Consider the following 72,089-nt stretch of genomic DNA (forward strand, 5'->3'; position numbering starts at 1 on the left):
TGAGAAATGTTGCACTTCACATGGATCCCACATTCCTCTTTGGGCCTTTAGTGGCCATTCTGGCCCCTCACTTAGGGCAGCCTATAAGTGAGGTGATATGCACAGTAGCAGACTTAGGAGAGGCTGAAACCCGTCGGCAAGACATTTGCAATCCCTGGTGCAAATAGCTCTGTAATAATGAGGCAGAGTTGTGTACTGAGTGAGTTGCTTTCACCTCTTACAGTGCCCATGCCACCAATCTGAGCTTAGTGAAATACTTGGGTCAGTTGTGGCTGTTTTTTCCATTGGTCACTAAATGGCTTAATCATCAAGTAGCCTTTCATTTCATATTTGTCAATGTCAGGTTGGCTTTGAAACACTTCCAGCATTCATTACCATAATAAGAAAAAGAGATGCAGTGGGTGGTGGCGCCAATTTCTGTTGAAAGTTCATGTTCCCAGCACAAAGACCTGCTCAGTGGGTCCATCCTTGCTCTCAGTATTTATCCCTTCAAATGAAAGACCTGCAAACATAAATATTTTTTTTAAATCCATGGTTATTTGAGTCTACAGAATTGGAGCCATAGCTTTGTCCAGAATTGGCCTGTGCAGATTGTCAGGGATGAGAGCAGAGCCCACTTTGGTACTAATTCATTTATGATTTTCTTTAGTGTCTCCTCACTTTGGGAGCCATTTGTAGGTGTTTGTAATCAGTCATGAGACATGCATGCTCATAGGTTGCTTCCTCTAGTGGTTGTAAGACAGGCAACAGATTACTAAGAAAATCTTCTTATAAGTGGAAAACTGGAATTTTATTTTGTATATTGTAATTGGAATCCTCACTTAAGAATGTTTTGCAGCAACTTGCGGTACTCTCATTTATGGGACTCTAAGGACCCACGTCTGTGGCCTTTATGAGAAAGAAAGAGCCCAACTTTCATCTTACCATTTATAGTGCAGGACATAGACTAGCCTGTATGCTCAGTTGTCATTTTCTTGCCTGCTGTGGTGGCAGGAGATATTGAGGAACATTTTGTGATGCAGCTCAAACACAAGAATCTTGAGGAACCTTAATCCAAAGTGAATCTTCTATAAATAATAAACAGCAGATAGGATCCATTTAGTTACATTAATCCCCCAAATAGGTCAGGCACATTGTTTAAAAATGCAAACATCACAATAAAACAGATTCCCTAGATGCAGGATTTCATGTGTATATGAAGATTTTTTGGACATAGTTCAGGGAAAAATAGCCCATACCTATGCTTCACTACTTAAAGTATTTATATATTATCTCTGAAAACTGCTACTTTTGAAATGCTATTTATTACAAGCTTATAGAACTCAAAAGTTCTCCATCCCCATAGAAGTCCTTTCTGTGTTTTTTGATTGCTGAGTAGGTATTGCTAACTTTGCTTTCCAGGACTTGTGGAGTCCTCAGGAGAATTGTAGCTCTTGCCAAATTTTTTTTGTGTTTTTTTTTTTTTTTGCTGAACAACTTGGCATTCATCTGTGATCCTCTTTAGTTTCATCAATGGGTCTAATTTCACATTTTAAGAATTTTATTGTTTGCCAGCCAAAATAAAATGGCACAGTTCAAAACTATTTATACAATTCAAAACTTTTTTTTTTTTTTCCATCTAGAGCTCAGTCAGCATGCCTTTCTGCCTCGATTTTATGTTAACTTCCTATCTTTCATGCCAGGAATAATTAGACAATTAAGTGCTGAGGTTCTGGAAATGAAATGGCATATTTTCATTGAAATTCTTACCTATGAGAGTACCTAACTAATTCACATTCCCCTTAAAATTGGATGGGTACAGTGTTGCTTTGTGAACTCTAACGTATAGATCCCAGAGTATTTGCACTTGGGTAAAGATAAGGCAGTGTAATTCAACTGAGGTATGGCAGTAACCACTTTTTCCCAGGGAAGAGATATTTTTGCCATTAAAAATATATGAAGGTTGGGTGAGACACTTCCGTACTTCCCAATTTGCTTATGACTCAGCCATTAGCCATGCCCATCTGTGATTCTATTGTAATGGCTTCAAGAGTAAAAAAGCTGCATGATGTCTCACCAATATTTATGTAGAGAAAGGTGACCTTCGTCAGTATGTTGAATCCTCCTGAACCTTTAAAATGAGTGACCTCTTTTAAATCTCCCTTTAATTCCTTTCCTTCTCCTCTCCACACCCTAGAATTGTCTTAACTAAGAGATGAAACAGAAGCCTAGTTAAGTTGGCTTTAGATGTCGAGTAAACGAGCGAGGATCCCACTGTGTATCTGGCTACATTAACTCATGTTTAAAGGATGTAATGCAACTTCCAGCCTGATCCCCGGGGTCCCCTCTGCAGCTTCCCTTAGAAGATTGCGCTGATCTAAATGGTAACTTAAGAGGCTTTTCAAATTTCAGGAGACAGTTCCTGTCTCCTCTCCCACCCATGCCTTCCTTGAACACTGTCACTTCCACCATATTCTACTCATTAGAAGTGAGTCAGTTAAGTCCAACCCACACTCAAAAGAGGAGAGTTAAGTTCTACTTCTTGAAGAGAGGAATGTTGAATAATTTGTGGACATACTTTAAAATTACCAGAATCCTGGAGAAGGATTTCAGGCCAAGAAATGATATGGATCTGCAATAGAAAAAGGTTAGTCTAAAAATAGTGTATGGAGTATGCTGTTACATGTAAAGGCTGAGTTATTTGGTTATGATCTTCTTTACCTACTAAGCCTGAAACTCTGTTAGAGCAGCGACCACATCGCTGTTGGTTCCCCAGCACTTCAAATCCCTTGCATACAAGAGGTGCTCCTTAAATATTTCCAGAATGACTGAGTCATTGAATGAGTAACTCAGTAGATGAAACATTAGTGAAGAATGGATGACTTGGTTACATAACTTGAGAGAGAGCATAGCAAAATGGTGAAGAAGAAACTCTCTGGAATCATACTACTTGGGTTCCAGTCCAGGCTCTAGTACATAGCATGTGTATTTACTTGGGAAGTCAGTTCTGTGAGCTTCAGTGTAAAAATGGGAATATTAATAGAACATATCCAATAGAGTTATTGTAAGGATTCCATGGTATTGATTATTAGGTATAATATTTGGGGCATAATAAACACTGAATAAATGTTAGCTATTATTAGAACTGTTTTTAGTACTCAAATTCTCCCAGTATTAAATTGCAGAGCCAGGATTTGCATCCATATCTGTTTTATTCAAAAGCCCATAGTCCTAACTTCTGCAGCTTTGAGATTGGAGGTGATATTACTCTTTCATGGGTAGTAATATTTAAACTCATTGGGCCCTATCAGTCAATATTTTCATAGAAGTACTACAGTACTTGTAGTACTTTTACCAAGTCCTGGGCTTTTTTATTCAGTTGTGGAGGAAGACAGTGGAGCTTCTTGAGGTTTGCTGGTTTAGCCAATTTTTCTAGACTACCTGTTCCTAGAATATAGCAGGTAATACAATCAGGGCCATTTTTAGAGAACACTTGTTTTGATTGACTAAGCTATATAACAAGATCAGTATCAGCAGCAAGAACCCTCCATTTAATGTTTGTTTGATAACCGAGAGATCCCACATAACCCATGTCAGTATACAGGCGAGAAACTTTTAATTGCTTATGGGCAACAGTTTCTTCTGTGCTTTTCTTTTTTTGATGTTCTGTCTTAAAGAGGGGTAAACATGGGTCTATGTGTCAGTTATCTATTAATGTGTAATCAACCACCCCCAACTATAGAGGCTTAAAACCACATCATTTAAGTTAGCAATTTGGGCTGAGGTTTACTGGGCAGTGCTACCAGTCTCACCTATGGCTGGATGGTTGGTGTGGGAGCAGATGGTCTAAGATACATTACTTGAATGTCTGGTGCTGGTGCTGGCTATTGCTGGCTATTAGCTGGGCCACAGTCTCCAGCATTCTCCCAGCAAAGGCTTATTCCCATTATGGCAGCCAAAAGGAGAAAAGACCCAAAGCACGAATGCTTTTCAAGACTTTGCTTCTATCATGGTCCCATTGCTAAGAAAGTCATATGGCCAAGACCAGATTCAAGAGGCAGAAGGAAAAAAAACACTTCCTGACTTGAGAAGCTGCACAGTTGCGTTGTAGAGGGTGTGCAGTGTAAGGGGCTGGAAGGAATCATAGGGGCCATCTTTGCAAACATTTACCACAGAGGGGAAGATAGTTGCAAGTTCATGCTTGCAAGGTGTGAAACAAATGCTTAAAAATCTTTTGAGAGGTTTGCAGCTGAGAATTATATCTAGCACAGAATTGACTTGAAATGTGCTTCTTATGTAGCTGCTTCAAAAAGGTTACTAAGGGACCACATAGTGTTAGTTGGTGATTACTGAAACTTTAATGTACATGCCCTGTGCATGGAGGGTAAGATGCAAGCAGATCTAAGAGTGCATTTCAGGGTGAGACTGTTGGGTGGGTGTAAAAGCCTTGTTTATGCTTCTTAAATACTGTATGTCTCCAGAGGTAGATAAGCTTTGCTAATGAAACTTCATAGTCATGTTTTCCATGGTTTCTTAAGAAAATTAAAAACCCCAGGAAACTCTCAGAAATTTCATTTATTCCATCTGACTTATAGCATAGAACTCCCAATGCAGCCTTCTCGGAGAGGTGCCATGCTGTGTGTAGCACATCTCTCCCTGACTCCCCACCCCATGAGCTCCATGGCTAAGTGAGAGAGCTGTTTAGATGCTGAGCAAGTAGGGAAAGAGTGAGAGGAAGTTGTGATACAGGCCTAATTTCTGCTACAGCCAAAGAAGAACACGCCTGGTGCCTAGCCTGCTCCATCACTTATTAGATGAGAAGGCATGCCTGCTCTGCCCCCCTCACCACTCCTTGACCTTGTAATTCAGACATACTGCAAAATCAGAGACCTCAGAAAATCAACCTGTGGGACCATGTCACCAATCCCCTGGGATGTTGTGAGTGAATTAGAAATTTTGTCGCTTCCGAAAGTCATTCTGTCCCCATGGCACATAGTGTGAAATCCCAGCAATGAGCAGAGGAGTGATACAGAACCCTAAAGTTTTCAAGGTTGTATTTTGATATTTTGAATTTGACAAAATACCACATTATCAAGATAATGTCTCCTAAATTTGTGACTCTAGGTTTAATTTATTATGTCTTGGAATAACCAGTATCAATCATCTGGCAAATATTACTTGAATCATTTTAAATGGGTTGATTTGCATTACACTCACTAAACTTTGTTTGCCACAGTGCCACATGTCCTCTGAAATGTACATGTTCCCTTGTGGATTTGGAGTTTTAAATTGAAAAAAAGTTCAGCAACTTAAAAACAAAGCTGCAAATATCATAGAAATTTTGGGGGTTGGAAGACAATTGATCTTTAATATTAACAGTTACTAAATCTTTAGGGATGCTACTGATAGTAATTCCCTTGCTCTTATACATGAATAGAAAATACACTATGCGGCCTCTTTGTAGCTTAGCTTTCATTTCTTGACATTAAACAACATAGTATAAACTTATCTAGTAATGAAAGATGAAGTTTGGAAATCTATTAAAATAAAATATATAACTTAAAGGAAAATGTATAGTATGTCTTGTAACATCACACTTTTTTTCTTTAAATAGAGATGCTAAAAATTAACCTCCCCCTCTCCAGAGGTATGCAAAGAGGCCCTATTCTCACAAGGATGATGAACAGAGGGTGGGTCAAAGCTGAGACAACCCAAATTGGCTGTGTTATGTTCCTTCCCTTTGTGCTAATAAAGCTGTCCACTGCGGGACTCTCCTAAAGGAAGGGTTTTGAATCCAGAAATATGTGATGCAAATGTAATAGTTATTCTGGTGGGCCTCCCACAAGGACAGACACTCCCACTTTTACAGTTAGCAGACTGAGTTAGTACAGCATACGTGCCCTGCAGAGGGGGAGCCCTGGAGCTCATCCTAAGCAGACAGAAGGGTCAGCCTGGGTGCTTACAGCATGGATGAGAGGCTGAGATCCTGTGTGTCAATCATACTGAGCAGCCCTAGAGACCAGTCACTTAATTTTATCAGGCATTAGTTTCCCTAACGCCCAGAGAGCGTGCAAGAATTCCCTATTGGGTGTGTTCATTGTTGTAGGTCAAAGTTTTCCAAAATGGGTTATGCAGGATATTAAGCCCTTTATACTCCTGGAAAAGGAAAAGGATTTGTAACCAAACAGATTTGAATATATCCTCTGGAAATTCACTTAAGCATATTAAAGGTTTAGAGGAGTTCGAGTAAAGACAACTGTTTAATTTTGTTTAAGCTATCTCTTTCTACACATATGTGAACACAGATTTCTTTTCTCTAGATCTGTCATCACATCCCATACTTCAAAGAATGGCTTTCTAGATATCCTAAGTTTGATCCTCACATCAGCCAGACTCTTAGAGAATGACATACCTGATCTCATGGTGTTGGCTTCTTGTAGAAGCACATGTTCTGTGCTGTGATTTGCTCTTATGCCATCAACCTACTTAAGGGTCATTTCAGGAAAGAAATATAAAGGGAACTTGTCATTATATGCACTGTGGGCATCTTGTTGAGTATGTAATCCACATTATTACATAATATGTACATCGTAAAGATCCACGAACAAGTTTCTACTTTATATTATGGACCTATGTATTAATTTCCTATGGCTGCTGTAACAACCATGAACTTGATAGATTCAAATAACATATATTTATTACCTTATAGTTGTAGGGGGTCAGAAGTCTGAGCTGGGTCTCACTGGTTTCTTTTTGTTTTTTTTTTTGTAGATAATTATTTTTTTATTGAAGGGTAGTTGACACACAGTATTACATTACATTAGTTTCAGGTGTACAACATAGTGATTCAACATTTATATACATGACAATTCTAGGTACCAGCTATCACCATACCAAGCTGTTACAATATCTTGACTGTATTCATTACATCCCGGTTACTTTACCATTGGAAGTGTGAACTTTTATTTATTTTTTTTTTTGTGAGGGCATCTCTCATATTTATTGATCAAATGGTTGTTAACAACAATAAAATTCTGTATAGGGGAGTCAATGCTCAATGCACAATCATTAAGCCAATCCACCCCAAGCCTAATTTTCATCAGTCTCCAATCTTCTGAGGCGTAACAAACAAGTTCTTACATGGAGAACAAATTCTTACATAGTGAATAAGTTCTTACATGGTGAACAGTACAAGGGCAGCCATCACAGAAACCTTTGGTTTTGCTCATGCATTATGAACTATAAACAGTCAGTTCAAATATGAATACTCATTTGATTTTTATACTTGATTTATATGTGGATACCACATTTCTCTCTTTATTATTATTATTTTTAATAAAATGCTGAAGTGGTAGGTAGATACAAGATAAAGGTAGAAAACATAGTTTAGTGTTGTAAGAGAGCAAATGTAGATGATCAGGTGTGTGCCTGTAGACTATGTTTTATTCCAAGCTAGACAAGGGCAATAAAACATCCACATATGCAGAAGATTTCTCTCAGAACGGGGGGGTGAGGTTCTAAGCCTCACCTCTGTTGATCCCCAATTTCTCACCTGATGACCCCCCTGCGACTGTGCCTGTCTTAGGTTGTTCCTCCCTTGAGGAATCTTACCCGTCTCTGGCAAACCAGTCATCTTCCGGGGCCATACAGGGAAATGTAAAGTTGGTAAGTGAGAGAGAAGCCTTATTGTTTGAAATGGTTAGCTTTTTATTTCTTTGCATATTTATGCCCTGTAGCTTCTATGCCCAGCATTTGTCTTGAGGTATCTTTACCACTTGGAAGAATTATGATACTCGGTAAATTTGATATGAAGCACGAATTCTATTTAAGGGTTGTAATTAGGAAGGAAGAAGAAAAGTTATAGAAGTAGCAGGCGAAAGAAAACATGGGAAGATTGATTATTTCTTTGACATATCTTCTTGTAGAGTAACTTCAGCACGTATAGGTTTTAAGCTACTACTTAAATTGCGCACACACATTAACATAATAGGAGTATAGTTACATAACCAAAGCATACCTGTAATTACCAGCCATCTCCAGTGAAACCAAGAAAACCATTAAGGCACCTTAGGCATTTGTGAAAACTAATCTATGATATGGTGGATATTGTCCAACTGAACTTGAACAGTCTGAGAGAAATCAGACAAATTAAAACAACCCATTCCTGGGGAATGTTCACATCCCTTATATTCTTTTAACAGTAAATAGTCTGTAGTTGTAAGATTTTGGAGCGCTACAATTTGCACTTCTCCTAATTCTTGGTTGAGTTCCAACAGTATAGATCCAGTCAAATTTGTTGTTTTACTGTATGCACAGGCCAGCTTAGATATCTCCTTCCTCATTCCCATGGCAAGTCCAGGAGCTGGTGGGATGGGTGCATCTACAGCTGTAGCAGTGCGTGGATCTTTGTTGGGGTTTTTTGATGATCATCTTCTGGCATGAGTCTTCCAGAGAGTGCTGATGTTGGAAGTTCTTTTTCATATCATATCTTAGTTCATTTTCGGGGTAGCCCAATTAGGCTTTGATCCTCTGTATAAACACAAACAGACCCTTTGCCTACACTTTTATATGCCCTTTATACTCTTGTGTAAAACTCATTGGAGATTACCACACAGGAACTGTCCTTTTTTTTTTTTTGGTATCACTAATCTACACTTACATGACGAATATTATGTTTACTAGGCTCTCCCCTATACCAGGTCCCCCCTATAAACCCCTTTACATTCACTGTCCATCAGCATAGCAAAATGTTGTAGAATCCCTACTTGCCTTCTCTGTGTTGTACAGCCCTCCCTTTTCTCCTACCCCCCCATGCATGCTAATCTTAATACCCCCCTACTTCTCCCACCCCCTTATCCCTCCCTACCCACCCATCCTCCCCAGTCCCTTTCCCTTTGGTACCTGTTAGTCCATTCTTGAGTTCTGTGATTCTGCTGCTGTTTTGTTCCTTCAGTTTTTCCTTTGTTCTTATATTGCACAGATAACTGAAATCATTTGGTATTTCTCTTTCTCCGCTTGGATTGTTTCACTGAGCATAATACCCTCCAGCTCCATCCATGTTGCTGCAAATGGTTGGATTTGCCCTTTTCTTATGGCTGAGTAGTATTCCATTGTGTATATGTACCACATCTTCTTTATCCATTCATCTATCGATGGACATTTAGGTTGCTTCCAATTCTTGGCTATTGTAAATAGTGCTGCGATAAACATAGGGGTGCACTGATCTTTCTCATACTTGATTGCTGCATTCTTAGGGTAAATTCCTAGGAGCGCAATTCCTGGGTCAAATGGTAAGTCTGTTTTGAGCATTTTGATGTACCTCCATACTGCTTTCCACAATGGTTGAACTAATTTACATTCCCACCAGCAGTGTAGGAGGGTTCCCCTTTCTCCACAGCCTCGCCAACATTTGTTGTTGTTTGTCTTTTTGATGGCAGCCATCCTTACTGGTGTGAGGTGATACCTCATTGTAGTTTTAATTTGCATTTCTCTGATAATTAGCGATGTGGAGCATCTTTTCATGTGCCTGTTGGCCATCTGTATTTCTGTGTTGGAGAACTGTCTGTTCAGTTCCTCTGCCCACTTTTTAATTGGGTTATTTGTGTTTTGTTTGTTAAGGTGTGTGAGCTCTTTATATATTCTGGACGTCAAGCCTTTATCGGATGTGTCATTTTCAAATATATTCTCCCATACTGTAGGGTTCCTTTTTGTTCTATTGATGGTGTCTTTTGCTGTACAGAAGCCTTTCAGCTTAATATAGTCCCACTTACTCATTTTTGCTGTTGTTTTCCTTGCCCGGGGAGATATGTTCAAGAAGAGGTCACTCATGTTTATGTCTAAGAGGTTTTTGCCTATGTTTTCTTCCAAGAGTTTAATGGTTTCATGACTTACATTCAGGTCTTTGATCCATTTTGAGTTTACTTTTGTATATGGGGTTAGACAATGGTCCAGTTTCATTCTCCTACATGTAGCTGTCCAGTTTTGCCAGCACCATCTGTTGAAGAGACTGTCATTTCGCCATTGTATGTCCATGGCTCCTTTATCAAATATTAATTGACCATATATGTCTGGGTTAATGTCTGGATTCTCTAGTCTGCTCCATTGGTCTGTGGCTCTGTTCTTGTGCCAGTACCAAATTGTCTTGATTACTATGGCTTTATAGTAGAGCTTGAAGTTGGGGAGTGAGATGCCCCCTACTTTATTCTTCTTTCTCAGGATTGCTTTGGCTATTCGGGGTCTTTGGTGTTTCCATATGAATTTTTGAATTATTTGTTCCAGTTCATTGAAGAATGTTGCTGGTAGTTTCATAGGGATTGCATCAAATCTGTATATTGCTTTGGGCAGGATGGCCATTTTGACGATATTAATTCTTCCTAGCCACGAGCATGGGATGAGTTTCCATCTGTTAGTGTCCCCTTTAATTTCTCTTAAGAGTGACTTGTAGTTTTCAGAGTATAAGTCTTTCACTGGTTTCTTAAATTAAGGTGTCAGCAGGTCTTTTTTTCTTTCAGGAGGCCCTAAGGGAGAATTCATTTTCTGGACTCTCCCAGCTCCTAGAGGCTGCCCACTTTCCTTGGTTAATGGCCCCCATCCATCTTCAAAACCAGCAGCAGCCAGTCTAGTCTCTGTCATGATTGAAGCTCTCTGGCTTTTGCTCTTCTGTCTCTCTCTTTTGCATTTAAGGAACTTTTGTGATTTACATGGGGTCTGTGCAGATAATCCAGGATAATTTCCTTATTTTAAGTTCAGCTGATTAGCAACCTTAATTTCACCTGCAGCTTTAAATCCACCTTGCTATATAACTGACATGTTGATAGGTTCTGGGGAGTAGAACATGGACATCTTTAGTGAGTCGTTATCCTGTCGCAGCCCAGCATGTGTATCACTCTTACTGCTTTGGCTTCTAGAATGCTCAGAGCTATTTAGTAATATTACCAGCCTACATCTTATTTTCCTCTCCGTTTCTTTTTCTTTTTTTTCCTTTATCTTCATTCCCTTCTAAAATTCATGTCATCACGCAAGCTCACACACTTATAAGCATGTCAAATGTAGTAGAAATAATCCCTACTAAGAACAAACCTGTAGAATAGGGGTTGGTGAACGATAGCCCATGGGCTATATTCTGTCCACCTCCTGTGTTTGTAAATAAAGTTCTATTGGAACATAGCTGCTCTTTTCCTGATAAAAGGATGGGGTTGAATAGTTGTAGCACAGACCATATGGCCAACAAAGAAGAAAATATTTACTATTTGGCCCTTTCCAGTAGAAATTTGGCAGCCCCTGCTCTAGATAGTGCGAGGGTGCAATAACATGCTGCTCTTTTTTTGCTGCAAAGGGGCTTGTTGGGTCACCTAAACCCCCTGAAACATCTTGCATAATTAGTTCTGTTGTCATTTTTAAGTTTTGGCTTTAGTAGAGGGTTTAAAATGGCCCAGAGAATTTGGGACAATGTGAATATAATCTAAGTCACTTAAGAAAGGCATGTTTACTTTATTACGTCAGATTATAGGTATATATTTTCAAAAGGTTATACAGTGGCTTAAAATTCCAATTAGATTTTCTTTATGGGTGGTTACCATTTGGCTATTCACACACAGACACACACACACACAGTGTGCACCCTGGTGTTCCCTGTGCTCAAACTCCGGAGGGCAGAGGGCAGTGACTATACTCTTTCAACTATTCTTAATATTTCACATGTCTTATGTTAATTGTATGTTCACCCATAATATACATCATTAATGGTTCAAAGTGGGACATTTTAATAAATAGTATTTTTGTACTAGACAAAATTATAATAAATACCCATGAGACTAAAAATGTTGGAAATCTCTAGACTATAGTCCTTTGCCAAAAATTATGCAATTGTTATTTACCTTTCTTTTAAATCAGTGTAAAACACATGAATTATGAACTGTATAGATGATGACATCCTTTATGACCTCTCTGAATGAAGTAGATTTGAATTTTCTTCTAAAAGGTGTCTGCACTTTGAGCAATCTTTTTTTAAAACAACATTCCTGTGTGCCTTCTGTCTAAAAATCTGAAGCAGTTTATACATGGAAGGAAGCATTGAATATAAAGTCTGGAGAATAGGAATCTGTCACAGGGCACCTCCTATCTGAGACAGTCTTGCTGGTACTGAGGTATTATTGATATACAAAAAATTGCATACATTTAATGTACGCATTTTGATGAGTTTAGACAGAGGTATATATACATGTAATGCCATCATCACAGTCAAGGTACTAAACATATCAGTCACCTCCAGTGATTTCCTTGCATTTTTGGTGGTCTTTTTTTTTTTTGGTAAGAATATTTAACATACGATCCATCCTCTTAATATATTTTAAAGTGCACAATACTAATACTGTAATGCCATCATCACAGTCAAGGTACTAAACATATCAGTCACCTCCAGTGATTTCCTTGCATTTTTGGTGGTCTTTTTTTTTTTGGTAAGAATATTTAACATAAGATCCATCCTCTTAATATATTTTAAAGTGCACAATACTAATACTGTAATACTGGATTGTTAACTAGAGGTACTATGTTGTAGCAGATCTCTAGTAGAATTTGTTCATCTTGCATAATGGAAACTTTATACCCATTGAAAAATAATTCCCATTTTCCCCAGCCCCTGCTTCTGTGAATCTGACAATGTTATGTAGCTTGCATAAATAGGATCATGTAGTATTTGTCCTTCTGTGACTAGCTTATCTCACTTAGTATGATGTCCTCCAGGTTCATACATGTTATCACAAATTTGATTCTTTTTTGGGTTTTTTTTTTAAGGCTGAATACTATTCCATAAGGTGTTTTTATCTTTAAAATGGCTTGGAAACACTAACCAGAGCCCAAGGCACAGCTTGCTCTAGACTCTTGACTGAATTAAATTTCATTCTCTGCCTCTTGGCTCGCTCTCTCTTTATTTTTCATTAACCCCCCTTCCTCCTTCCTAATCTTAAAGCTCCCATGTTTCCCATAACCATAATTTTAATGAAACAATACCTTTATAGTTAATTTTTAGTTTTAAATTTTACTTTAATCCTGCTTCATTCATTTGGTGAGACACCTCTACCTTGATTTTGGACAGTGGTTCTTAAATGGTTCTAATCATTCTTAAATTATTCTTAATGGTTTACAGTAATAACCATAATTGGGTCAATAACTAATTATTGTTCTTCTAAAACAACAATTGTCTTTCTTTTTTTTGCCTTTTTCTTCCATGCTCTTTTGATTGTCATATCCATTTTAATCTGGGAATAAATGGCAAGATGTTAAGGAACGTTATCTACCATGTCTGACCATCTCAACTTTCATTTCTCTACCAAAAGATAATTAAGAAATTCTGAATTACTGTCTCCCATAAGACCAGAAATCCACTAAAAAGGTAGTTTATTTCTGGCCTAACATTGTGTAGAATAACCAAAACCTATAGTCACTTTCTACATCTGCTATTCTTGCTGGATTTCTGGACTTTTTAATTCTTCCTTGGTACTTATTCTTTGCCTACAATATTTTTTACCTATGTTCTATGTCACTTGTATGATGTGGTGACAATATATCAGCCAATATATTCCACACAATATCTAAGGCACATAACCCCACCCAGAAACACAAATGAAGCAAAGTTTCACTTAAATTCATATTTCCTGCAAAAAAGGATGTAGCTTTAGATAGGCTATTCTCATGTTAAATTTTTGTGTTATGCTTAGGCAAATTTATACAATGTATGCCTTCCACTGAAGTTTCATCCTCAACTTTGATCTCTTCCCTGGAAATTTTCTGTTACTTGCTTTGCATTTTTTTCCAGGTGCAGACCTATGAGATAAACACAAATTCCTTCCAGTCTTTTCCTAAATAGCACTTAAATGAGTAAAAAGTTAAAATGTATCCATCATTAGTAATTTATTACTTAATGTGAAATGAATTTCTATGTGCTATCTTCTACCTCTTTTGGGGAAGGGAAGGCCAGTGAGTAATACCTTATAGGCTTTCTTTTCAACTGGAAACAGTATTTCCATTTGGGGATGTGGTGAAGTAGTCAATATTCATTCTGACCACGACCTTCATGGCTTGCAGATTTTTATCAACCTCCCACTCAGAATGACTCATTTTTAGCTGAGTGCACGTATTACCACTCTCAGTTCTTGATCATTTTGATTGCTATTTTCTAGAAATTTTCCTTACACTAAATCTTTTTTTTTTTTCATATTTGCAGGCTTCAGGATTTCTTGAATTTTTCTGAACAGCAGAGGAATGAATCAAAGACGAATTCTTACCTTGGTATGTACACACATCCCAATGGAGATGCTCTAGAGTCGCTTATGGAATGTTCTTCACAGTACTTTGTTTCATTCAAAGTAGTTTATGGTTGATTTCAGCAGTGTGGGTTTTCTGTATGGTTTCTTAGACATAATGATTTGGAATATGTGTGACAAAAATGAGCAAATTAAATGTTCGTGGCTTTACTTCTGAAACTCCTATATATTTTTTCTGATAGTCCAGCATGACTTTTTGACTTCCGTTACTGGAACTTTGATGCCCTCTGTGCACCAAGATGTACTCACCAACTACTTAACTTTTAGTCCTGGAAAGATGAATCCATTTGCTCAAGACTCTGTTGGTATGTAGGTAGGGACAGGCAGCAATTCCTAAGGAAGGTGCTGCCATTATAAGTCATGAGCTTTGATACGGCATTATAGTTAGTTATGGCTGGTTTTGGAGAGTGTCAGCTGGATGGTTCATAGATAATATTTCTTGCTGAGACTGAGCACAACTGGATCCCTGTTGTTCTAGAATGAATGAAGCATAATAATAGGAAAATCCATAGAGTGCTGAAATAGGACGTTGTTTGGAATTCACTAGATGTTTTCTGGTTTCATTTCCATGGCTGTAGCTAGACTTAAGGATATGACAAATGCAATCACCAGAAAATTGTGCTTTGAACTTACCTACATAAAGGAAATGAAGGGAAGAGAAGGAAGTTTCGAGTGCCAAGGCGTGTTGGAAGCAAGAACCAAGCTGATGCTTGCCATTCCTAAGCCTCTTTGCTATCCCAGAATGCCTCTGACCTTGGCAGCATTTCATTGTCCAGCAAAACATCTCCCTCTCTCTGGCCTAAAGTATACAAGGCAAGATTTTGTATTGGTTTGGAAATATACTTCTCCATGCTGTGATTTGAAAACAGGGACTTAGGTGAATGCATCAGACATTCATTTGATTAAGTGTTGAGTAAACCAATGGTCGGTATCAAATGCCTTGATAAAAATATTTTAAAAATTAGAGCTGGTTTCCATGAAAAAAAAACCCTCTAGAAGGATTTGTTTATGACTCTCACCATTTTGTTCTCATTTATTTCAAGTAGCTTTTCAAATTAAGTATATCTATGAGCACATGAGAAGCTTGGACTATAGATTTTAAAAAGTCAATGTGCTTGACCCTGAATATTTGATCCCTATCTGTGGTGCCTGGTCACCTGTTGCCCTCATCCTGGTTATCAGAGTAACATCTGTTTAGATGGAGCACTGACATTGCTGCCCAGCAGAGCTGGAATTTTCCAACAGTGAGAACATTGGGTGTTTCTCTTTGTGTGTGCTGATGGTATGGACTGATTTTGCAGATTCACTGTAGCAAGTTGTAAATGATGTATGAAATGAAAAATTCCTGTCCATTGCACAAGTGAATATATATACAGTTCTATGCAATCACAGCAGTGCTGGGCTATTTGTTTTAATATTTCCTTCAGACATATAGTGATTTTTTTGGTGAGTCATATCCACACGCTTGTCATTGGCACAGAGCACAGATTTCCTTTATATATATTTCAAATGAATTTCAGACATACGTAAGTATACTTAAATTAATAGGATACTGAATTTTAGAGGATTTGGCCTTTTAAAAATAGTGTTTTTTGGAGACAATAGCAATATATTTGTTTTGAGAAAATTTAGGAAATATTGAGAAGCCCAAACTGTTAAATTAGAAATAACTTAATCCCATCATGGAAAACTATTCTTTGTTCACAATTAGTATATGTTTTTTAAGGTTTTTATCTCCAAGGATTATATTGTATTCTTAAAAAAAACATCCTATTAACTTGTTTGTCAAGTTTTATTACCAATAAGACTTCATTTTCCAAGCCCTTCTACAGTGTAAGTTTTAATCACTGTATGCTCTTCAATTACATGAGTGTAGTATAAAGAATTGTTACTTATTCCTATTGAGCAATGGATATGTAAGCTACGTCTAATTTTGCTAATATAAATAATTCCCCATATCAGTGCTGCAATATTGATGTGATTTTTAATTTTGTCATATATGTAGTGATGCCAAACTTGTTTTTCTCCTTCAAAATTTTCTTGTTTATTGTACCAGTTTTCCTGTGTTGGATTTTGATGATGATTGGATTATATTTATAAATGATTGGAGTAGAATTGGCTTCTTTGTAATACTGAGTCATCCCATTGGAGCACAAAGTGTGTCTCACCACTTACTGGTAGATTTTCTGACATGGAATTATCCTTGTAATCCAGAAATAAGCCTCCCTAAGTCATGATATCATTTTATTTAGCATTTCTGAATGGAGTGTGAAGGTTATATCTGTACAGTTCTTTTGGTGCCATTTTTGTTAATTTTCTGAATAAGAGTAATTGTAGCCTCATAATATTAATTAACAGGAGTTTCCCATTCTCATTAGCCCTCCTTCCCCCAACCCTTGTCCTGGAGCAATTCAAGTAGAGCCCTGAGTGAGCCCCCTCTTCCTTAGATGGGATAGAATTAATGTCAGCGTCTGGCTCATTGTGAGAGATAAATTGTTTGAAACCTCTAATTTCCTTTCAAGGTTATTGACATGTTTAGGTTATTTTCTACCTCTTATTGAATCAACTTTGGTAATTTGTATTTCCCTATTAAAATACCAGTTCATCTAGAGGTCAAATTTGTTAATATGGTACATACAAAATAGTCTGTTACAATTACAAAAAATAATCCTATAAATCTATTGTTAAATCACTTTTCTCCTTCTTAATATGAGATATCTTTTTCTTAATTAGCTTTGCCAGAGGTAGTTTTGAAGAACCAGCTATTGAATTTACTATTTCCATAGTTTTCTATTTTCTTACCAGCTTCTTAATTTGCATGCTAGTTCCTCTGTTTTTTGTTTACTGATAAAAATATTTAAAACTATGAATTTTCCTATGGTTCACATTTTAGCTGCGTCATATGACTTTTGATATGTTGTATTCTTCTTTTATTCATTGTTTAATAACCTAAAGTGGTATTTTTATATCCGCTATGACCCCAAATTCTTTTAAAAGAGTAATTGAAAATTTAAAGTGGTTGAATTTTAAGACTGCAGTTGTTATTAATTTTTAGTTTTATTTAATTGTCTCTGAAATCTACCTACTATGATGTTTACTCAGATTTTATGGAAATTATTTTTATGGAGGAGTATATATGATCATATTTGAGAAGGAGTCCATGGGCACTGGAGTTGAAAGCTATTTTATTTAGAGTAGAGAACTTAATCTTATTAATAATTTTATCAAGTTCTGCATCATAGTTCATTTCTTGTCTTCTTTAATTTTTTTTGACCAACTGTGAGGGTTGTTTACTCTTATTTATAGATATTTGCTTTCTGTGAGTCAACACAGTATTATTTGACACATGAACATTGTATATTTGCATTGAATTATGCTTCCTTAATATGAAATCTCTCTTTGGACATTTAGTGTATTTTCCCTTGAGTTTTTCTTTGTCTGATATTATAATAAATTGTGTATTTTCTTCTTATTTGTATCACCTTAATACATCTTTGCTCATCTTTTTACACATCCTTTTTGTACTCACTTGTCTAAGGTATGTCTTATAATAAGTATATAATTGGCTTTTGTTTTGTGACTTGGTTTTCTACTCTTTGTCTTCCCACGGAGAAGTTTAAGCCATTTACAAATATTGTTATAAACAAAATGTTAGCCTTACTTCTTTCATTACGTTTTCTTTTTGATTCTTTGGGTGACTTTGTCCCCCCATTCTTCTTTATCTTTGAGCATATAGACTGTTTCTTTCTTTGTTAATGTTTCATGGAGTATAAATTTGGTATTAAATTCTGTTTACACTTAAGTTTCTCAAAAGCATTCTTTAAGAAATTTAAGGGCAAACAGCATTGTTAGGTCTTCTAGTTAAGTGAAAGACTCTGGTACACTTCCTGCCCTCCCCTGCCCCCCACAATGCTACTGCTGCTGTCCCTCAGTCATAGATTTTGCACTTTGCAGATAATCATCTCAGGTTTAACAAACAGTGTTATTTAAAAAATCATTATTCTTACAACATGAATGATGTTTATGATTTCTACTTGGCTTTTAAATAGATTTTAAATATATAGATTTGTTACAGCTATTTGTTATCTCTATATTTAACTGATTTCACTACTCCAATTAGATCATTATACCTTATCTTTCTTATTTTTTACCTCATTTGAGTATGGCTTTAGATAATTTTTCAAGAAGGATGTATGGCTGGTTTTCTAAGTTCCTACATTTGTGAAGATATTTTTCTATTCCTTATTTAGGTAAGCAATCCTTGAGTTGCATCATTTCCCCCTCAAAATTCTGTAGTTTTGTTATATTGATTTCTGCATAAAAGGAGAGGTGTGAGGCATGGCTGATTTTTTTCTTGTTTGGTGCATAATTGGTGTGTGTATATTGTTTTTCCATACCTGGGTGTTTGTGAGACCTTATTCTTCTAATCAAAATTTTTGACAGTTTGCCTTGATAATAGTCATCAATGTCCACCTGTACTCACTGGACATTTTTTAGTTGATGACTGTTTTTATCTAGTAGCTTAAATATTAATTGGGTTCCATTTATCCTGATCTTCTAGGAACCCCAGTGATCTAGATATTGAAACAGTAAGTTCTATGAATGCAGAAGCAATACAAGTGTTGTTCACTGCTTAATAATTGGGTATATAGGTCCAGAGCCTGGCACGTTCTGGACGCTCAATAAATATAATTTTTTAATGGATACATGAATGAATGAGTGATGAATTCCTATCTCTGACCTTCAGTGTACTTTTTCCTCTGACAATTTTCATCTTATTTCTCCTCTGCTTTTTAGGAAAGTTTTGGAAAATGGGCATTCCAGGAAACCAAAAAGCTGAAGGTTATACTTCAGTGTTAACCTGCACATAGTTACTTGGGCACTGACTTTGTTGCCCTTGACCCCATCCCCTGCCTTCTCATGAGGATGTGACTTAAATGGAACTGTCTGGCTTGAAAACCAGCAAAGTCTCCTAAGTCTGAAATGTTCCCTTTAAACACATAACTAGATGAATTTCTTCCCAAATGATTATTATAAGTGTAAGCATAAGAAGGAGGTGTTACAGCTTGGACTGGACTTATTCAAATGCTCTCTCTTGGGCATAGAGTATCACTGACACTCGACTCCCTCTGTGTCAGCAAGAATTTGCTGCATAACAAACCACCCCCAAATTTAGTGGTTTGCAATAGCAATTGTTTATTAGTTCATGATTCTGTTGGCCAGTAGTTTGGGCTGGGCTTAGCTCAGCAGTTTTTCTGTAAGTGCACAGACGTGTCTCCTTTGACTGCAGCCAACTAGGGGTCCATTGGGGTGGTCTTTATGCCTTCATGCATGTGTCTGGTGTTGGATCCACAGGTCTGAGAATTCTTAAAACAGCAACTGAGGGCAAACCCAATGCACAAGCATTCTTCAAGCCTCTGATTGCATCACTTTACTAAGTTTCTATTTGCCAAAACAGTCACCTGCTATGTCAGATTCAAGGGGTGGAGAAATAAACTGTAGCTTTTAATTGGAGGAACTGTCATGTCCTATTGCAATGGCATAGACACAGGCATCCCACTAGGGACTCTGGCAACCAAAAGAACTCATGCTGAGGTATAACCTATTCTTGACTATGTTATTCTCTTGGCCAACTAAACCCGCACTTAATCTAATCGTTCAGTGTGTCTGGTTTCTTTCAGTTGATTTGTAACCCTGAAATATTATGCTGTGTTCTTTCTACATTATCACTCTGGTATTTACTGCCTTTAACATGGATTTATGTTCTGCCAATGCACTTTTGGTTATATATAGTTGCTTCTTCTTTCATTCATCTTACTTTTTCTTTTTCCTTTTCTTTTTTTTTTTTTTGTTTTTGTTTTTTTGCTTTGGTTTTTTTCTTTTTCTTGCTTTTTCATATTTTATTTCTCCTGACAGTTCCCTGTACCTTTTACAGTGAAGTCTATTTTGCTCTCTGTTATAGATGCTAAACAGTTTAATTTCTTTTAAAACTAGTCATTATAGATTTAGTTTGTGCCAGGCACTGCTTTAATGCTAAAAACACAATAGTAAGCAAAACTTGGCCCCTGCCCTCAAGAAATTTACAGTTGGGTAAGACTCTTGATTTCCTCAGGTATAGCATGTTCTGAGTCAGGGATCTTCCTTTGGGTTTGTGGGATTTTTTTGTTCCCTTCTTGTGCAGTAACCTGTTACAGATGCTTTGCTTGATGTGTGTCAACAGACTTCAAGGTTTCCCCTTGCTTGATGGTCAGATTTCCTTCTTGGATCTGTGTCTGGAGGATGTGTTTATATGCACACCTCCTAGTTCAGTTCCCAGTTTTCAGGGATTATCATCTAGAAATTCGAACCCACAAGATTCTACATCTCTGTCCAAATGGCATACATGAAAAACTCAAATTCCCAGTATGTATTCCTGTTATCCCTCTTCTGTGCCACCTGTCAATCTCTTCTGTTATTTTACAGGAGAAATATGAGGTCTCTTTCTGTGGTATTTGTGTGCATGGTGGTATGATTTTTTTGCAACCATTTTTATTGGTAATGTTTTATACATACAAATGAAATATGTACTGTATGTGTAAGTTATAAGGCACAATAATGAAATGAATGCCCATAAACCCAGCTCAAGAATAGGAACATTAGTGGGGCCATGGTATCTCTTTGTAGGATGCTCCTAGTCCTTACCCCATATTTTCCCCACCAAGAGATGGCCATTATTCTGAATATTGTGCTCACCACTCCCTTGCCTTTCAAAATTAGTTTTATTTAATATATATGTTAAATTAAACAACATATTGTTTATATTTTTACAATTTTTCAGTATTAATAAAAATTATATCACATGGGATGTAGACTGACACCAGTGGCAAACCTTCACTCAATATTATGTTTCTAAGATTCATTTATATTGTTACATGTAAATACATTTTATCAAACATCACTGCTGCACAGTAGGCCTTTGTGGGAATGCATCCTTCTTTTTAAGGTATCATTGATATACAATCTTATGAAGGCTTCACATGAGCAAAATTGTGTTTTCAACATTCACCTATATTATCAAGTCCCCCCCAACCCTATTGCAATCACTGTCCATCAGCGTAGTAAGAGAGAATGCATCATGTTTTTAAATTTAATAAACCTGAACCTAAGAAATATAATGTTGCTTTGAATATTTCAGTATATTTCTTCTAGTTTTCACATGTAACAATGATTTTTTGGGTATACAGATACCTCATTTTCATAAAGGTATATAATTATAAATGTATAAAAGTGTAAAGTGTATGCAATTGTAAGGTCCTTTTAGTGCCTGGAGAATTTTAGTATTGATCATATCTACTTCCTCTTTTATTATTCTATCATGTTTATTGATTTTATTCTTTTCAAAAATAACAACATTTGGCTTTGTTGATCATTTTCACTGACATTAATTTTTTATTCTACTAATTTCTGCTCTTCATTATTTGATGTTGGCACTGAGTTTTAAAGGGCAGGTAACACTTGGCCAACATAAGAGATATAATGCTTAACTATTTGACAGATTGAGATGTTCTTGGTAACATTCAATTACCTACAGGAAATGCTGTTTTAATGTGCGTTGTTAAGGTGGTTAGTCCTATCAGATACCCTGGTATTCAGAAATATTAATATAGAAGTCTTCAATACTTAGAATCATTTGGTTTCATGTAAGCATGAATCATCATTTCTGAATGATATTTAGGTCTTTATTTATCTCCGAGGTTTACCACACTCACCTTATTCCCAGAATGTTCTTGTCCGTTCCTCTTTTCCTAACTCAATAAAATCAGATCCTAAGATGAGAATACGTATCTCCTAGGGGCTCCACATTAGAAATTATATGACAAATAGTGTTTTTCTAATCTATTTTACCTGCTATCCAAACCTGTCTTATGTCCACGACTCTGTCCTCAAGCTATCAATTTTTATTTATTTTGATTACCCATATTCCCTATCAGGCCCTTTTTCCCCACCTCAAGTCCATCCCCTATTCTTGGGTAGTATCAATTTTTTTTCACCCAGTATTTTTATCTCTGAAAAGAAGCAAAAGGATGACAGTGTTAAATGAGCCATTTAACTGAAGAATGGTATGTCAGACATTCTTTTTCTATATATATATAAAATGAGAGAGAGGTATATAGGCTAATGTATGCATTTAGAGAGTTGAATATTATAGCTATTTTATGATATTTAAGACTAAATGCCACAGTTGTTGTTTTTTTTTAAATAAGTCTAAACTTCCCTTAAAGGAAAGCTGAGAAAAGTAGTAATTTGGAACTAGTCGGCTTAACTTAAAAAGCTCCCCTGTGACACCGGAGTGTGTTTCATGCAATTGCTTTCTTAGACTTCCTCATTAAAATATTGACTACTCTTTTTCTTCAGTAAATGCTAATCCTGGCTCCCATGTACTTGTATTTACATTTCACTGCAGGCAGCCTGCCAGGTTAAAAATAAAACCAATTTGTTAATATCACTATTTCCTTTTCAGCAAAGAAAATATGCATTAAATTAAAGACTCTCTAAAAATAATAAGAAACAGCTCCTATTGATACCGACCATTTATTTGTCTCTCTGACTTAGGTGATGATGACTCATCGTTATAAGCTGGCATTTCTCTGCTCTTCTCAGCTCTGGCCATCTCTGTGCAAAGTCTGGATTCTGAGAGACCGGTGTCACAGGCCCTGATGTTTGCTTTGCCCCCTTCTCCTCTCCTTTTCCACTGTTGCACTTCAGCTCAGTCCCTGCCAGCACCTATCTGAGAGTGCAAAACGCTATTTTTAAAAGATTGTGAGCCAATATGGTTAATCCTGGCCGATAACATGCTGCTTTGCTGGAGCATTCTCCCCAGAAATCTCGGAAATCTTCAAACTGCAAGAGGGTCCCCATTTGATATATGATTCATAAGTGGATCAGTGTTATTAAAATCCACAGGAACCTTTTGTTCATTTAGTCATTCTAAGGGCCACCCATCATGCACTTCCATACACTATTTTTTACAGGAGCATCTTCCCAGAGCCCAGAGCTGTTTCTTAAATAATCCTTCTGTAGAAAGCAACTAATTATGCAACTGAACTTCGAGTTGTATTAGTAACTGCAGAACGTTTGTGCACATTGGATTATCTAAACTTGCAAAGTCAAATGAATTTTCAATAAAGCTACAAGGTTATTAACCTTATTAGCATACTTGGGCCGGATGCTACTATTCACGTTGTTGAATATTTTTATAAAATGGATTGGTTGATATTTACTGTTATTCCTGTAGCCTATGAGGAAAAATGAGTCATATGTAAAGGCCACTCACTGCACGACTGGTGCCAGCAGAAGTGAAATCTGACATCAGAAATTTGGGGCACATACTGTTAGTTTCTCCTGATTTTTCTCCTTATTGTGTTTCCCCTGTTGTTTTCCTCTCTAGTCAAATGTTGGCCTTTGCTGTAGCAAGATCTTACCGATTATCTTCATGTTCCATTTCTACTTGGGGGAAAATATTAAAGAAAAAAAATATTTAGCCTAACTAGGTGACTGATTACCTCCTTTCCTGTTTTGTCTTGACTGGATTTAAGATTTGGGGTCCTCAGGTCTTTCCTTCAGAGATTCCATAATGGCCATCAAAATTAGGAACCATTTCCGCACTTGAGTTCCTTCATCTTTTATAGTTGTATTCCATCTTGCCCTCATTTAACTTGAGTGGACTTGGCCTCTTGCTTTGTTTTTGTTTTCATGTTTTAGATTGGTATAGCATCATGTCTGTTTCCTAAAATCCTGTGCAACCTTGAGCTGGGTGCATACCAAGAGCTTAATGGCCCTTCTGCTGTAGTCCTTGGTCCTGAAAGCGGTCAGCATGGAGATGCTTCTCAGGAAGATAGATTTAGCAGCACAGTGTTTTTCCGTGAGGAAAACTGCTTCATCCAGCTGGTAAGCAATTTATGCCCTGAAGCATGAAGATTTCATAGCCCTTGTAATTTTATCCTTCCTTGTGTCGCTGCAGGTGCTATTTTTATTCATATAAATATTTAATCTTCTATAAAACTTATTAAGCTGTTGGCCTCAATAATATTTTTTGGCAGCGAGTTCCCTAGGTTAAAGGGACACAGTCAAGTACAACAGCTTAGCTCAAGATCACAGTTTTAAATAAAGGTGTAAAAGGTGATTTCCTGAGATTAAAAAAAAAATAAAATAGAAAAGACTCCAGCAAAGCTGTTTGGGGTTCAGCTATGATATTTCCCAGTAATGCTGCCATGGTCTCAGTAGCACCGAGGTGGCATCTGTGAGACCAGGAAGCAAGTTCAGTTGAAACTAAAGTAAAAATTGTAGTTAATATATGTCTTTTTCTAGACCTAGTAAAGAGGAAGAGCAGATAAAACCTATGGGCAATGTGGTTCACTTTTTTTTAGTGTTCAGACCTTCACCCTAAGATTTTTGTATGGCATTTAGTGCATGAAATCAATTCTCCCTTTACTCTTTTCTAACTGTTGTTAGGTAGTTGGCTGCCTTTGATGGATACCTCTTGTCAAACAAATGAGCTTTCCTGAGTCTCTTCGTTGGTTAGGGGACCAACCGGCCCCAGGTGGGGTATCTTCTAATTCCCTTTAGGTTATTATCTGGAGATCAAGTGGAGGTTTCTCCCATGAATTCAGTTAAGCCAGATCCACAGTGGAAAACATAAGCAGTTTGACTTACATGCATCGACTGTCCAGGTAGATGTGAATAACTTTGGGGTTGTACATTTCTTTGTCTTCCTGGATATTTATAGTGACTAGTGCATCTGACCTTGAACGTAGTTGATGCTGGTACCACCGAGTAGTCTGGCATACACAGACCTTTTCTGGCTTAGAGGGTAGTACCGAAGAGACGATTTCTTTTGGCAGACCTAATATCAGAAGCTTATGAATCTCAAGGAGAAAAAATGAACATACTTATTTTTAATAGAACACAAGCTATGGAATATGTAATGGATTTCTGAATTATGAGGAATTATAAAGGTATAGGAATTCAGAAAAGGGATTGGTTATTGTTGCCTAGAATGCTTCAGGAGACTGGTATTTGAACTGGGTCTTCAGGGTACCTGAGAGTTAGACAAGGGGTTGTTGAGGGGAGAGAAGGAATGCAGTTCCTTCAGAGTAATGCCAATCAAGGAAGACCACCATCTAACGGTGGCAGACCTTCAGTGTAAATAGGTTTTGTGACCCCTAAAATGGATTCTCACCTAAAGAATCATTAATGACATCAGGTGTTGGCTTAGTCCATATTATGTAGAACTACATTTAGTACTAATCTTTCTTTTACTGATTGCTATCCTTTCTATTGAAATAATTCTTTAAAAAGATTCTCTTAGGTCCAAATATCAGGACCCATTGTTTTCTTAGACACCTTTAAGTCATCTTGCTTAGCAGTTCTTTAGCTTCTTACATTAGGTAAGTGGCCAGATAGTCATACATGCTGGTTGAATGCAAAACGGTATAGCCACTTTGGAGAACAGTGTAGCAACTTCTTCAAAAGTTAACCATACATGTCCCATAGGATGCAGAATACCCGCTCCTAGGGATTTGCCCAAGAGAAAGGAAAACTTATGTTCACACAAAAACCTGTCTGTGAAAGTTTGTAGTGGCTTTATGCATAATCGCCCAAACTTGGAAACAGTCCAAAGTTCTTCACTGGTGAATGGATCAGCAGTGGTATATCCATGTAACGAAATTGTACTCAGTGATAAAAAGAACTGCTGCATGGAGAATATAGTGAGTTATTCTATAACACCTTTCTATGTTGACATATAGTAACCTCACTAGTGGGGGTGAGGACTTAATAATATGGGTAACTATTAAACCATGGTATTGTATATTGGAAACCAATATAAGATTGTGTATCAATGATGCTTCAATTGAAAAAAAAAAGAAATGAACTACTGATGCACACAATTATGTGAATGAATCTTAAGTGCATTTTGCCTGGTAAAAGAAGCCAGACTCAAAAAGTCTCCAAGCTGTTGATTCCATTTACATTGCATCCTGGAAAAGGCCAAACTGTTGAAATAGATCAGTGAAACAGATCAGTGGTGGCCAAGAAGAGGGGCTGGAAAGAGGAGTTGACTCACAGTACAAAGGGACTTTGGGGGACTGATGAAACTTCTCAGTGTCCTGGTTGTAGTGGTGGTTATCTGACTGTGCATTTGACAAAAGTCATAAACCCTACACTAAAGAGGGTGGACTTTATTTCATGTGAATTATATTTTAATAAGCCTTCCTTTAAAAAAGAAGTGGCCAGCATTGATGTTGGCAGATCTGGCATGGTAACCTCACATCGGTGCCTGTGGGAGACTGTTCAGTACTTCATGTAGTCTCACCTTCTCCATCTTAAGAGGTTTCATTGATAAACTTCCATCATCCCTTAAGGAAATTTTTTAAACTCCCTTAGAATTTTGGTGGAGATGCTCAAGACCTAATATTTGATGGTAAGAGCTCTCTTTGAGACATAGGTATTTTGTATGTAAATAAAGAAGCATTACTTTAGAAGGATTGACTGTTTCATCTGTGAATACATGACTCTTCTGAGACATGGGTATGACAGGATGGAATCTCATGTAACTTCTTTGCTGTGTCAATAACAGATCTATAGGCTGTATGAAATGTAGAGGTTCTAACCCTTTAAACCAATCTGCACATCCAATTTTCCAGATATGTGTTACCCTCCAGTCCGCTGTCTCCAAATTTCCACTCAGGCTGCTTAAAGGTAATTGAAGAAGAAAAAATTCACCAGACCTGTATGTGGTACAATAAAAAATCATTTGGTCTTCAATGATGCCAAACCATCCCTCTGTGTATCTCTGGTTTACAAAGTTATTCATATTTTATTTGCCTCTGAAATGGATCTAAGGTGGCTCCTTTTAGCAAAGCAGATATTCTGAGATTGATCCCATTTGCTGGGTTACATTCCCAGTTCCATACCCTTCATTTTGCTAGAATGATCTCTCTGTATCCCTTGGGCAACCTACTGCACTCCTTCTGGGTCTCAGCTTCACTTCTCAGAAGTGAGGGAGTACAGTGATGGTCTGAGATCTCCCCAGTGGTCCCCAGGCACCTGTTGTGTCCCCTTTCATTCCACTTGTCACATTATATTTAATTACTTACCTATTCATCTCCTACCTTTGACTACAGGCTGTGTGGGACCATGCTTCTCTTACTCATCGTGGTATCCTCAGCAGACAAGAGGCACTAGCATAGGACTGTTGAATGGATGGAGGGTGCCTGCCATCCTTAATGGGCCCTGATTGTGCTACTGACAACATGTTTATACCATTCTGTATTTTAAATTCGATACAGTATTGGAAATTGTTTAAATATCACCCATCTGCAAAAAAAGACTACTGATAAGGAGCAGCAGTTATTGCCATTACAGTTGCTTATGTTTGGTATATCTGAATGCTTTGTTAAAGTTTCCTCTCTGGTTTGCATATTCGCCTGTTTCTTCTAGCTGGAGTGTGACTCAGGGGCAGCTTCTTCAAATGAGTGTTTTGTACAGTTCGTGCTGTGTCTCATCTTAGTTGTTTTAGGAGCAACACCAAGTATGTAGCTGGCGGTCGGTCTCTTGACGTGTGAGTGGATGTGATGACTCCTTAGGATGGAAACTCCAAGACGGAGGATAATGTGGGATTTCACATTTCAGGATAGGTCTGTGGCTATGGATTGATTTTATTTTTAACCCATTGTAATTACTGAATCAGGGACGAGCATTTTAAAAAGTAGGTTTCTGAAAGGCTGTAAATATGTGACCGTTGCACAGAACTTGCATGCCGTACATAGCATTGTGGTGTAGATAGAGCCTTTCACTTGAAAATTGAATTCGCTTGTATTTTTGTATTAGATATTGACACAATTGCCAAAGCCCAGTTCCTCTGTTTACTATCGTTCTTTGTTCTTAGTAAGAATTTAGGTCAGTACTGAGCAGTGCCAGGACATCCCAATAATTTCCCCCAGAAGCAAGGGCGCCAGATGTGCAGGAGGAGGTCAGCAACACTACTGGGCAAAGTTATGTCCCCTCCTCGTTGGCAGCAGTGCCTGGTTCAGTTTGGAAAACAGTGACTTGCAAAAGGATATTTTTTTCTCCTCCATTTAAAAAGAAAAAAAACACTTTCCCTTCCTTCCCAGCATAAAATTATGTTATGTCCATTTCTCTCTGAAAACAGTGTATCTCTTCAGAGAAAAATGTGAAATCACTGTGCCACATTTCCAAACAGGCTGTGTTCGCTGTAGTCCCACTGGGCGCTGCAGGCTTTTGGGTCTGTTGAGTCCATATGGTAAGTGTATAGAGCATCAGTTGGGGTGGGAGGTGGGTACAGTGAGTAGTGGTTAATTTCCCCAGTGAGAAAGAAACGCCTGCCACATCCTAAAGCCAGTCCAGCGCTCTCCAGAGACAGGAGGTTCATAGTACTGCACACCACTGATTTCACTTTAGTACCCACTCTTTTAGTTTTACTCTGATTTTCGTGGCTTGTGCTTTCCAACCTGCATTCATTCTTTGGTTAACAAATACTTACTCAGCACTTCCTCTGTCCCAGACACTCTGGGGGCAGTGGGGATGCATCTGTATTCAAGATGAGCAAAGTGCTTTCTCCACATTGTTTTCTGTTACCTTCCAAACCTGAGAAGCCCGTAGGGCTTTTATTTATCATCCTTTCCCGGAGTTTGTGGCTTTCCTTTGAGATCACAGATGAAGTTATTGGCAAGATTGGAACCAGAAGCCAGAGCTGTGCTCCTGGCTAACTGTGCCGTTCATTTACCAGAAAAACCCGCGGGTGGGGAGCAGCGGAAAGTCAGGGTACCCTTTGGATTGGCGCCTGTTGTATTTGTCCTTGGGTTGTGACCTTCCGAAGGACCCCTGAACCGCTTGTCTTTGAGAAGTTATGTGTCATTTTCAAACGGCATCAAGGAGAGTCAATTAGACAAGATGGGAAGCAAAGAATTGAGTTTTGAATTTTTTTGTGTGTATTAGGAAAGAAAAAAATATGATTCAAGGAGAGGTATAAAATGGAACAGTATTCTTTTGTCTTTCGAGACACTACTAATCAGAGTGGCTTTTTCTCCCCACCTTCCACCCACCCCAACCCCACTTCTTTTATTTTTTATTTTTGGAAGGGGAGGGATGGCCCTGCTGAGTTTTGGAGTATGCCTGTAGCAGCTTTTAGCAAATCACAATCCCAGCAGTAGGCTCAGCTTTGAAGAAAGATTTACAAATCTCTCACTGCTTTATAAATATCTGCATTTATATCTTAAAGAAGAAGAAGAAAAAGCCCCTCACGGTTGGTCTCAGCCTCCTCACCCTCTCCCCCCGCCCCACTTCCCCTTTTCTTGCTTTCCTCTTTCAGAAATTAAAGATTGTGATGTGTGCAGGAAATGAGGGTCTATAAAATTGTGATAAAATGTTCTTTCAAAATTGCCTTTGAATTTTCGCCTTGAATTGCAGGCGAAATGAAATTGTTCGCTTTCAGCATTGCTTTGTTTTTGACCCCTTTTTGTGAATTCTCAAAGGAAAGAAACATATTCCCATCTTTTATAGTAATCAAATTTATCTGGCATCTCTCAGCCTCTTGAATTACTTATGCTAGAGTTGGCCAGCCTTAGGAAGGCTGTGGCTGGTTTATTTATTTATTGTTCTAAAGTGAGGGTTTTTGACATGAGGTTCCCTACATCATTCTATGGGAATATAGGAGAAAATTTGAAAAATGCATTCTGACATTGCATATGTGTATCATACATATTATATGTGCATACATGTTGTGAAGGTACAACATAACCCCCTGATGAGAAATAGGAGGGGACTTTGTGATCATCGGTCATGGCTGTTTAATATTTTCACCTGAGAGGGAAAAAAACTTCATGTCACTGATAGAAAATTATATATAAAAAAGCAACAAAAATCAGGAAACTGGCTTCATGTTTGAACCAAAGTACTGACAATAACTTGTAAACCTGTTTAGTAACTAGTTAGTTTTAACAAGTATTGTTTCTGTAACAGGTGATTATATAACTTGTAATTTGGGGCATTTACTACGACTCTTTCCATAAGCATGTGAGATCAGCGAGCAAACATTGGCCGTCACTGGCAGCCGCATTGTGTCAAGCCCAGCCTTGCCTGGGTGCCCGAGTTCTCCTGTAACATGATTCATTCCTTTCCTTTTTACTTCTCGTCCCTCATGTCCCTACTGAGAAAAACCTAGGCTACAGGTGCAAACCTGCAGAAATAAGACTTGAGTTTCCAAACTAAATCTCTCTTATGTTGAGGAAACAAAATAATACCCACTCTCAGGGAGAATATATAAATGCTGCTTTGTGTGATCTTAACCTCCACTGAGCTCGAGTTAAAAATTAGCTAAGAGAGATGATTTTTTTGAAACCATTACTAATGCCTCACACATTTATTGAAACCTAGGCTTAGAAAACTGTGATGCATTCAACGGATGAACTTGCATGCTTCTACATTTCTAAATTATAATAAGCTAACTCTGAAAAGCTCTAAACAGTTACTTCATTTTTTACAATATAAACACAATATGTTTATGGCACAACCTATTCTCCCCATAATAATTTTTCAAAGATTTTCTTTATGTGTTTCTGGTTTATTACTTAGACATTTCCTAAACAGCAACTCACATAAAACCAGGACCTCCCTTCTTTAAAGCTTCTCTTATTTAAGTCAGTAAGTGGTCCATATAAGAAAATATAAAATAAATACCCTCAGGGAAAGGCATATGTGCAGTTTGAGCATCTCTCACATATTCTACGTCTGTGATACTGAGATTTCAGAATCACTGGGATGGAGGACGGCATGCAAATCACTGTCTAACAGCGTCTATCTATGTAGTTGCTTCTTAGTAGAACAAATTTTAGGATTAAGCAAAAAGTCAGCAGGTTCAGTTTAAGTGAAAAGATTTGCATTACATTAATATCATTAGATTTACTTTAGAAATACTTATTTTAACAATTGTTATTCAATCAAAGAAATCAACTAACCCAACTGTCACATTTTGTTTCTGATGAGAAAGATTGAAATGCAAAAGCATTACTCTTGGCAGTATTTCTTGTGGGGGCTACAGATTTCAAGAGGATTTAATAGCCTTTATAAGCCATATACAATAGATCAGGTACTTGTATTTCAGTTTCTCCTTTTCCCCTTATAAAAAATTGCTAACGTTTATATAAGTTCTTGAATCCACAGAAGAGTGGATTAACATGGTTCTTAATTGTGGCAGTCAAGGAAATAGAAAGATCAATATTTATTTGAAATGATTTTTAAAGCAGTTCCCTTCTTCTGTCCTCTCAGAGAAAGTAGCACAAATACTTCGCTGGTTCTGACACAGTAATTTAAATGTGTCCAGTTTTGCAGTTGTGCCTAGGAATCCATTTAGTGTGAGTTTGTTCACATCTAAAGGAAAGTTAAATGCTGACTTTGAAAGTAGAGAAACGTTCCATAGATACCCTTTGCTTTCAAAAAGCATGCATTTGGCTGTGATCCTTAAAAGCTTTTATTGAACTATTTTCTTTTTCTGTTTGCAAAATTCACAAAAGGCTGTTCTGTAAGCCCTCTTCATATTTTCCCTGGTTTGTCCTAAATTTTGCCTCAAGGGAATAAACAGCAACAGTGTTCAATTTCCCATTCTGAATGTATATGCCAACACGGAGAGCTTTTATTACAAGGGAAGAAATCAAATCATTGTCACCTAAAGTGCTAATTATGTCTGATAAATGTATGGCATACACTTAATGCAAAGAGAGCCTAGGAAATGATACACCTGCTGTAATTACAGTGACCAACTTAGCTCCATCAATCTAAATTTTTTTTCAATCCATGTTCATTTGGGTGGCTTTATTTCTATTAAATGGCTTTCTTGAGCTTCAGCAGACCCACATACTGCTAATAAGGAATTTTGGAACTGCTACAGTAAGAAGGCATGTTACATGATACACACCCAGATGAGTGTACACAGATAAACAGAAACCGAGGGCACATACACTTACATTCTTTTCCCATTGGGGCATAGAACTGCAAGCTGAGGGTAAAATTTCCCATTCTTTACTTACCTAATGAATTTGTGTATCCAGTTAACTATGGATACTGTATTTCTGTTTCAGGGGAGCCTGAAATCCTTCCATATAGATGACAAACCCTGTAGCCCCCTCCCTGGGGACGTTAATGACCTCCTGAGTAGGCAGGCTGCCCTCGCAACCTCTGATGGTAACATTTAGGAATTACTTCTCTTCCCGGGCTTGTCTTCATGAAAGAAAGCCACCATTCTTCTCAAAGTCCAATTATATGTGGCCTCTAATCGAACCTGACACCCTTAGACAAATGAAATAAAAGTAGGTTTTAATTAGACTGAAGGCCGCTGGTTTCCTTTGAAGCTACTTCAGAGTCCCTTCCCTTCCCAAGTCCCCCAGCAGACACCTCCAGTTGTTCTGTACGTACACATTTGGTCGCATATATGTCGCTCCAGAGTGTGTGTGAATTCATGCTTGTCATTGAGGCCCGTTGGCCAAATATGATACTTGGTTTTGTGTTTTGCTCTATCACCACCCTGGGGTGTTGTTTCTTAATTGCAGATCCAGCCAAGGTGCACGTTACGGGAACAATGCGTATTTGGGCAGACTTGATCAGCATCAGTGAAATCTAACCAGACCTTGTTTTTGTTGTTTTTGCCTTTTTTCCCTTCATTTTTCTTCTCCATCTTTCCCTGTAACCCCCTTAACTCTTAATCTCCTGCACTCTTCTTAACCTTTATCACATTTCTCTCTTTCTAGTTATTATTGCTTTTTTTTGTCACTTTGACTTTTTTAGCAGATAGCTACTAGTTCTAAAATCTGTACTTTTGATGGTAGTAAGGTGGCTCAAAATTCTTCTACTTCCTTTTGATTACCTATCTGAATTTTTGTGGGTTTTGGGAAAGTTAGTCCTACCTGACTGAACAAAAGTATCAGTGGTGAATACTGAATTCCCCATTTATTTTTCCTTTATAAATCATAATTATAATGCCTGAATTCAGTGTTTTGGTTGTTACGGCTATGAAAATAGATAAGTGTTGAACAAAGATGTAGTTTCATAGAATAGTTTTTTAACTCTTAGTTAATAGTTTTGTACTAAATTTGCATATTATCAATTTGTTTTAGCCTACTTTTAAAAGTCTAAATTACAGACAATTTGGTATTATGAAAAATGTTAGACATACTTGGTTTCATTCAGTTGGTTTCTGATTATATAGGAGGGATGATAGGTCATATACAAGATTTTTAAAGAAAATTAGAAGGGTTTTCATTTTAGCCTGGAAAATTCTCAGAGTGTGAGAAATATTTTTAAAAAATATCCACAAGTTTAACAGACTAGTATTTCCTGAAATTCACATGTTGTACTTGAATGTATTTAATCAGAGTGGTCAAAGAATAAGTGTGAAGTTAATTGCAGTGTTGTATCATAATAAAGGTTGTACGTACTTCCCAGTGATGTGGTATTCAGCCTTAGAAAACTGAATAAAAGTTTATTTCACAAACCAATTCCCTAAATATAATGAAGAACCACTATAATTTAACTTCTTACTTATATAGTGTGTTGTCATGTATAAGTGAACTATTAAAATACTAAGACTAATTTCATTCATCAGTATGTGTATATCTAAGAGAAATAAAAACATGTCCACATAAAAACTTGTATACAAATTTTCATAGTAGCATTATTCATAATAGCCAAAAAGTGGAGACAGCCCCAATGTCCTTTGACTGATGGTAAATAAATAAAAGATGGTATATCTGTATAGTGGAATATTATGTGATCATAAAAAGAAGTGCTAATATATGTTATATATAGATTATCCTTGTAATCATTATGCTAAGTGAAAGAAGCCAGACACAAAAGATCATGTATTATATGATTCCTTTTATATGAAATATTCAGAATAGGCAAATATGTATAGACCAGAAAGTAATTTAGAAGTTGCTTATGGCTGGGTGAGGGAGGTTTGAGGGGTGATAGCTAAAGAGTTTCCTTTTGGGACGATGAAAATTGATTGTTCTGTAACTTTGTGAGTATACCAAAATCTATCTAATTGTTCATTTTAAATGGGTGAATTATATGGTACATGAATTATAGCTCAATAAAGCTGTAACAGAAAATAGTAGGTCTTATGTTTGTATGTTTGTTTGAAGTGTTAATAAGAAAAGAAGAAAATACTACATTTGAAAAAACTATCATTTACTTACAGGTATTTTGACTGGAGTGAAATTTCTGGGTTACCACTCTAGCTAATATATTTATGCATAATGACATTCTATCCCAGGACTTGCATTTCTGTTATAACAGAAAATAATGTGTTTTATGAGTGAAACTATGCAAACAATTTCTTTATATTGGCTGGTTTTAACATTTTGATTTAAATCATATCAAAATTTAGAAAGAATGAGGAAAGAGACTTAGAACTTGAGTCAATTGTTATTTTAAAAAATGTATATAGCCCTAAGCCTTTCACATTTAAATTTGAATATAGTTAGAATATTTTATTTTGCTTTTAAAGTTATCAACTAGATAATGGCAACAGTACTTTTTTGTTTCTTTCTTTAGTGTAAAATTTAGCATACATTGAGAAAACTGTGTGGGGGTGGGTGGGTTTGTGTGTATGTGTGTGTGTGTGTGTGTGTATTTAGTTTATTGGCTAAGTAAAACTGTGTATTTACCACCCAGATTAAGGAACAGATCACTGTCAGCTCCTTGGAAGTCCCTTTTAATGTCCTTTCCATTCTCAAACCTTCCATTCTCCCTAAATATAACCCCCACTATTCTTTTTGAGATAAGCATTTACTTGATTACTTTAAAATTTTAGCATGCACCTATACATCCATAAGCATGTTAACTTAGTTTTACAAGGTTCTTAACTTTATTTAAATGGAATAATATAGTATATATTCTTTGTTACCTGTTCTTCTGGTTAACATTATTCTTGCAAGACTAATTTAAGATAAGGGTCTTAATAAAGACATCTCATTGTATAAAGGGCTAGATAGTAAAAATTTTTGATTTTGTAGGCCATATGGTTTCTGTGGCAGTTACTCAACTCTGCTGTTGTAGCATGAAAGCAGTTATTAGATAATATGTAAATGAATGAAGGTGGCTATATTCCAGTAAATTTTATTTAAAAAACAGGCCAGATTTGAGGCTATAGTTCGCCAAACCCTGATTTTAGTGATTACATAGTTCTAGTTCATGTGTGTTCATCATTGCATAATCTAATATTATACCAAAGTTCATTATTCTATTCTTGATGGACATTTGGGTTGCTTCCAGTTTGGGATATTACAAAGAATGCTGCTATAAACATTCACATATATGTATTTTGGTACAAACACACAGAATTTTTCTAGAGCATATACATCTAGGAAGAGAAGTAATGAGTCACTGGATATGACATCTTCAGCCTGACTATTGTCAAATAGTTTTTCAAGTAGTTTTTTTTTTTTCAGTTTACAGTCTTACTAGTAGTAAGAATTATTCCCATTACTCAGCACCTCTTCCAACACTTGATAATGCCAGGCTTTTTCATTTTAGCCTATTTCGTGATAATGGAATCATTTTGTTGTCTTACTTGCATAACCATGATTATTGTTGAGATTATGTACCTTTTATTATATTGAATTTTAAAATAAACTTTTGATTAGATTTATTCCTAGTTAATCAACATTTTTTGATATGATTGTTAATGATACTTTAAACAATTTTTATTCTTTAACTTTCTTTTGCTGATATACAGAAATACAATTAATTTTTGCATCAGGAAACTTGCTAGAGTCTGTTAATTCTAATAATTTGCCACTAGACTCTTTTGGATTTTCAATGCATGGAATTATGTCTTCTGGGAATAATGACCATTTAGTATTCTTTCTAAGCTTTATATATTTTATTTCTTTTTCCTGCCTCGTTGTGTTAGCTGAGATCTCTAGTACAATGCTATCTTGAAGTGATGATGAATATCCTTATCTTTTTCCTGATCTCAAGGGGGAGGCTATTCAGTATTTCAACATAAATATGATTAATTGCTGGAGTTTGGGGATAGATAACTTATGTCTTATCCTTAAAGAATTCCTTTCAATTCCTAGATTGCTAAGATTATTTTTTAGCATAAATGGGTTGAATTTTATCAATTTTTTGTATCTTATTTAAATGATTATATAACCCAAACTTTCTCCTCCAATCAATGTGGTAAAATACATTAATTTTTTACTTGTTAATTAATGCTAAATTAACCTTGTTTTCCTTGTATATAATCCAATTAATTATGACATATAATCTTTTGTATCTTGCTAGAGTTAAGTAATAACTTTATGTTCTTTTATATCTATGTTAACAAGATTGACCTATAAATCCTCTTATGTATTATCATTATTAAGAATTGGTATCAAGATAAAGTTGGTCTCATAAATAATTGGGGAATATTTCCATTTTTTTCTATTTTTTGATGAATTTATGTAAGATTGTTTTGTTTTAGTTTATTCTTGAATTATGCTAGAACTCACTGGTGAAGCTCTCTGGTCCTGAACTTTTATTTGTGGGAAAATTTTTGAATGCTGTTTCAATTTCCTCAATAGTTGTAAAGAACTTAGCCAATTTGTTAAACTGTCTACTGTATTTTCCTGTATTTAGTTTAAACATCTAAATGTATTGAGATAAGATTTTTCATGACATTTCCTTTTTATCTTTTTAATGATTGTTACATGTATATTTATGCTCTAGTTCTTCTTGAATATTGCTTTCTTTAGTGTCTTTTTCATTTTCATTATGTATTGCTAAATGTTTTATAATTTTATTCTTAAAGAACCAACTTCTTTGATCCATATTTATTGTATTTTATTAAATTATAAAATTGTATAAATTAACAAATAAAATTTGTTTATTATTTTCTTCCTTCTACTTTTACTTTTTTTGATTTTTATTCATTTTTGTTTTATTGCTATTTTTATGTTTAGAAATGGATAATTATTACATTTTATAACTTTTTCAAATGCTTACTTATGAAGTTATACTGGTTTTGCCATATCCTACCAGTTTTGATATGTAGTATTTTTCATTATCATGCATTTCGAAATGTTTTCTAAGTTCCATTATATTTCTTTGTTGAGCCATGGGTTATTCTGAATGCTCTTTTTTAAATTTTAAAACTTCTCAGGGATTTTCTGGCTTTATTTTTATTAAGTGATTTTAGTTTAACTAAAGTTTGGTCAGAGAAAATTCTTTTTATGATTTCACTTCTTAGGAATATTTTGAGACTTGCCTTATGGATCAGTGTATGATAAAGTTCTAGAAATGTTCCTTTGTGGGGAAAATTCTGCATTTTTTGGGTATAGTATTCCATTTAGGTCATTGGAGTTTTTTTGTTAATCATCTTTGAATCTTCTGTGTCCTTATTGACTTTCTCGGTCCTTCAAATAATTAGCAAGAAAAGTGTGAATGAAATCTTTATCAACATAAAATAACATTTTTTATTAATGCTTTTTGTTATGAAATCTATAGGTTTGCTGATATAGCTATACCATTTTTCTTTTGGTTGATATGCCCATATTCTATCTCTTTCTATCTTCCTAGCATCAAACTTTTTGTATCCTTACTTTTTAGATATGTCTCTTATAATCATCACATAAATTGATTTAATTTTTATCCATTATGACAAACTTGTTTTCTAATTAGAGCTGTTAGTTCATTTACATTTACTTTTTAATGTAATTGGCATTAAATTTGGGTTTAAATTTGTTCATCATCATGCTTTATATTCTCTGTCTTCCAAGTTACATACTTTTTCTTTTATCCTGCTGAAGAATAATTCATCATTACAATTATTTCTTTTACTAGTTTGGAAATTATAGACTCTTTTTTCATTCTTTTATTGATTTTTCCTAGAAATTGCTGCATGTATACTTATCAAAATCTAGTTAATAAATATATTTGTCCTTTCTCTAGACAAAAGAAGGGACTTTGAACACTTTAACTTCATTTACTCTCTTTCAGACCTACATAATTTTGTCATGCAAGTGGTTTTTCTTAATAAATGCTATTAATTTTATGTCAATTTTTGTTTAAGTGAATCCATATATTTAGCTCTTTTTATATATTTTCTCATATCTCAGATCTTTCTCTTGTGATTAGTTTTGCGTTCTCTTAAATTATTGTTTCCTTTAGTGAAGTTATTTTGGTTTCGGACCTCAGGTTTTATTTGTTTAAAAAATGTCTTTATTTCCCTCCTCACTCTTTGTAATAAGGAGTCTGACTCCATTTTTTTATGTTTGACTGTTGATGTCTTTTAAGCCTCATCCTCTCCCCCTGTCTACCTTACATCTGGGTAATCTGGTAAGAAAGCCCAGGTGCTCTCACCTTTGGCATCAGTGGTAGATTCAAGGCACAGAAGCCCTTTCCTGTGACTGGGAGCCCTCAACCTAGGCCCACACCTTAACTACAATAAGAACCCCAAGCCAGTCTCCTTTCCTTACTCTCAGCCACTTTGGGAGGGGTTCCCTGTTCTCCTCAGAAAGCCTCAATTATGTAAATGATAAACCTTTCCATATCCTCTTGTGTGTGTGTGTGTGTGTGTGTGTGTGTGTGTGTGTGTGTGTGTGTGTGGCATTAATCTCAACAATCCAAATCCAAACCAAATTTTCAGTGAGGGTCCATCTTCTTTCCAGTATGCCCAAAACACTGTTAAAATATATTTTCTCTGAGCATACGATTGTAGTTTTGCACATATTTTCTTTCACCATAATGGAGATATCATTCTACTGCCTTTGGCTTTCAGTGTTGCTACTGAGAGGTAAGATGTCCATCTAATTATTGCTCCATTGAATGTAGTTTGTCTTTTTGTATTTTTATAAGTGCTCTTAAGCCCCTTACCTTATCTTCAATGTTCTGTAGTTTCATTATGACTTTCTAAGTGTGTGTTGCTTTATTCTTTTTTTATTTAATATTGCTTTGGATTTGAATGACTCCTTGAAGCCATGGACTGTTCCTTTTGTTCACTTCTAGAAAATGCTCATTTATTTTCTCTTTCTTCAATGTTTTTTCTTTCCCATTAGCTTTATCCTCTTTTTGGACTCCCATCAAATGTTAGGCCTCCTCACTCTATCATCTCATGACTCTTAATTTGCTTCTGTTTTTCAATTTTTCCTCTCTGTGCTATACTCTAGGTAATTTCATCTTACTCATATTTCCATTTATGTATTTTCTCTTCAGCTGTTTCTAAACTGCTGTTATAGTCATTTGTTATGTTTTTAATTTCAGTTTTTGTATTTTATTTCTAGAAGTTCTAATTGATACTTTATCAAATCTTTGGGACATATTTGTATAGTTCCCTGCATATATTTTTAAGCATCATTTTTATTTCTTTAAACTTGATAAGAGTAGGTGTTTCATATCCTGTGCCTTGTAATTCCAATTTAATTCTCTTTTTGTCATTTTTTCCTTTTCCATTTTTCTTGCTATGGTGCCATTTTCCCTTATGTACTGGAATTTAAAAAATCTAATGTGCTTAACGTCATTGAAAATAATTATTTGTTGGTATTTTTTGAGACCTAGGATAAAAATTGCTCCCTCCATAGACAATTTGAGTTTGCTTTAGCCAGACACCTAGGAGACAAACCTAAATTTAGTTCTTGGCATTAGGTTTTTTAGATTACTTAGGTGATGTGAATTTAGTCTGCAAATCCAAATGAGGATAGCTTTTTGATTTTTCTCAATGTCATTTTAATTCCATCTCTCCTTAGTGCCCAGGCAACTTAAATTCAGTCCCCTGAGAATGAAGGAAGGCTGGGTGGGTTTTCTTCTGGCTTATTCTTATTCTGAGGGTGTGAGCCTTTGGGAATACAATTTAATTAGAGAAGTTTGCTTGTTTGGAAAATGCCCTTTGGGCAAGAGAAATTTTAGTGCTCTCCTTCCCTCCCTGAGTTTCTGCTTTTTCTGATATTTGAACTAAATTTTTTTTACTGTCTTCTCAAATCTTTGATAATCTCAAGAAGTTACTTTTAAGTTTTTGTGATTGATTTCAATAGGAAGATTTATCCAAGTAATGTAGCCTGCCATATTCTCAGAAAATGAAATTTCAAGCCTGATTTTTTTTTAAAGGGCCTCTTATTTATGTAATCAGTTCAGATTGTGAATAACAAACCCTGTTCTTCAACTTTGGGAGTAAGTCTACAGCTGAGGGCAGAAGATGTACGATCAGAGTCTTTCATTTTAACATCCGCATTCCAACTTGGTGGGACTCATCAGTCCTTACAAGTATGGCTATTCTTGTTTCCTTCATTTTAAAAATTAGTGACCTGAAGCATGAATGAGTAAAGTGCTTATCGTTACACAATTAAAAAAAAAATAATAGAGTTGTAACTCAAATCCAGATCTGTCTGAACTACAACCTGTGCTTTCAATCACGTATATTTCTCCATGCCACATTCAAAACTATTCTCATTGCCCTTTTTGATTCTGTTCCTCTGCTTTGGCCTTTGGCCTCTTGTGAATTATTTAGACATGTACCCCTGTAGGCACTGGCTTGCATTCCTGGGGTTTGCCCAGCTCTCTGCCTCTGGCCCCAGAAATTTGAGTAGTAACTAATAAGAAAGGTTTTTATGTTTCAAAGATGTTATAAAGAGTCTAACTAGCTGTGCATTGTACCAGATTTATGCACCCAAACTCTCTGTAACTCTGAAAGTCCATAGGTAGAATAAAACCATTTATTAAGATTCTTTGTTAATATAAAATATGTACATATTTATTATAGAAAATCAGAATATATAAATAAGCAAAACCAAGAAAACAGATACCTGTGATCTATTTATACCCAATCAAAGACAATCACTTGGAAGTCCTTCCAAACTCTCTGTGCTTATAAATACCCTCTATATTTACACTTATATTCCAGAAGGGAATCATGGCATGCAGGCTGTTTTGTGGTTGCATGTTGAGTAGAGAACAGTATAGATAGAGACTAAAGTCAGAAAACAACTGGAAATCAGGCCAGAAGCATTTTCTAAAATATTGCAGGCTTCACTTGGGAAAAAAGAATTTAATATGACTTATTTTCCTGTTACCTAATATTACACCACAAATCACTACTTACTAATGGAATATCATTGTAAAAAGAGAACACTTATTCCCTCTGAAGCAGAGATAGTTCACATGGGAAGTATTGTCCCATGTGATTAAGGGCTATTGTGCTATTTTATTCCTGTTGATCTTTTTCTCCTGAAAACAGTAGTTATTTCAAAGCACATACACTCAAAATGATAACCATAATGTCCAAATGTAAAGATATTTGTTTGCATCTAGGGACTGCTTAACATATCACTTAAAGGTCCTGGAAAAGTAGTCTTTATTTCCATTAAACATTTGAAAATCAGAAAATGTTAAAGAGCAAAATTACCCATCCCAAGAGTGGAAAGTAATTTTGGAGAGCAAGAGCTGATTGCTGCAAAGAAATTAATATTTTTCTAATCAAGGAATTATAAACAACAGAAACCTTAGAATAGAAACTGTCCAACAGTAGGATAAGTCAAAATATAATATTGTCATTTTATATTAGTAAAATGCTCTGTAATTTTTAAAGCCCTTGCTTATGTATAACTTTTCTGGTCCTATGTACCACTTTATTACAAGTCATTTAATCTCTCTAAGACTGTTTTATTACTTGAAAAAGTAGTATGTTAGGTTGTTTCCAGTTATTTAATATTATTGAAACAGTATAGCAATGAACACCCTCAAACATATCTTGGTGCATTTGACTAAGTGTTCCTGTGTTATAGATGCCTAGTAGGGAAAATCATATCAAAAGGTATACATATTTAGAATTTTGATAAATAATTGTCAGATTATCCTCCAAAGGTAGTTCCATTTACATTCTTACTTAGAATGTATGACAGATCACACTTTGACATTTATATTTTTTTCCAGCTTTATTGAGATACAATGGGCACATAATAACATTATCACTAACAATTATTTCTTAAATCATATGGCTTGAAATATAAAATATCTCATTTTTCATAGAGGTAAATTTGTATATAACATTATATAGGTTTCAGGTGTACAATTTTATAATTCAACATCTGTACACATTATAAACTGATAATCACCAAAAGTCTAGTTACCAACCAATTTTTGTGTTTCAGTCATTACTAGTGGATCTGAACATGGTTTTCGTGTTTATATTTCATTTATATTCATTTTCTGTAAACTGAGTCTGTATCTTTTGACCATTTTTCTATTGTTTATTTCTTATTGATTTATAGTTGCCCTTTGGGGGATGTATAGTATATGTTTTGTTTATTTGGGAACATAATTTACCCCTTCTGCTCTTCTTGACTGTGAACTGTAAAACTTTTAATCTCTTTCTGAACTATGATGCAGCTTCCATAGCATTAGAATTATTTGTCCTTTGGAAGTTGGTACGGTATAGCCATTTGTCCTGATTTGTTTGAACACTTTCTGTTTTTCATATTGTCCCAACTTAATTATTGATAATACTGTCTTTCACTTTCCAGAATGTCCCAGTTTAAGCAATAAATTATATGGTCCTCTGGAATTAACTCGCTTATAAAACTGGCTGAACCTGAGGCATTTGGGGTGGTGGATCTTTCACAACGTGCTCAATTTCTCATATGGTTATTGTATATTCAGTTTTTTTTGCTTAATCTCTTTGTGAGCCAATTTGGAAATTTACATATATTCCTAGAAAATCATCATTACATTTAGGTCTTGAAATTATCAGTATACAGTTGCACAGTATCTGCTTTGAGGTACCTTGTATCATCTCATTTTGACTCCTGCATATGTATAAATAGGTTTCGTTTCTATTTCTTAATATTAACTATGTCTCTTTTTTGGCAGTTATTTGTCTATTTTATAGGTCTTTTCATTTAGTATATCAAACTTAATGTATTTTTGTTTACTAATTCACCCATCTTTGCTTTCTTTGAGCTTTTCTTTTCCTAACTTTTTAAATCAATGTTCAGTTAACTTACCATTCTTTCTTATTTTCCATGAAATACAACATAAACTATAGATTTTGAGCTGTGTATACCACTTTGGCAACATCTCTTAGATTTTGAAGTGGGTACGCTTCTCTCTAATTAGCTTGTAATGTCAGTCTTGATTTTAGAAATGTCTTTATATGTCAGTAAGTGTATATCTACATTATTTTAAATTTCCTGCTAGCATTCCCTTGTAAAAACTCCCTTTACTTTCTCTAATCCATCACCTGATTCTGTAAGTTTATACCGTTTCCTATTTTTCAATATAGTAATACATTTTACTTATTTTTTAATAATAATATTAATACAATTAATACATTTTATTCACTAGTTTATTTCTTTAGAGTAAAAATTTTAGGAACGAAATTGTGGTCATTTCTTAGTCCTTTGATTCCCATTTCAAAATTACACATTAGAAAGATTATATCAATTTTTAAACTCTTGTCAGCACTTCATCAGTATGGTTATTTCCTCATATCCATGACACTGAGGATTACTGGTTTTCATCTTTATGAAAATGAATGAGAATATTTCCTACAGAGAGCCATCCCTGTGGTGTTACCATTGTCTCCAAGAGTGACAGAATTAGGAGGCGGGGGATAACATTATGGGGCCAAAATGTCCTATTGGGAAGGTACCTGAAAAGTAATCTCATCCAGCTGCCTTACTTGTACACATTACAAAATTGAACTAAATGGCTTATTATGTTTTTTAAAATTTTCCTATATTTAAAAAATTTCTGAAATAAATGTTCTCAAAGCTTCATTAATAAATGCTTATGATATTACCTGTGTTGTTTGTTTTTTAAAGCAAGTAAAGACATATGTATACATTCTTTAATCATCAACACATATTTATTGATTGCTAACTAGGTCAAAGATATAAATGCTCAAGATAAAGGCTTATGGTTATAAATGGTTATCTAAATGTTACACGGAACCCCCAAGAATATGCTTTTATTTAATTTTAATAGAAAACCAATGAGGATTTTAGCAGTGAAAGCTTTTTGTTCACTAGCTTCCCTAGTAGAACCTGGGAGTTTGACTAAAATTTGTCATCTTAGTCACAGACTCAGGCAATTTAATAGTAGACGCAGCTCCCACTGCTACTTACCCCCAAACTGTGGTCAGCTGGTTTATGATACCACGTAAATCAGGCATTCAGTATTACATCATCAACCAATGAATTCCTTTATCAGACAGGTTTTCGTGTTCAGCCCTGCCGTGGGTCCTTTGAGGACCAACAATAAATATGTTGTGGTTTTGAGGAGAGAGTCACACACACATGTAAACACATGGGACACAAGAAACACGCTGTCGTGCAGGTTTGCGGGAGCTGCTGTGGAAGACACCAAAGGGAGCCTCTAGCTGGGAGAATGGGGGGCTGCACGGAGATGGCCAGAAGGAGGGACATGTGCAGAGCCACGGACATGTGGAAGGATGTGTCCTCTGTCGGGATCTGTTCTCCTTTCGGCTGCCCGGTGATCAGGAAATGGAAGAGAAATGCAGCGGGGAATGTGTGCAGTGTACAGGACCTGTGAGATGAGGGGAGAGGCCCAGCTAGGAGTAGGCTCTGGGGCTTCAGAGCAGGGGAAAGGACTTGAGGGCCATCAGCATGGGTTTGCAGTTGAACGCCTTACACAAGAGAGGGTGTGCAGACGTGGAAGAGAAGGGTTTTGAACCAGACCTCTAGAACAACCCTAGAACAACACCTTCTGAAGCAGAATAGAAATGCTATTTGTGGGTAAATTTTAGGAAAGAACATGATCGGTGGATTGGGGATGTGGTCCAAACTATAGAAAGGTCAGTTAACCTTAGGCCTAAACTACCGCTGGATTTGGCCATTACAAGATTATTTTCAGGTGATAAGGATAGAAGCCAGATAACAATTCTGAGTAGAAGATCTGGAGGCAGACAATGTGGATAACCCTTTCAAGGAGTATACAGGTGAGGAGAGAAGGGGGAGGTTGAGGCCACAGCTCCAGAGACAGGTACAACTAAGGAAGGGCTTTATTTTAGGGGGAATTTAAGCTTCCTTGTAGGCAAAGGGCTAGAGAGAAAAGAGAGAAAAGAGGTAATGAAAACATGCCGCAGGCAGACAGGTCTTGGGGGCCCTGAGCATTCTGTTAACAAGCTTATGAAACATTCCCTCAGCTTAGCCTGGACCTCACATTAATGGAAACCCTGGAATTGCTGAGAAGAAGCTGTAGGATAATTTTTCAGACTAAGTTTTGAAACAGTCTTAAGCAGAGAGGAAAAGGTAACTCCATCTTAATGGGTCATAAACTGAAAGCATAGTTCGACATGTCACTGGCTACAAATGAATGGCATTTAAACAAGTTGTGTTGTGCCTTGTATCATGGCCAAAGCAGGTAAAATAATTTTATGCATCAGAATCTGGTTCATTTGTTCAATTGGCAGTCATCCTTGGGTACTGGTTATAAAGTCTCTCAGTGCAAATTTTGCTATGATTGAGCAGAGAGAAATCATTACCTTTAAAAACATCTCCAGGAAAGCATTCGTTTGTATTTGTAATCTTCAAAGGACTGATCTTATTTACAATTTTAACTAATAGCCATTTCCCAAAATCTCTATGAAGAATTAAATCTCTTGATGATTTCTTCACTTACCGATAAAGACTTTGGGTATGTGCTATAGAGCAAATGTGTCAAAACTGTTTTGCCTAAAATAATGTTTTCAGTCCTTTCACAAAAGGTGCTGGCAGCACCTTCAGATATCAAAATCTCTGTCCCTAGCACTCCTTTTACATGACCCTAAGAGTTAAACTGCCACACGGGGGGATTTTTCTTTAAAATTAATTTAACTGAAAATCTCTTCAAATTGTATTGTTGGCTTTGGAGCAGGGCATGAAATAATTTTCCGTCATACCCCACCATTCCTCGGAGGTCAGACTTTGAATTGGACTCTTACTGTCTTGCAGCGGAGTTTCCAAGCTACGTTAATTTTGGGTCTGCTGTTGATGGATGGAGCAGTTTGAATTCTGACATGAAGCAGCCCGACTTGAATGACCTGCAGAGGCAGATGTCAGTCTGTTATTTCATGCCCGTTTGTCAGGAAGGGAAAACAGCATCTGGTCAGGCTGTTCTATTTTGAGTCACCTATATGGAAGTGTGCAAAAGTGTGCTCCTCTTAATATAGGTTTTGGGGGCAGGAAGTATGTGGCATTTTTATAATGACACATAAAGGAATATATGGATGGCGTGCACATTGTATTTTAATATGCCATTTTATATTTTGGTATATGTAAGTATTTTGTGTGGATGTAAACAGAGTTGTGTATCTTTGAACACATCCACTACAAAATTGCTTTGTGTCTAGAGGCATGTATCCATTGATCCTAACTCATACGTCTTTCTGTGGACATATATTCTTTCTGTTTAGATCACTGAGTGTATTGATATGGCACAGGTACAGAGAGGGTAAGTGTGGGTCCAGAGAGGCATGGAAAGCAACACCGTGGAGTTGGGAATATGAAGCTGGAAGGAGGAAGTAGGAAGCCAGAAGAGGTACAGAGTGGAGGCTCTGTCTGCATCCTGGCCAAGGCTTAGAGCAGCGCTGAAGGCCAAGGACCAGGCGTAGGGCAGTAGCAGTCTGATGAACCGTCTGATAAGGGACAAGGAAATGGAGTTTCACTGGGGATTTCACAACCACTTTCAGAAGTGACTTAAAATTACCCTGAGTACATGATTCACTGTGACCTATGTCCATCCAGGTGCAAGGACCACCTTTGCTCCTTAAGCAGCACCCTTGACGAGGAGGAACAAATGAAGGCAGAAGGGTTCTCAGAAACTGCCTGAATCTGGTGTTCTCTGAAGAGGAGCTGGAGAAAAGTGTAGGCTAGACCTATCCATCCCAGCCCAGAACCCGCTTTACCTGCTGCATTTACATCTGGGGATCTTGCAAAGCAACTGCTTTTTAGAGGCTGAATTCCATTTGTTCATTGATTTTTATTTTCTCAAAGTAATGACTGCATATAATTTTGAAAAGTCAAATAGCAGTAAAAGGCTTAAAATACGTATAGCAATTCCCTAATCCACCTTCCACTAATCCTAGTCCCCAAAGGGAGCTACTTTCCATTCATTTATCTCTCTTCTGGTACTATATGTACTTCTAAATAATGTTATTCCTTAATTTATCCATTTTAATCCTACTCTATGGACTTCTGTTTCCCTAGATGAGGATTCAGCTCACACGCACGTCATCCCTTGCTTCCTCACTCCCATTCTCCCTAAATCATTATTCAGATTTATATCTTTATGCCAAGTTCAGTGTGTTCTATAATTATCATACCTTTAGTGCACATTTTTTTTCACTTGCTTGCTCGTCTTAATTTTCTCAGCAATTCTTTCCATGTGCTCCAACACCTTCCCAAATAAATCTTCCATCCAGTCACATCAATCAGATAATACAGATCAGTTGCTTTTTTCAGGAATCCTATTTACTTCTGGTCCACTGTGGGTGGTTCTTTTCTAGGCTTCCTCCAAGACACTTTCTTTTGTTCTCAGTATTTTGTTGAGAGGTCAAGAATGCCATTTCCCTCTTTGCTGTCTTTGGTCGCTTTTCCTGGGTTTTATGCCTTCTTTCTCAGTGTACTCCCTCATTTTGTTAGGGTACTTCACGGGTAGCTTCCTCAGCCAACATGCATTGAGAGGTAGATGTTTTGAGAATTTAAATATCTGAAAATCTCTTTATTCCACCTTCAGCCTCAATTGATACTTTGGGTATAGAATTCTAATTGTAAAATAATGTTATCTCAGATTGTTTAAGGCATGGTCCTGTTGCCTTCTAGTTCCCAGTGCTGCTGCTGAGAAGATGGGAGCTATTCTGGTTTCTCTTGCTCCGTATGACCTGCTTTTTCCTTTTTGAAAATACCTGGAATCTTCTCCATTTCCAATGTTTTATAATTCCACATACATGTATCTTAACATGGGTCTGTTTGCATTCGTTGAGCAAGACACCTGCTTGGAACCTCTTAATGTGAAGTTCTTTTAATTCTGGGAAATTTTCCTGAAATATTTATTTGATCATTTTTTACCTATTTTTTCCCCCTCTATTAGAGACTTGTGTTCATCAGAAGCTGGGCCCTTCTCAATGTATTGTCTAATGATCTTTTTTCTTCTACTGCCTTTCATTCTACTTTCAGGAAAATCTCCTCAATCTATCCTCCTGCCATCCAATCAGATTTAAAGAAAATTATGCTAGCATGGCATTATAGGCTTTTAATTATTCATAAATATATAGAATTCTGCTTTGTTTCATAGATAAAATACCTCCTGTTATTTTTCTGTAGAAAGCATAGCTTTTTAAAGGTTTTCTTTTTTTCCTACATGCTTTCTCTTTCATCAGAGTTCTTTTTTAGCAGTTCATTTCAGTCCCTGTCATTCAGTTTCTCCAAATATCTTGTGTTCTTTGATTTCTTACATTCAAGAGTAAGGCACTAAAAAACTGATTGGTTGGCTTTGTCTGCTAGAGGGAAGAGCAGGGAATGAGTGTTTTTACTGGGAGACACCCAAGTGGTGCATCTGTTTTTGAGTGCTGTTTAGTTTCTCTAAAAAACCTCCCATTCATTATTTGAAAGAAAGATATAATCTCAGCTAGAAGAAATCTGGAGGTCTGGCACACAGTATGGGCTGGGGGGCAGTACTGTTCAACTTGCAAACTTTGACTTAATGCTTCTGTTTCATTCCCAGGCCCAGAGTCTCTGGGTCTAGAGCCACTTCAGCTTAAATACTTCCTAAAATAAACCTTCCATCTTCTGCAGAAATGAAGCAGGGTTTGTCTCGGGGCACTGCAGGATGGAGGAGGGAATAGCTCTAAATGAGCCTTCCACAAACTTTCAACCAATCCTCCAATTTTAAGCTTTTTTAGGATTTTGCAAGAAGAGTCAGATTTCCTCCCATCCCTCTGCAGACACTTAATTCAGCTTCCTCTGTTCTGCTAAGGCGCTTACTACTCTTCCCATGACTTGCTGTTCTCCACAGGTTTGTTGACATTTCTCATCCACTGTCATCTTTCCCATTTTCCTTTCCCTTGTAAGTTTATGCCTCTGTTATTCTTTGATTATTATTATTCCTTTTTTTATTCTCATTACTTTGGTAAGATTGGGAGAGGAACCAGAGATAAACACATGTTCAATATACCATGTTTAACTGGAAGTCTATGAGGCTTTGCTTTTCTAAACACAACTCTTGAACATGGCATGTTTCTGTCTTAATATTAACCTTCATGAAAGGATATGATTAAACCACTCTGCTCTCAAGAGCATGCCAATAAAGAACTCTTTAATGACTCCTGGGTCTCACGGGGCTTTTGTAAACCCATGGTTTAGAGAGTCTTGGTTTGGAATTTTCTATTTGTAGACAAATGGATTTATCTTCTCCAAAACATATCAGTGACTTTTCTTGCATAAACAACAATGAAAAACTCAAGAACGAAAAAAATAATTCAGTGCAATATATCTGAGCCAGGAAGCTAGTATTTGCAGATTCAGCCAGGACTGTAACTGGAAATGCTGCTATGAACTGGACTAGGCTATTGGTAGAGGTTTAAAGATGTTCTATAGGAGGTTCTTAGATATGAAGAAGAAAGAGTAAGAGGAATAAAAGATGTGAAAGAATGCTGCCCCACCACCTATTTGCAAAGGACTATTACATGGTGTTTTTTTCTGCATGGCTTCTACTCAGTGGACCACAGAGTCACCTACTTATGTGACTGTCTTCAAGTCTAACAAATCTTCCTTCTTTTTCCTTTTTTCCTCTTCTCTTTTCAACAGGACCCAGTGAAGCCTCTGCTGCTTTCATAAGAGTTCAAGTTCATGTTCCAAGACCTACTTTCAGATGGCTTCATTTTTAGACCAATGTTTAGGAACATAGTTATAAAGAGCCCATGTTAGGAGAAATAAATCAGGTTCCTATTTCATTCATTCATTCAACAACCATTTGTTGAATACCTCACATATCTGACACTGTTTTCTGATAGGGATGTAGAGATGAGTGCATCACTGACCCCTGCTCTTAGAGACAGACAATTCAGTGAGAAACACGGACGTTGAACCACATAAAACAATACAGCAGGTGTTATAATAGATGTTTATTAATTTATTTAATAAACATTTATGAAAGGCATATTATGATTTGGGTATACCAGACGCTAACATGCAAAACAGAGCCCTTCAAAGGGCTCACGGCCATTTAAAGTCATTTGGAAGACCTAGAGAAACAGTACAAGTGAAAACCTTCATCCCATATGAAAAACCAACCTGTCAAATAAGATATTTGCAATATGCAAATGCCTGATTGGTCTGATTCCATTCTTGCTTTATGACAATCCATTCTGTACAAAGCAATCAATCCTTCTAATAAATATCTATCAGGTTAAATCAGTCACCTTCCTAAAATAAAATCAATCCCCTATTCATTTCCAGTTTAAGAAAAACTAACATCAAACTGTCATTTTGCATTCTTATACATGTATCTTTACATTGATAATTATTTCCATAGAATAAAGTTCTTTAAGAATGTGATCATTCTATAACCCTTGAAGGATATTGCTACACTGTGCTCAGAATGTAAAATATGAATTTACACTCACATTAACAGTGAATGTAAATTAAGGTCATTTTCCCTGTACCCTACCTGACACTGGGAATGTTAAGTTCCTGAAAATATTTATCAATTTTGCTGATAAAAATGACATATCATTGTTTTATTTGCAAGCCTATTTGCCAAATAAGCTGAAAACAATTTTATATGTTTTCTGAGTCTTTTATTAACATTCTTTTACCAAATTCCAATCTAGTTCTTGTTGTGTTTCCTATTATATGGTGTTCATCATTCCATACTTTGTTTAAGCACTTTTTATGTATTGTAGGTTTTGCTTTTTGTGCAATGTGTGTGTGTAATTTTTCTATTTCTTCATATAGTATCTTTTAATGTATACATGTTACATCTTAGGCTCATCTATTAATCTCTGGCTTGATGAAACCTCTGTTTTTTTCCTAAATCATGACATATTTTAAATATTAGAAAAATAACATAATATATCCCTATGTACCTACCATCCAGCTTTAACACACATACACTTGTTTCAACCTATCTTTCTTGCTTTAACATATCTTTATAAAGACAAAAGATAAGGATTTATCTTCACTTTTCCTCCAAATAGCCACTGATCTCCATTTATTCATTTTATATTGACTACTTTACCTATTAATTTGAAATGCCACATTAAATTATACAAATTCTTTTATACAATTAAGTATATTTTTTTCATGTTATTTTATTCCATTGACTGACCTATTTCAAACCAGAAGCTAATTGTTTTAATTACTGTCGCTGAATGCATTTTAATATCTGCTGGAATAAACTTTTTCCCACAAATTTCTAATTAATCTCCTATTTTTATTTTTTTTCACTTGAGCTTTAGAATCATTTTATTAAATTCTACCCCTACCACAAATAAACTTAGGGATTTTTAGTGTAGTTGTATCAGATTTATAGATTAATTTAGCTGAAATTAATAGCTTTGTAGTTGTACATCTTTGATCTAACTACAAACACAACCTTGTCTCTGGATTTACTTGTACCTTTCCTTAAGTTCCACGTAAAATTTTGCCATTTTTGCTACATAGGTACCATGTAATTCTTACTAAATATATTTCTAATAATTATATCTTCTAATTCTCATTGTAAATGGGATTGTTTTTTCTAACTGATTATTGCTGACATATAGGAAAGCTATTGATTTCAAGTTAACTGAATTTTACAATTTGCCACCTTGTTGAATATGTTTAGTTTGCAAAATTTTCCAACCAATGCTTTTAAATTTATGAAAATTATATCATTAGCAAACAATGATACTTTTGTCTCTTCCTTCTTAATATGCCTACTTCCTAGGAATTTTTGTTATCATATTGCTTTGGCTGGAACTTCCAAAACAAGGTTGAATATTAGTAATGATAACAATAAAACCAGGCAACCTTTTCTTATTTTTGTTCCCAGGGTTTCCCATTAAGTTTAATATTAGCTATGAGTTTCTAATAGATATCCTTTATTATACTGAGTATATATTCTCTTCTAGTTTATTGTAATAAGTTTAATTTTGAAAGTAATGAGTTTGAGGGGTCTGAAAATATCTAATTGGAGGTATCAAGTTAATGAAAGACATCTGGTCGGTACTTTCATTATCATATCTGAGAACTGAAATTTTGAAAATAGATGTGAAGTTATAGGTACAGATATGTTCATCCATGGAAAGTGTATAAAAATGGTAAGGAGAGGTCAAATAGCACCAGTGAGGAGTGAAAATAAGCTACTCAGTTTCATTATCTGAGGCCGCTGGTGATAATAAAAGGAAATTATTAACCCTAGTGAGAACAGATGGAGTATCATAGAGTAAGGGGAGAAGCCAACTTACAAGGGAATCCAGAAAGCAGAGATGTCAAAATAAATAACTTTCAAAATAGTTTCACAGTAAAGGAGATACGCAAGTCATTTCAGCAGGTCGAGGAGTCAAATGAAGAGATACCCATCATTGACAAAAAGGGGAAAGATGTTTGAAGACAAAGGGGAAGGGAAATGGCTGGTGACTGTGGATGGTAGTGGGAGTAGTGGGGTGGTCAGTAGCCAGCAGGAGACAGTCCACATCATAGAGTGAAAGGTTAGCTTTGGAAAGTAGGAAGGAGGAAGGGCAGGGCTGTTCTGATAAAGAGAAAAAAGTAAGGTCCCTTCAACCTTTCCAATCCACCATTGCAATCTTATCACAAGCCTGGGGCATCAGCTCCCTCACACAATTTAATAGAATGCTAGACCACACTCATGTTCGTGCGTGTGTATGTGCATGTATGACGGAGAGAGGGATAGGGAGACGGAGAGAAAGGCCACTTTCTGGACTGAGAACCTGAGTACCACGCAGTTGTTGGTACCTCTGGTAGGAAGTCGAGTAGTTGCTAAACAGCTAAATAATTCATTTATCTAGCAGCACCTTCTTGTTTCTGGAAATAAGGCATATCTGTGAATGATGTAGTACTTTCCTACAACACAATGTATACCTATTTCCACTACTAAAATTCTTTGGAAACTCCTTACTTTCTCTTTATAATGGTATCACATGAAGACCATTGCTTGAATTTCTTTTTAGTGAGGAGTCTTTGACAAGACTGTGCAGGAATAAGACACTATAGTTTGCAAACTTGAGTTTTGGCCTCTACCCATCACCTTAAATTATTGCTTTTACAGGGAACTGTTCTTTACTGAGATCACTAAACATGTCTTAAAGCCTGGACTAAATGTTCTGGGATCTTACAAAGGAAAAAGCAGTTCCTCTCCTATTTCTTCCCTCTACCTTCTCTGTCATCCAGTGATGCCCTAATTGACTCAAAAGGGCTTGTTTTTTCTAGGACTCTCTTCCACTGACCGTCAGAGCTCATATTGTACTTGCATTATGGACCCTTCATGGTCGGCGTCCTCAGGAGACCTCTGTGTGCCCTTTCTGCTTATGGGACCTATGCATGTAGAACGGCCTAAATAGGTCACTGTTACAAAATTCTATGAACTCTGTATCTATACTTGTAAAATCTGTATCTGTAAAAAAAAATCTTAAAAAAGTATGCGAATTTTTAAAATGTTAAAACATTAATACTTTAAATATTAGTGATAATGAGATCATGACTTTTATAATTAAATATATATAAATATAATGAGCTGAGTGGCCTTTTCCAAGACTGTGTTTTTCCCCAGTACAAAATGACTTTAGACTCATTTCTTAAATTTCAGCCAATTTTTCAAATGAGCAACTTTGAAGCAAAACTTCTCTGAGGGAAAAGAGTAGAAAGGGTCTCTTTTAAGGAGAAAAGAAAATAATAATGTTTAACTTTTAGTTCACTCATGAAGCATAATTTACCAATTTCACATCACATATACACTTCTTTCCACTGCTGACATTGTACAGTATTTATACATGTATGTGTATAGAATATATATATATATATATACATGTGTGTTTACATAGGTATATCTTTGTATCCTGCTTTGATCATATAAAATCATATTTTGATCATTTCTGAATATCATAAAGTCAAGAACATTATTTTGGTCATGTCATAATATTGGAGATGTATTATAGTTATTTTATTATTCTTTTATTATACATTGAGGATATTTTTAATGTTTTACTATTAGAAATAATACTTGGATAAACATCACTGCACTTAAACCATTGTTTTTGCCCTGGCTTTTTCCTGAGAGTAGGTTATTAGTAATGGAATTATAGACTCAAAGGCCATCTTTAAGGCCCTTGATGCAAGTTGTCAATGCTTTGAAGAAAGACCATACCAATCCATGTTACCATCACAGCCATCAACACTGAGCAATATCATGTATCTTTTTTCCTTTGTCAAATGAACTCCTTCAGGTCTAGAAAAATGTTATAGAGAAAGTAATGAAACCCATGTACCCACCCTGCTAAAGAAAGTGAATGTCACCAATAACTGTGAAGCTCTTATCACTTTTCTCTCACTTTCCTCCAAAGGTGATCCTTTCCTGGGTGTGATTTTATCATTCTTGCATACTAGCATTTCTTAAATGCTTGCTAATGTGACATATGCTGAAACAAGATCGCATCATTGATTTCATTAGTATTTCTGAGGTTACCATGCATTTCGTGTTTTTTGGTCACCCCTAGTTCCCATTCTGTGAATTGTCTGTCCCTTTTAAAACTGACCATTGGTTTTTCTTTGTCAATTTCTATGTCCTTCATAAATTAAAAATATCAACCTTTAGACATATTTGTGGAACACATTTTATTTGCTGTCTTTTAATTTTGTTTAGGATGGTTTTTGAAAAACAGAAATTGAAGTACAACAAAGCTACAATCTTCTACGTTGACCCCATCTGTTACTTTTTTATGTTTACAAAATCCTTCTATGTCCACAGCCCACATAATCATACGTTTTTCTACTAGCTTCTTTTGTATCATTTTGTAAAGCCAAGCATCCACCTGTGTGCTTAATTTTTAGATGCTGATAGGGAAAACTGAGCTTTTATATGAATTCCAATCAAGTGTGTGTCCTTTGAAGGGAAGAGCCAATTTTTATTCTCTAACCCTCCAGGAGCATAGAAATTGCTTGACTAAGATTGTCAAATAAGGGAATGACACATCACATTCATATTTTACATGCAGTCACCTTAGGGTAAACATTTTTGGACCTTTTTGAACTCTATCCTGGGACTTTTATTTTCTCCCCACTTCCTCTTACCTCTTTTGTGTTTCACTCTCTTAACTTTAAAATTGCTTACTTGCTTTATTTAAAATAATCCATATTTTTATTTAGAGGTACAAAACACTTTTATTACAGAAAAACACAATGTGTAAACACCAAAGAAAAAATTTAAAACATGTTTCTTCCAGCCTAGAGATGTCAACTTGTTGAATTATCTTACCCCAATTCTGTGCATAGATTTATAATTTATATGTAGATAAAGAGAAATGATCTCTAGTTAGATGACACAGATAACATGATAGATACATAGAGACTAAGTGTTTTAAGTTATACAACCAATTGGTTTGAAGCTGGAATTTCCTTGACTTTTATAGCTTTTATTTTTTTCTTGAATTCTGAAGCTCTGAATCTTACTTTGTAAGTTGTTAAGGAAAATTTGAATTTTTAATGTATCCAGAGGACAAATTAATATTCCCAAATAACATTTGGTATTTATGGGCCATATTGTTTTCAGAGAGCTTCTGCATATAAATATTCAGGGAGGTGGGTGCAATTCAGACCTAAAATTCACCTGATTCAACACCCAACTCCAGGTTCTTCTTTGGAGCCCTCGGCAACTCGGTCTGGCGATGCTTCAACTCATCAGTCTCAGAAATCACCCCTCTTAGTTCCTTACCACTGCTGCACGTTGAAACACGCTCTCGGGGAAGCTCCAATACCACATGGCGTAAATCGGTTTCGACAGTAAAGCCTAGTGCAGCGGCACCCAGCTCTTACTACAGGGTTAAAACAAAGGAAAGCAGAGGTAGAAAACTCATGTCATCTTTTTCTCTGGGGGAATTTTGTTTTATCGCACAGCGAGACCATTCTCCCAGAGAAATTCGATTTTTAAAAAATGTATTTAAATAGCAACAAGACAGTGATTCCTCCCGGTAACAACCAGGAAATCCAAAGTTAAGCCTGTTTCTCTGTCCTTAACTTGCACTGTTGTAGCTTATTCCTCTGCGAGTTCCTGAGATACCAGCTGAAGTTTCTGTTTCCTCAGTGGTATTCATTTATGTCATGATTTGTTGAAATACGACTTTAAAATAATTAATGAGCCGTTGTTCCTGGTCCCAGTGGGGTGGCAGTTCCATTCCTTAAATGTGGTCTCTTCCCAGTTTGCTCTCTCCCTTTCTGTGTGTGAAGCACAGGGTCTGGCGGAGCCCAGTACCCTGAAAGATACTGAGCAGCACCTAAAATCATCTGGTAATGTACAATTGTCTTTAGTTGCTTTATGGCGAGGTGAGGTTGACATTTAAAACAATAGTTATTTAATTTCACTTGTTACAGAAAAACAACGTAGATGAAGTGAGATCCCCAGAGAAAACTCGTTTCTTCGGAGATCAGGATTGCGCCTGCTCCAAATGATCAAATTCATTTCCAGCTTCCCTTTTGACCCTACAAAAGATTTTCTGGAGGTGAAATTAAATCTGGAGACTTCTATTTGTCTTGATTTTCTTGCTAAATGTAAATTATCTCAAAGAAGGTTGAAATTACACTAACATTTTCTAAAGTGTCTACCTTTCTGTCTCACTGAAGAAAACCTCTGGAATTTTTTTTTTTTGCACTGTGCTGAAATATCATGACACCTGTCTAGACCAATTAAAGAGAGACAGTGGTTGAGTCTCTGCACTAGAAATGATGGATGTGCTGGGGATGGTTTTAGAGACTCATTAGCCAAATGCTACAAAGATATAAAAGTTTTTGTGGTTTTTATTTTCATTTACCTTGAGAGCCTGCTTAAACCTGTGCCATTCTCTCCATTACCTTTTTCTTGTGTGGTTGAAAGAAACTATCTGTTCAAACCACCTGGCATGCCTCAAATTTAGTATGCAACCTGTCTCATTGCCAGTGCCTTTTTAGTTTTTCCAGTCATATTTCTAACTCGTAGGGTTTCCAAGCTGGAGGAGGGGAGTGGCAGGAATTAAGTATGCCTTAACTTCAGTTCTTTGTGTCCATCTCCCAAGCACAGTGATGGACACACGATTGGTGTTATTCTTCCTTTTCGTTTCTTTTTTGCTTCATATCAATTTATGGCATTTGGGTTTGCATTTGTCCTTTACTTCCCTCACCCAGCTTTCATCTTCTCATTCCCTCCTGTGATCAGTCCTGTGGCAGGTGCTTCTTTCTTTGGTGCCTTCGAAAACATTAGGCCTTTATTCATTTCAAGCCCTCAATATCATAAATGAAATTTTGATTTGGATGGAGAGGTTGCCCTGCTTGTAATATGAATCATAAACACCAGCAATGTAATTTTAAGCAGCTGATTTTTTTTTTTTCCAAGAAGGAAGGAGAATAAAATATCTGAATCTGCTGGAGTCAGACCACCCGCCTACCCCTGCTTACTTACTCTGAACAAAGGCTGGGCAATCTCAATCCTTCTGAATACTGCATGAAATTCCAGGCAACATACAGAGTATGTATGGAAACAGAACGGCAGCAGGAGATGGATTGCACCTCTTGCGGTATTTATGTATTGGTGGCCTTGTTTGCACGCGCGCGCACACACGCACAGCACATGGGAGGTGGGAGAAATGGCTGGCTGTTGGTACAGATTTATATTCCCCATCACTGCTCTCTATCCTTTGGGATCAACTTTGTCACGGGAACACTGGTGCGGGTTTATTACAGTGCGTGGCAGCAGGTGTGGGGCTGTATGTGCATTGTAGTTTCATTGTCCTCCTAGATCAAGATTTATACAGTCACACAGCCCTTCTTTCCAAGAGCTTACTTGGTGCACAGACATTCATATATCTGCAGGACTGGGTCCTGCACAATGCCCCTTGGGTCAGTGACAGGATCCTACCGAGTATCTCAGCTGAGGCTGGGAGCACATTCAGAAAGATTCGGTTCTAAATGCTTACTGCCTTTTGTTTCAACATTTAAATTATTTAAGAGACACAAACGCAACAGAAAGAAATGGACTCACTGTGCAACAAGAAATTCTGAGGTTTTCTGATGAGAGTCAGGACAATTAAAATAGACACAAATGCTCTCTATATAGAGCCAGAGAAAGGGTTAAGCAATTGAGTATCACTTCGGGCAAGGCAGGCCTGATACGTGGTACTATGAGGGGCACAGGAGGGTTTTAGAATAGAGAAAATCCAACCTCTCAGGATTCACGTGGTACAATGCCTTTCCTGTCCCTCTGGACCCCCTGCTTTCTGGTGAAGAAATCTTGTTTAGGATCACATATAAGCTCGTTTGGGCTGGAGCCTGTTTTCAGCAGACTATTTTTCCAAGCTTGAAAAAAATAGGGGCACATTATAAATGGATGTTTTTTCTCTAAATAAATAGATCCATAAATTTGAACCCCAGAAATCATCTGACTTTGGATAGCTGTTTGAGAGAAGAATTTAAAAATCATACTCGGGGGGAAATTGGAAGAACAATTTTTAAAAGGTTAAAGCATGGTGATATGTTTGACAATAAAGACAGTTTATAAATTGTTTTCCTTATTTCCAGACACGTGATAAAATGCGTAGTGAGTTGGAAGTAGACAATTCGGGCAGTTATTAAGTAGAATGGTTAAAAGATAATCCCCATTTCTGGGTACTGTCCTAAACACAGGGTACCAACATCAGTAAGATAAAAATCCTCAACCTCAAGAAATTCATTATTTGGGGGATACCCAGCACTCACCCTTTAGATTTTCCTGCTTCTTTAAACCACCTCTCAATACTCTTCCCATTAAGAACTGCTTTCTTTTTTTTTTTATTTATTTTTTATTTTTTTTAATTTTTATTGAAGGGTAGTTGACAACAGCATTGCATTACATTAGTTTCAGGTGTACAACACAGCGACTCAACATTTATATACATGATATTTCTAGGTACCAGGTATCACCATACCAAGTTGTTACAATATTTTGACTATATTCCTTATGCTATACATTACATCCCGGTTATTTATTTATTTTACAATTGGAAGTGTGTTTATATATATATATATATATATATATATATATTGTGAGGGCATCTCTCATATTTACTGATTAAATGGTTGTTAACCACAACAAATCTCTGTATAGGGGGGTCAATACTCAATGCACAATCATTAATCCACCCCAAGCCCAATTTTCGTCAGTCTCCAATCTTCTGATGCATAACGAACAAATTCTTACATGGAGTACAAATTCTTACATAGTGAATAAGTTACATGGTGAACAGTACAAGGGCAGTCATCACAGAAACTTTCGGTTTTGTTAATGCATTATGAACTATACACAGTTCAAATATGAATATTCATTTGATTTTTAAACCTGATTTATATGTGGATACCACATTTCTCTATTATTATTATTTTTAATAAAATGCTGAAGTGGTAGGTGGATACGAGATAAAGGTAGAAAACAGAGTTTAGTGTTGTAAGAGAGCAAATGTAGATGATCAGGTGTGTGCCTGTAGACTATGTGTTGATCCGCGCTAGACGAGGGCAATAAAACATCCACGGATGCAGAAGATTTCTCTCAGAACATGAGGGGGGAGGTTCTAAGCCTCACCTCTGCTGCTCCCCATTTTCTCACCAGATGGCCCCCTGCGACTGTGCCTGTCTTAGGTTGTTCCTCCCTTGAGGAATCTTACCCGTCTCTGGCTAACCAGTCATCTTCCGGGGCCATACAGGGAAATGTTAAGTTGGTAAGTGAGAGAGAAGCCTTATCGTTTGAAAAGGTTAGCTTTTTACTTCTTTGCATATTTATGCCCTGTGGCTTCTATGCCCAGCATTTGTCTTGAGGTGTCTTTACCACTTGGAAGAATTATGATACTCGGTAAATTCGACATGTGGCACAAGTTCTATTTAAAGGTTGTGATTAGGTAGGAAGAAGAAAAGCTACAGAAGTAGCAGGCAGAAGAAAACCTGGGAAGATTGATTATTTCTTTGACATATCTTCTTGTAGAGTAACTTCAGCATGGATAGGTTTTAAATGACTGATTAAATTGTGCACACACATTAACATAATAGGAATATAGTTACCTAACCAAAGCATACCTGTAATTACCAGCCATCTCCAGTGAAACCAAGAAAACCAGTTAGGCACCTTAGGCATTTGTGAAAACTTATCTATGATATGGTGGATATTGTCCGACTGAACTTAAACAGTCTGAGAGAATTCAGATAAACTAGAACACCCCATTCCTGGGGACTGTTCATATCCCATATGTTCTTTTAACGATAAATAGTCTGTGGTTGTAAGATTTTGGAGTGCTACAATTTGCACTTCTCCTAATTCTTGGTTGAGTTCCAACAGTATAGATCCAGTCCAATTTTTGTTTTACTGCATGCACAGGCCAGCTTAGATATCTCCTTCATCTTTCCCATGGCAAGTCCAGGAACTGGTGGGATGAGTGCATCTACAGCTGTAGCAGTGCGTGGATCTTTGTTGAAGTTTTTTTTTTTTTTTTTTTTTTTTCTGATCATCTTCTGTCATGAGTCTTCCTGAGAGTGCTGATGTTGGAAGTTCTTTTTCATATTGTATCTTAGTTCATTTTCGGGGTAGCCAAATTAGGCTTTGATCCTCTGTATAAACACAAACAGACCCTTTGCCTACACTTTTATATGCCCTTTATATCATTGTGTAGAACTCATTAGAGGTCACCACATAGGAACTGCATTTTTTTTTTTTAATCATTAATCTACACTTACATGACGAATACTTTGTTTACTAGGCTCTCCCCTATACCAGGTCCCCCCTATATACTCCTTTACAGTCACTGTCCATCAGCGTAGCAACCTGTTGTAGAATCACTACTTGTCTTCTCTGTGTTGTACAGCCCTCCCCTTTCTCCCACCCCGCTATGGATGCTAATCTTAATACCCCCCTACTTCTCCCCCCCTTCTCCCTCCCTACCCACCCATCCTCCCCAGTCCCTTTCCCTTTGGTACCTGTTATTTCATTCTTGAGTTCTGTGATTCTGCTGCTGTTTTGTTCCTTCAGTTTTTCCTTTGTTCTTATATTCCACAGATGAGTGAAATCATTTGGTATTTCTCTTTCTCCGCTTGGCTTGTTTCACTGAGCATAATACCCTCCAGCTCCATCCATGTCATCCATGTTGCTGCAAATGGTTGGATTTGCCCTTTTCTTATGGCTGAGTAGTATTCCATTGTGTATATGTACCACATCTTCTTTATCCATTCATCTATCGATGGACAAGAACTGCTTTCTTAAAGTAAGCCAAGTCTTTCCTAGATGTGATCATTAATATGAATAAATTGTTTAGAAAGACAGGCACACACTGCCTGTTTATGCAAGATTCTTCATTCAAAGAAGCATAAGTTATAAGAATCAAAAATCATGTTTCTCTTGACAAGCTGATCAGTAAGGTTTTGAGTTGTTCCTATCTCTCTGCCTCAAACTTTCTAGCCTGAAAAGGATACTAAGGGATTTAATATTCTCCTCCACTTTATCAACAGACTGATCTTGCTGAAACACAAATCTATTAGCGTAGCCTATCAAACCCTTCATGAGAGAGGCCTCATCTACCTCTTCATTTTTGCCTCCTTTTCCTTCTGCCCATCCCCAGATTCTAGCAATCATTAGCGGTTTGGATCTCCTGTATTCATTCACTTTGCTGTTGCCAACATCTGTGTCTTTGTGTATAATTTGTCCCCAACCCTTCTGCAAATCTCCTCTGCTTAATTGTTCTTCCCACTTAGCAAAATCCACTATCACCTTCAAATCTTTGTATATGCCTCTATTTTATAATCTCAATGGTATATTATTCTTATTTTCTTGTCAGCCTTCTCTATAATATGATGATGAATTTTTTGATGTAAGGAACAAAGGAAATTATGGCTACATCAGAAGTATGTGCTCAAGTCCCTCTTTATCCCTCTATTTCTACAACAAGCACAGAGCCTGGCACAAAATAGGCTCTAAAAAAATATTCACTGGACTGAATATTGAGGGAGGTTGTACAAGGTAGATGAAACAACTGGGAAACAAAACAATGGTATCACATGAAGGTGTGAAGTCCAGATATGAGTGTGTCTGTGGGTTAGAGGAGTGGGAAGCAGATGAAGGACAGGAAGGCTGCTGGATCTTCCAGGAAGGCAGAAAGCCTGTGGTGGGCATTAAAAGTAGGACAAGTGCTGGGCAGATGGAAAGAAGGGATGGCATTGTGGAGAAAAACAGTGCTGGCAGCAAAGGTCAGTAGACCATCCCTTGGTGATCATATAACCTAGATTCTGCAGGTGGTTCTCATTTCATTACACTTAATTCTTTTGAGTGAAGGTAGGTCATCCAATGGGTGTCTAAATGTAGTTTAATTTTCTTATCTGTTTAAGCCTTTTCATATAAATAGATTTATAAGTTGGAATATATATCCTGGTTTTTAACTGGAAAATATGGATACAAATTCCTTGTGTGAATTTGCATTTGAAGGTAGAAATCTTCCGTTTGGGGGTTCACACGGGTTTAGGGAAACGAAGGTCATGGCATTTTATTTTATGGCTCTGTTTTGGTCCCTGATTCTTTTTTTTTTTTAATTTTTTATTAAGGTATGATTGATATACACTCTTATAAAGGTTTCACATGAAAAAACAATGTGGTTACTACATTCACCCATATTATCAAGTCCCCACCCATACCCCAATGCAGTCACTGTCTGTCAGTGCAGCAATTTGCCAGAGATCCACTATGTCCCTTCTCTGTGCTACACTCTTCTCCCTGTGATCCCCAACACCATGTGTACTAAACATAATACCCCTCAGTCCCCTTCTCTCTCCCTCCCTACCTGCCCTCCCACACCCCTCCCCTTTGCTAACCACTAGTTCATTCTTGGAGTCTCTGAGTCTGCTGCCATTTTGTCCCTTCAGTTTTGCTTCATTGTTATACTCCACAAATGAGGGAAATCATTAGGCATTTGTCTTTCTCCGCCTGGCTTATTTCACTGAGCATAATATCCTCCAGCTCCATCCATGTTGTTGCAAATGGTAGGATTTGTTTCTTTCTTATGGCTGAATAGTATTCCATTGTGTATATGTACCACATCTTCTTTATTCATCCATCTATAAATGGACACTTAGGTTGCTTCCATATCTTGGCTATTGTAAAAAGTGCTGTGATAAACATAGGGGTGCATATGTCTTTTTGAGTCTGAGAAGTTGTATTCTTTGGGTTTATCCCAAGGAGTGGGATTCCATGGTCAAAACATATTTTTAGTTTTTTGAGGAACCTCTGTATTGCTTTCCACAATGGTTGAACTAGCGTACCTTCCCACCAGCAGTGTAGGAGGGTTCCCCTTTCTCCGCATCCTTGCCAGCATTTGTTGTTCTTAGTCTTTTCGATGCTGGCCATCCTTACTGGTGTGAGGTGATATCTTATTGTGGTTTTAATTTGCATTTCCCTGATGATGAGTGATGTGGAGCATCTTTTCATGTGTCTGTTGGCCATCTGAATTTCTTCTTTGGAGAACTGTCTCTTCATATCCTCTGTCCATTTGTTAATCAGGTTATTTGCTTTTTGGGTGTTGAGGCGTGTAAGTTCTTTATATATTTGGCATGTTAACCCCTTGCTGGATATGTCATTTACAAATGTATTCTCCCCTGCTGTAGGATGCCTTTTTGTTCTGTTGATGATGTCCTTTGTGGTCCCTGATTCTTGCTTGGCTGTTTCCTTCCTGGATTTAGGAGACATACAGATGTCCCTGCCCAACAGGAAGAGAAAACCAGAAATTTGTTCTATGATGTGTCAAATATACTATGTAGTCTTATGTAAGAGTTTCATTTCACGGAGAGCAGGGAGCTCTGCCAGCCTCACTAGTTAGTGGTTCCAGGACCACGAGCACTGCTTGGCAGCTTGTTAGAAATGCCGAGTTCTAGACCCCACCTGGGCCCTAGCGAATCCAAGTCTGTGCCTGGACAAGCCCCCCAGATGATCTGAAGGTTACTGGTCTCAGACTGTACTTTGAACAGTGAGGCGTGTAGCCTTCTTCAACCAGCATTCCTCATCTGAACCTCAAAAATACAGAAAAGATTTGAGAGGCTGTTTTCTCAATCCCCCCAAATCGGTACATGAGCAGGGCCTTCTAGATGCAGAGGCAAGCAGTTAATTCATTATATACAATATACGCCTTGGAGGATTAGGACTTAATTCTCTTATGGATCCCCAACTGGCCAAGGCATCCAGAATCTCAAACTCGAAGGAGAATTCAGGCTGATTTTATTACATTTAAATTTCATTAAGTGGGAACACATTTGAACTAGGCAGGTGTGAGCTGTAATCTCAGTGGGAGAGGCGTGCCTTCCCACTGGTGAAATGTTTGTTTTTATTCTGAATTATCAGAAAATACAACCAGCTTCGCACAAGCTGTGGCATTCTAAAAATTTACCAGACTTTGCCTGCCTGATGTACAAACCTAGAAGGTACAGATCTAGCTGTGGCTGATTTATGTAAACAAGAAGCATGGCATATGTTGTTCAAAGCTCCACATACATATGGTATTTAAATACTTCAGAATCCAAAAACATTTTTCTCAGACACTTAAAGTAAAAATTCACTTTCCCCCAGCTCCTGGATTGTGTGGAAAAGCCACGAGGAATGTAGAAACAGCAAAGATGAAATTTTTTCCATGCTCCGGGCCCTTGAAAATGGGGCCATAATCAACATTATTTGGCAACTTTCTCCATTAGCATTTGTTGCGACAGTCCCATCTGTCCTGGCGCATGTGTGAGAGATTGGATCTGGGAAAAGAAGAAATGCTTTGAGCAGAAGGCAGCATTTGGCCTCACTACCTGGAGTAAGAAATCAGGGAACGCTGAGGCATCTCAACAGCCAGGGACTTCTGACAGTGACCTCCTACAAAATTGGATCAGGCCTCTCCCTGGCTGTTGTATTAAGTTCACACATTTGATGAAATGTGCTTATGAAGCCTGCATATTTGACTGCTTTCTTTCTTTCCCTTCCCTTCCTTTCCTTTTTTTTTTTTTTCTGAGGGATAGATTCTTTATTATCTGCTGAATTCATTTCACTCTGTCAATATTCTATAGAAAAATGATGGACATTCTATAATTTTGAGTTTTATATTAATTCATAATTTTGATGGCTCTCTCTAAGGGCTGCTTTCTCCCACACTTTCCTTCTGCTCCCCTCTGCCCCTGACTTAGCTCTCTGGTTGTTGCGTCCAGCAGCTAAGCTTATGACAGCTGCGTCTCTCCTTATTGCTGTCACATACTGCAGGTCTTCTTTCATATTAAACCCCTGATAATGGCAATGAAATTCAGATTTATAGCCGGAAATCAGTCTATTTGTAATATAAAACATAAACATTGGAGCATTTGAAAAAAGCGAGAGCATTATTTTCCCTGCTTTGTATTTTTCTTTCCTTGGAACTTCATGACTTGAGTCTCAAACAAGTGCTATTTTAAAATTTTCTGGCACCATGTAATATAATTGATAATGGTGTTTAAGCAGCATCTAATATCAGCCAGCATAGTGCAAAGTGAGCCATCCTAGGATATGAGCTTAAAAAATTGCATTAACACTTAGACAAAATGAAATTTTTATACTTGATTTGCTCATGGTTGGACGGATGCAACTAAACACAATTTGAGCTGTCACTTTGCAAAAGGGAAAAAAATATGCAACTTTGGAATGTTTCAAATGAGCCCAATATTAGATTCTATAACTCAGAGTGACACAGGAAATACTATTTGCAACATGATTGGTTCATTAATATTTGGTAATTGTGGTACATCATTTTAAGGGGGAAATAAAATGCAAACAAATGTTTGTAGCTTCCAATCTCTGCTGCTCAATTGCCACCACCAGGAAAGGTTTGGGAGCTAAAGGATACAAGTATTGGGGAGGTTATATTTTCCCTCCCCATTTTCATTTTGGAAGAATAATTTTCATCATAAACCTACATGTCAGACAAAGCATCTACATTTTAAAAAAATATTATTCCATGACTTTCCACATGCACATTTGATGTAAACCCTGGAGGTGTATTCCCTGAGTACCTATTAGCTCCATTTTAGGGAAATTACATTAAATTATTAGTGACAAATTTACTTGTCTGCCAATGTATTTTTCTGGAATTTTACTACAACATCAATACTTGGCTGTTTTATATGGGCCCTCATTTACCTGTCTTTGAAGGCAGCCACCCCTTGGGGAGCCCTGTCTGTCACTAACAGAAGCTGGAAAGAGTCTTTAAGTTTAACATTTACCGTTTTGAATTAGATGGAAAAATATGTTGCACTTTAAAAGTGTAATGTGCCTTTCTGAATTTTACAATTAGGCAACTTGTGTAATCCATTGTCTCACTTTTTGACAGGGATAAGACCACACAGGTCATCCCCGGGAACGAGAGTGTGAACAATGGACACTGTCTACATAAAAAAATATGTCTGCCAGGAACCAACAGCAGAACTCGGAGAGATGACCATATTCCTTGTGTTTATTTTAGGGACACAGTAGATCTACTGTGATGTCAAGGAGGCTTAATCTTTGGGATTCCACAGTTACATGTTATCCTTAGGGTCTTGGGAGCTGCTGGTGACCATGCAGAAGGGGAACCAGGTACCATCAGGAAGGTGGCAGCAATCTTAGAAAAAAAAGGACCTGAATGATCAAGGTCCCAGCTCTTTGCTCTGATTTATTTTCTCATTTTAAGTAAATATTAATTTTAGAACCTAATTCCATATTCCTTTCTTACGGAGAACTCCCCAAATTCTTTTAAGCCTCAGACCCCACAAAACCATTGCTAGAATAGGATGTTATTTTTCTTTGCATCCTATTTACAAACAGAGTTCTGGTAAGCAAAAGCAGCATGTCCGAGGTATAGAACAGAAGTTACATCTCAAACTGTAGAGTTCTGTTGAGGGAAGTTATAAGAGAGGTGAGCATGGAGTATAAGGAAAGCGCAAAACAAACACAGAAGCAAGAGTGAAGTCCCAGGGAGGGGGTGTAGTCATCTCTCAGGTTTCCTTGCAGAATTCTCCTTCATTAGACTTTACTGAAGCACTGTGGGCTCTGAAGACATTTGAAATCTCCCTATCCTATACTGTGTCCAGTCCTCTGGTTTTGTATATTGTTTTTTCTTTGAGATTCCTAAGTTGCTTAGTGGAAGATGTCAGTTCATTTTTGCTTGAAGATCTGGGGTCTTCAAGCTCACCAAGACCCTTCTTGTCTTGACTTTATCCAAACTAGGCAAATAATTGGTTATTGTAGATGCTTAACTTGGAGGTGAGAGTTGTGCAGACGTTTTTTTCCTTACATTCTCAGGAATTCGTTTCCAAGACGGGTGCAACTCCATGAGGATCAAAGGCTGGCTGTTGCCTAATCTTCCCCCTTCTCTACTAGCCAGGAGCTTCCATTTCTAGAGATCTTTTCCTTCCCTCCTCAGATAAACACAACCATTTAGATCAAATTAACTAGAATATCTGTTTCAACTGACCTAAATTCATCCTCTGCTATGGCTTGGGAGGTTTGACCTTAATTAAACCTCTGTTTTGCCAGAGAATGAGAGCGCTGGAGGGGAAGACCATATGAATTTCTATTTTCATTTCAGGTGGAACACTTGTAGCACCTGGGAACAGATTGTTAATGAAATATTTGTTTTATCCAGCAGTGCTTTGTCGAGATCTGGAAGTTTGGCAGCTCGGCAAGTTTAAATGGGGAAGACCAGTTGCTATCAGTGCAGGAGTGGGGCAGGAAGGGGTTGGGACTTCCAGAGGGTTTAGAAGGGGTGATGACTAAGGACAAAGCTCAGGGGACCCAGGAACCTTATGAAAGCAGAACTTCCTTTCTAACTTTCTTCGCAAATTCCTTCCTTACCTCATCATGGCCCTTGATGCCAGATGACTAAAATGCATTATTACATGTAGTGATCACAGCCTGTAAGACAGATACTGCGACCCTCATTTTTTCCCAAGAGGAGACCAAGGTGCAAGGTGAAGTAATCATTTGCTTACAGTCCTCGAAGGGTCTGGCCGGGGTTCCCAACAACCTGTGTGTCCCTCAAAGGTCAGGTCCATTTCTTCTCTGCCCAGCCACCTTCCATTCATCTACTAATTCGGAATGTTAATCAATTTTGAAATGTTTACTCTTCATTGTTTGGCCAATTTTAGAATCTCTTGTCCGTGTAGTCTTTGAACATGTTGTCAAAAGTTGAATAAAGAACCATTAATGTATTACGTTGTAGCTCAGCTGCCTTTGGTCCCTAAGGCACCGCCTTAGGGGAAAAGATGAACTTGGGAAGGAAAAGGCAACCCTGCAGAAAACCGGACAAACCTACACACTCCACCTTAAGTTGCATCAGCTCCAGAGTAAAGCACTATGGGTTCACATTCATCCAAATGACAGACTTTATTCAAAGCAAGTGTTTAGAAATTGTTAGGCTACCCTAACTGTTGAGGCATTGTTCATAACCTCTCCTGCATCTCCCCCCCTGATGGCTATTGATGCTTTGTGATTACTTTAAACCGAATAAAAATTTTTGTGAAGAAGGTTGAGGTTGGTGAGTGACAGCCATCCTTTCAGTTTTGTTTTCATTTTTTGCCCTAAGAACAGGATTTATGTTTCTTTGACACTTGAAATCAATGCTTCTGTTTATAAATCTCAACCCAAGAAACAGATGTACCATCACACTTGTGCTTTTATTCTTAAGACGCTACCGAAATAGAGCAGTTTCTTCAACCCCTCTAGTATTCCGGGTGCCCGTTACCTGTTGCATGACATAACTCCAGGACTTTAAGGGCTGCTTGTGGGCTAACGTAATCAACTGGATGATGACTAAATATTTATTAAAGCCTACTTGTTTGCTAGGTAGTTTGGAGGTACAAAAGAAATACAGCCATTCTCCTAAATGTAGTCAGGCAAACTGACATTGAAATTTATAGGGTATCACCTGATGAAAGGCTGGGGTGTGGTGTAGAGACTGTTGTGGGCGCTCGGAGGAGCAGCATGTGGGCCCAGAGGCAGCACTGTGGGGGGCGGGGAGGTGGGGTTTGGTAGGCAGGAAATGACGCAGAGCATGTCCAGTAGGAGACACAGGTGGGGCAGGAGGTGGGCTGTCCTGCAGTCTGCAGCTGAGGTTGGGTTTCAGGAAAAAGTGGGAATAGATTTGGATAGAAAAGCAGAGACTCCATAAACTTTGCAGGGTGTTCATCATGAGCCATTGGAAGAACACTGACTGAGTTCAAAAAAGGTAAAGCTATTGATTGAAATGCTAAGAGCTTTACAGACCTATCATTTTATTTTCCCTGTGCTGCTCATTTTCATTAACTTTTGTATAGCTTTGGGTAGAATTTTGAAGGTGTCCTTGTCTTGATCCTTCTCGTAAGACAGCTTTTATATTTAATTTTTCTTAGCTTCCCATCTTAAATATCATTGATATAGAGCTAGCTGGTGAATGTCTTTGTAGGCTAGAACATTCCTGATTTAAAATAGGCCCTTCTTTTATCTCCCTCATAAGCATCCTCTAATTATTGCTGGCAGTCAGTGGTGACAGGTCACAGTCCCATCGCCTCATGCCTCGTGTCCCACCCTAGGCCAGTATTCTGGTTCATTAAAATGTGCTTTTCTAAACCACTGACAGAAAGCAACAGAAAGTTAGTGTGGGTCCAGGATCGAATCAAATGGCACTGAAGATGTAAGGCGTCCCCCTCTCATCACTGGGGTCCAGCTTACTCTGGGGGCACTGCTTCGTCTTCAAAGCTTTGGTGGAGCTCACTTTGCCATTTTAAAAATTCAAAAGCATTCCATCCAGAGTCTGTTTCAGGTAAAACATAAAGGAGTTGGAGTTCCAATCATGTCTCCAAGATTTGAAATCTACATGAGTCTTTTATAAGTGCTTCTCAGTTCTTCCATCCTTCTCTGGGAGGGAAGAAGCCCAGGATTGAGCATGGACTCTGTCATTAGGAGCTGTGGAGCATCGACTGAGTTACTGAGGCTCTCTCAGCCTCAGAGCGTTGCCTGCAAATGGAGAATGATGGTCATCCTCCACTCTACAAGCTCATAATTGAAAAGAACATAAGAAACGTAAAGAACCTGGCAGAGTGCTTGGCTCATAGTAGAAGATGCCTGCTATCTTCTCCACCTTTGTGCTTGTGACTAGATAGAATTTCCCAAGTCTGGCTGTGGCGGAGTTTAATTAGGTGGACAAACACCAGCAGGCATTTAAGAGCACCAGTGGACAGTGACGGTGATCTTACCTCTCACGGCCTGGGATTCTCAGATAACTCAGCTGTGAGGAACCCGCCCGAAAGGTGGAATATGGTGATGATGATCATTATTGACTGAAGTATAGACGCCAGACAGCACCGCCAGTGTCCAGTTGTAACGAATTCATTTGCCAGGCAAAAGGAGGCCCTGTGGGTTGCATGGATTTTCCGTTATGAGTGAGCTGACAGTACCTGAGCATTAGCTAATGACTTAGAAAGAAGTAGTTCCACTGCCTTGTAGGCCGGGGTGCAGAGCCGAGAGTTGCTTAGGGGCAGCACTGCCTTGGGAGTTAAAGAAAAATGACAAGGACATTATTTAAGACACCCATGTGAGACTGTGTGAATGGAAGTGGTAGCATCTGGGTAACTGAAGGAAGGGGCTGTCATTCTCTACTCAGAAAATATGTCAGTTCTAATGATTTGAATGAGACTTTTTTTTTCCTAATGCAGGGTCACATTTTTAGAGTCCCCCCTTTAGTACATTCCTTTGTAAGATGACTTCCTATAAATGAGGTTTTTTTCAGTGATTTTTCTCCTCGAAAAACAGTTTTAACAAAGACAATACACTTGACTAAGAATTGCTCAGGTGACTGTATCTATTTTCCTAGAAATTTTAATAAAGAAATTTTCAGGCCTCTATATCTCATATATAAATCTCTGTTAAGTAAATTATACAAATTTATCTTCCTAGTTAAAAGCATTGAAGGAGTTCAGTATTCTTGGGATTTTTCATGTGTTTTAATATGTTGTATCCTCTAATAACTCTAAAGTGATTGAGGGTGATTTATTTAGAATACAAAAAATTATACTGTAAGTATGTATATACCCCGTGTACCTGCACAAGCCCTAGTGTGAATTTCAGGGACTTATCCTAGAAGAATTCACATCCTGTATTTGTCTGAAAAATCCGGTGTCTTTTATTTGCCCTTCGCTGTTTCCCTGGCCTCACCGTCTGTGCCTGCGGAGGAGTCAGCTGCCCGGGTGCTCGGCAACTGGATTCCCACGTTATAAGCAGCCCATCGTTTAAATTACAGCTGATGTTGGAGCCCCTTTCTCCCATGTGCAAAAGCTACTTAACATTTCAAAATGGTGGGGGGAAAGAGGTTGGTTTTGAACAGAAAGAACTTCTTGGTGCATTTGCTGTTTACAAACTCATCTGCACCTGATCTTTCATTTCGGCTCAAGATGGAGGGTTTATGATTAATACAGTTGATGCAGAAAATGGCCGAGTGCTTGGCTTCTTTGAAATATAGCATGCTCAGTGCACACAGACTCTGAGCATCAGTTAGAGAGAAGTGAC

The sequence above is a fragment of the Manis pentadactyla genome, chromosome 15 (genome assembly GCF_030020395.1).
Source record: "Manis pentadactyla isolate mManPen7 chromosome 15, mManPen7.hap1, whole genome shotgun sequence".
NCBI classification, from domain to species: domain Eukaryota; kingdom Metazoa; phylum Chordata; class Mammalia; order Pholidota; family Manidae; genus Manis; species Manis pentadactyla.